This window comes from Melanerpes formicivorus, unplaced genomic scaffold (assembly GCF_026170545.1).
Source record: "Melanerpes formicivorus ecotype bairdi unplaced genomic scaffold, bMelFor1.0.p_v2 SCAF_16, whole genome shotgun sequence".
Taxonomy (NCBI): domain Eukaryota; kingdom Metazoa; phylum Chordata; class Aves; order Piciformes; family Picidae; genus Melanerpes; species Melanerpes formicivorus.
In genome coordinates this window covers 9,671,782-9,731,999 of record NW_027142368.1, presented here as the reverse complement: position 1 = coordinate 9,731,999, position 60,218 = coordinate 9,671,782, and the positions used below count along the sequence as shown (strand labels likewise).

General features: G+C 41.1%; 2 protein-coding genes across 2 annotated transcripts; both read left to right on the top strand.

Moving 5' to 3' along the window:
* The first annotated feature begins 11,063 nt into the window (after positions 1-11,063).
* PSMA1 (proteasome 20S subunit alpha 1) lies at positions 11,064-20,491 on the top strand. The gene is made up of 10 exons (XM_068148060.1): positions 11,064-11,193; positions 11,915-11,959; positions 13,397-13,498; positions 14,001-14,104; positions 14,939-15,027; positions 15,678-15,748; positions 16,631-16,760; positions 17,397-17,476; positions 18,679-18,783; positions 19,291-20,491. Exons 1-10 carry the CDS (start codon positions 11,191-11,193, stop codon positions 19,345-19,347), a joined length of 786 nt encoding a protein of 261 aa, XP_068004161.1. The 5' UTR covers positions 11,064-11,190; the 3' UTR covers positions 19,348-20,491.
* Positions 20,492-21,512: 1,021 nt separating this feature from the next.
* COPB1 (COPI coat complex subunit beta 1) lies at positions 21,513-41,278 on the top strand. Its single transcript, XM_068148058.1, has 22 exons — positions 21,513-21,632; positions 24,640-24,791; positions 25,441-25,670; positions 26,418-26,587; positions 27,167-27,281; positions 27,858-27,950; positions 28,454-28,591; positions 28,869-28,988; positions 29,421-29,528; positions 29,620-29,766; positions 30,724-30,869; positions 31,435-31,531; positions 32,119-32,279; positions 32,940-33,060; positions 33,393-33,620; positions 33,789-33,968; positions 35,018-35,162; positions 36,315-36,434; positions 37,584-37,729; positions 38,908-38,997; positions 39,765-39,920; positions 40,945-41,278. Exons 2-22 carry the CDS (start codon positions 24,701-24,703, stop codon positions 41,002-41,004), a joined length of 2,862 nt encoding a protein of 953 aa, XP_068004159.1. The 5' UTR covers positions 21,513-21,632; positions 24,640-24,700; the 3' UTR covers positions 41,005-41,278.
* Positions 41,279-60,218: the final 18,940 nt, after the last annotated feature.

Below are 60,218 nucleotides of genomic sequence, written 5' to 3'. Positions count from 1 at the left end.
GACACAGCAATAAGTTTTAGCAGAGCCAGTTAATGAAACCCACAAGTTTACATTGTGATATCTTTGCACTTACACTCATTAGTAATAACCAGGTAGCAATGACATTTAATATAACAAACTCACTCTATCAGTAAAGAAATACATTTATTTTACATCATTAACTCATTTCTTATTTGTCATGTACCATTTCATAATGATTCCAGTTGTTATTGTTTAATTTATGTAATAGTTTATGGAAGCATGAAAAAAATCTTAAGGTTTTTTTGAGAGCTGAAAGATCTGTCTAGTTAACCTTCATGGAACTTTAATTCCAATTGGAAAACATGTTATATCAATTGCAAGTTACATGCAACACATGTATCTTATTTTGTTATACCTGTTGGCATAACATTGACCATGATCTGAGTAACAAAGGTTTTTATTTACTTGGCCTTTGATGTTCTTTCAAGAGGAGCAGATATCATATAATAAATTTCACTGATACAGTATTCACTCGCACTGATCTATAGCAAACTGCAGTGCTATGTTTACTCAATTACTCATATTGCTGTATTCAAACCATGTTCTTCATTAGAATTAGAATGTTTATTAAGTGTGAAAATTATGCCACTATATTGCTGGAGAAAAAAGCATAGTGAACAAACAGTACAATTAGTAAATGAAGTGAACAGGTACCTGCATTACCCTTCATTATTGTTTACTTGCTGACTTGTAAAATCTGCTGATTCGTAATCTGTTGCTCTGTGGCTGCTGCCAATTACAAAGACTCTAAAATTCATACTAATTACTGCCTAGTGCCAATGTGTGCTTGGTAACAGTATGAAAGTTTGTGATTCCTGTCCGCTTCGGGTTTTAGTGCTTAATTACTGTAAGGCTTATTTCAGTGCAGTAGTTTCCTAAATGTAGGTCTGCTGGATACACGCAGCCTTTGGGACTTAAAAACATTGCACACTGCTTTCATTATCTGATATATAAAAATTACCAGAAAAGCTATGTACCAGGGGGTTAGCCAAATACCAAAGAAGCTGAGTGACGTACTTTAACTCAAGTTGCTTACCTCATGTATTCAAATTGCTGCTGTTAATTCTGAGGCACTTTTAATATTTACCTCAGGCACTTTTATATTAAAATGTGAACATCAGATGTCACACAGTATTGTTAAAGCTTGGATTTAAACAAGATTCTTCAGTTTTAGCCTTGACTACTTACTGTGAAGTTACTTAAATAGCCCTGTGTGTTAAAATATTACATACTTGGCATGTTTGATTTCTTGCATGCTGAAAGTGAGGAATCTATCCTTTACACATTAATTTATTTTTGCTAATGACAACATTACTTGCAGAAATTTGATTTTCATGAACCTTAACCAATAGAATCAGGTATTTTCCATATACTGTGAATTACGTAATGACTGAACATAATTCATCAGTGGAAATGTAAATTTTTAGACATGGAATGCAAACAATAGAGTTTTGAGAGGTGCTTTGATCTTGGCAACTATTTCTTATCTCAGATAATCATTCCCATTGCTTTGGTAGCCACATTCCTGGGCAACTTTGTCCTTCTGCCCAGTGCCATCATCAGCATTAGCTTGGGGAGTACTTGTTACTTAGGTTTATGGGTTCTTCAGGATGAAGTAGCATCAAAATAGATCATCATCCTATCAGCACAATTAGAGAATTGCTTGTGAACAACCTGTTTCAGACAGGATGGGAAAGAGCTGTACTCTAGACAAAGACAAAGCCTCATACCTGGGACCTTCTGATTTCTGTGCATGGCCTTACTAGTGGGTCAGCTCCATGACCATTGTGGCAATTGCAGAAGCTTGTCAGAGCTGCAGCATCACACTACATGTTTTCCAGAGAGCCCCAATGCAGTCTGCTGTCATATTATCATGTTCTTAAGGAAAAGATCTTCCTGTGGTCTAGATCCTTACTTTCCCACAGTGCTTCCAAGTAGACTTCCCAAGTCTACTTTTCTAAGAACTCCTGAGTTACTTGTGTTCCATAGGAGAGTGGACTTTTCAGCCTCACTTCAGTTCCACATTTGGAACTACCTTCTGTGCTTCTCAAACTATATCCACAAGATCTTTGACCATCTGGTGACCTTTATCAGATTACTGCCCAAAGATTTTTTCCAGAAGTTTGACACTCCAATTATGGAGGGTCATATGTCATGTAGAACATCCTGCAAGCCTCACTTGACACAGCAGGGACAGCAGTCTGTGTTTTCACCTTCTCCTTGTTTCCCAAGCAATTTCTTTGGCTTCTGTGTTTCCAGGGAGAAAAACAATTGTAAAAGAAAGAGATTCTGTAGCATCCATTCCAAAGGAGCTCTATGGACCACAAATGGGGGTGAGCTGGAACATCATACCACAAGCAAGCAGAAGTGGTAGGCAATATCTTACTCTTCTACTGGTTGTTTAGTGAAGTGTTTAACCTTTTTTTTTATGGACTTCTTGCATCTGAGTCTAAGGAACATTAGTATTAGACCATTCCTCTAATTGCCTATTCTTCTGGTCTGTGTAACAGATGTTTGCTTTCTTGGCTAGAAGTTGTCCTTGGGTGACTTGAGATCGGAAGGAGGTATGCTTTCCTCCCCAGAAGTATAGTATATCAGGTATCAGACATTTCTGCTAGCAATCTGCCTGGGTTCTTGAATGAGCTGCAAAAAAAATAGGTCATTTGAAGCATCTGTATCACAAGCAGGAAGTCCATGACAATGTTTTGGAGATTTTGCTACAAGAATGTGGTTAACCAAGACCTATGCATCCCATGGACGTGGACAGGAAATGTTCTTTTTACTCCAGAGCATCTTACAGACCCTTTTGTAATCAACTATTGAAGGACAGTGATGTACTCATGTCAGCCATGCATGAGCTTTCTTCAGAGCTGTTTTGAAAGATGAAATAGGCGATGATCATTCTGACAGCTAAACATAGGCCAAAGAGGATAAACATAAGGCAGATGTGACATCATTTAAATTTTTCTGTTGTACTTCTCTGTTCAACTTCATTATTAATTTTTTTTTAATGGCCAGAGAAATTTTTTCCCTTTAAAGAAATATTCTAATTAATAGAAGAACGAATAAAAGGCAAATTTATATGGCCAAGTAGACTTATATTTGGCATGTGATACACAGAAAAGCCAATTTTCCTTTCCTTGGCCTCATTGTCTGCAGTTCTGATTTATTTCCTGGATGATGCTGGGTTCCTTTCTCAGCTCAATCTATTTGACAGCTGTTTCAGCACTGCACTTCCAGTCTGGTGGCTTCTTTGTTTCTGTTGATACCACATAATTCTATCTTGATGGGTTTGTTAATATTTTTCCTCCTTTATGAATTAAGTTTTCAAGCAGGATCTGACTATCAGAGTTGTTTCCACTGTTTCTGAACGCTTTTTGCATGGTCAGAAATGGTACTTGAGCACCGAAGTGTTTGTGAATGTTCATCACAGGCCCTTCATAAGTTACACTGATCTTGGAAAGAGGTGTGTATTAAAGAAAATGTCTGGAAGCAGAACACATGCAAAGATAGGCATATATTAAAGTTAAAGACAAGACCTCAAAATGGTGCTATGTGGATGTGCAGCAGCGCAGCTTAAGAAATGGCATTTCCTGAGCTGAGAAACTTTCGATGAAATTCACATTCGCTTCACTTTGTTGAAGTCATTGTATAATGAGTTCATCCCTGGCTAGAAACCAGAGAAAGTTGGTGAATTTGATATCAGTGCTCACAAGTCTCTTAAAGGAGAGGTAAACCACTCCTAAGCAATGAAGTGCTGCTATCATTTTACTTGTATGCTACAATTGCACAACGCTGTTATTAAAAGCTTTTGTAAAAATAGAAATCTGCATAATAAAGTTGTTATTTTGTCAATTCCTGTTACATTTTTTAATTTACTCCCTCCTTTGTGGCTAGTCAAATTCGGACCAACAGGCAGAAGACCATTCACAAATAGGTTGCCGCAGGCTGATATCCAGCATCAAGATTAATCCTCTGAATTCACAAGGCAAACGCTAGGGTGTGAAATTCAGGTATATACATGGTTACCCAACAGTTTTCAATAAAAAACAGAAACAAACCATGTTTTATATATTTTCATAACTGGATTTACATTTGACAGTAACAGCCACACGCTCAAGATCTAAATAAAACTGAAGTCAGTGGAGAAAACAAAGTATTATTGGTAATGATGTAAAGGTGGTAATTCAGAAACTTGATTTTAAAGCTCATGTTGAATATACACTGAAGGAAAATTTAATGAGTCTGATTTGGATTAGAAATAGTATCACATCAGGAGAAAGCTACGTGAGGAAAGGGCAAGACATATACCTGGGTGAAGACTGGTCATTATTGATAAGCAGTATCAGAGTAGAACTCAAATTACAGTGTTGGGTTTTTAATGAGATCCTAAACAAATTAACATCTTGCTTTAGCAGTAAGAAGGCTATCTTTATCTGAAACTAGTCTAACATGCCTGAAACTAAATAATGTGTGCTGAGTAGTTTGTAAAGTTAATAGAATGCAGAATTTTCTAAAAGGCACATTCTGTTTGAGAGCAGTTTGTTTTGTAGCTTTCACTTATGTGATTTTGCACAATATTAAACCAAAATCCTAATCTAGTCGTGTTCAGTACTGACTATGAAACACGGTGGTAGCCCAGGGCTTTATGGCAATTGTATTGCCTTAATGCATTTCAAGAAGTGTAACAAAAAATTCATAGCCTCTGTCACTGGTCATTTCAAAATCCTAAGGTACAGATTCAATTTCCACCCAGAAGCCTATCTTCCTAGGTTTCTTAGTTATTATAACACAGTTTAAAGGGTCACACACTTTTTTACTATTCTTTTTTTTTCTAATTTCCCTATTCCAAGTACAAAATCTTGGACTTCATTGTGAATGAGACATCTGTAGTCACAAATATATTTGATATATGCTTCTTAAAATCAAAACCAGATGTGCAGATGTGTTGACTGTATAGTGATATGCTAATAACTACAGCAGAGAGTTTTAGATACTCACTTGCTGGTCTCAGGGCAGGGTTATATCAAGGCAGACTGGAATTAATTTAGAGCCCTTCAGCCCCATCATTGAATCCTTCCATGGACTGGCCTTAGAAGCCAAGGATTGTGCCATATACTCTGGATTTAGAATTATCCTTATATCAATGGAATTCGTTCATAATATAAGCATGTATGATGCACTGTCTGAGCTCAGTGATCTGTCAGAACAATTGCAGACAATAGACATTACACCGCCAGAAGCTGGCTCACATTTGTCAGGACAGGCTTAGATTTCTGCTTGCATTGTTGTTAGTTTAAGAATAGATGCAATAAAGATGGCAGTGCCAAATAAAATTGTACTATGAAAACAGGGATATGCATGACAGCAAAGCTGTTCAAATCCTTGTAGCAAAATTAGAAGCCTGGCAAGCAGTAAAAAGAACAAACCAAAACAAACAACAAAACCTCTCTGATGACAGGAAGACTTTTTAAGCCTAAAGCTTACTCAAACATCTATTTCTTTCTTGCAGATTAATTGTGTATTGTAGTCTTCCCTGATCAAACACTGAACCCATGCTAAGAATGGACTGAGTCACTTTCAAAAGTGTGATCCACAGATAACCAAAATCATTGCCTTGGTAGTAATTATTTCAGTGAATTTAATTCTCCAGTAGAACATGAAGATGGCTGCAAAATGTCACAGAAATCCCTAATGTCTTACCAGCTAGTCCTAACATCTTTTCTCTCTCTTTTTGTTTCCTTTTTTTCTTTTCAATATTTAGTAACCTTTGGCAGATTTATTTCTGTATATGGACTTATTTCCATTTTTCAAGCCGAAACTTTTGGCAATTTGTGTGGCAGAAACATTGTGAACGTTTTATTGTATGATCTACATATAATTGTAAAATATTAATGGAATATAAATGCATAACTAAGAAGGTAATACTTTGCCAGCCATTAATTTAATATGACAATAATGTCTGTCATAGGGAAATGGGATCCATTAGTGGTTTCATGGCATACAAAGGCCTTATTTCTTCATTGCCCTGTCTGTTACTTCCAATCTGTGCTGACAATTATACCTCATTCTTTCACAGGTAGAAACTCTGAAAAACATCCTCGCCACTTTAACTGATACAGTATCCATCAGGAACTTCTGCATCATTTATAAATGTTACAGATCCACTGCTGAGTATTTGATGACGCTTCGGTTTTGATTCAGGTATACTCAGTCAAAACCAATTCCAACAACATAAACCAACAGTAGCATTTAATGTGTTTGAAAGTGTTTATGCAGCACACTTCAGCTGATCTTTTCTCTTCAGAAACGTAAAATAACTGCCATTCTTTTTCACTGAAATAGAAAGCTTAACAGCTTTTCAAAGAACTCCAATAATACATTTCATAATGCTCCCATAAATTATTATAATAGCTCTTTTGATGAGTCAGAAAATACTATGTATGCTGTTTAAATAATAACTTCTAGCATGCAATTTACAGCTCTAAACATATTTTTTCTTATACAATTTATACTACATGGAAACGTCTCCTCAGAACAAAGAAATAAATTACAGGTCCAAAACATAAGTGGCAATAATACCCATGTGAATTTCTCTCTAAATATATTTTTTGCTTTATTCAAACAAGAACTTACAAATAAAAACTATTTCCATGATCAGGATATGCTGCAACAGCTCTACTTTGCTGAGCCTTGTACTGCTTGTTTGTTCCAGGACTGGACAGAAAGAACCAGACTCTTTTCTGCAGTTCTCTCTCCAGAGGGATTATTTTAGCCTGCTTTCAGCATTGCCTGGTCTTTCCCAGTCAGCTTTGATAATCAAACATAGTTAGTTGCCTGAAACAGACAAATGATGTAAATTTACAAAAGGTATGGATTTAAAAAACAAAACAAAACCCAAAACCAGGAATAGATTTTAAAATTTTGTGTAGTTAACATTTTTCATGACAAAATATTGCAGTGTTTGGTCAGTAGTTTTAAAAGTGTTTTAAAATGCCTTTGGCAAGATGAATGCAAGGCTGTCAAGGAGAAAGAAATGTCTGCACTTTGCTGAGAACTTGTAAAAGAATGGAGAAAGGAATTTGGCAGAATTTATAGAGACAAGTTATTTTTTTTTTCCCTCTTTGCACTACTAAATACAAACTCCTAACATAGATGTTTTATAAACAGATTATTTAAACATGAGGATAATTTTGCTGTTCAGGCTTGTAGTATTCTGTATTGTGATTTCTTGCTGTTCGATTATTTTCTATCTTGTTTGCTACTTCTCATTAATTTTTTTTTTCTCTACAATCAGGTGTGTATTTCTTCAATCTTTTTCTGTTGATTCAAATCTATAGAACTGTGCAAGCATATCTTGATACTGGTGTTAGGACTTATCAAAGAAAAGATTTGATGCACTTTCCTATAGCTTTTAGTAATATAAACTTAATAGTTGTGATATGGATACTTGGGATAGTTTTGCAGATATGTAATAATAGATAAGGTACAGCAGTGGCAAAATCTGTGAGGCTGTGTCCTACATTGTCTCATCTATCTGCTTCATAGCATGTCCTGGAGAAAACAGCAGTTTAAGCATCATGGTCACTCAGCACTGTTTTTCCTGCTGTTTCTGTCAACTGTGCCTGTCCTACCCCAGCCTTTTGTCATGTGGATTTTTATCTTTTATGAAGCTGTCTAAAACTGTCAGATCATTGTGTGCAGGCCACCACCATTAAATATCGCAAGAGTGACATTTTCCTAGGTGCAGAGGTCAACATAATGCTTACACATCACTTAAATTTTATTGAAACTCTCATTTGAGACCTTCATTCAATTTTTCTAACTGACAAACCACAAACTTCACTAATTCCAGTAACTGTTTGCCATATTTGGGTAAAATATATGTAAAATGTTTCCTTTTTGGTTTGATGTCTTTGTTTCTAAAACAGAGAGATTTGGGGTTGCCGTCTTCATTCCTTTCTCTCATTGTGTATTATGGTCTCAGTTCAAACACATCAGTCAGGAGCAGGCTGGGTAGGTTTTTAACACCAACGCACTAAGAGGGAATCAGAAATACATGACAAACACACTGGCTTTAGGCCTGCCTACAGAGGACTCATACCAAGACTAAAGGGCAAGCAGGAGCATTCAGAAGGAAATGAATGACTTCCTTCCATGGTAAGCATTTCCTCTTTCTTGAGATTATTCCTGATGCTGGCATCCTCTTGCACTGCTGCCTTGGGAATAGGGTAACAGTTGTGCTGCCTGAGGCACTGAAGAGCAGCTGGATCTCGACTCCATGCCACCCTGCCACCCATGTTACATGGCCTGAATCAGCTTGCTTTAGAATAGTTCTTTAATAGCTGGATATCTGGTTAGTTTGGTTTGGAATATCTTTTTCTACCAATACAATAAAGGAAAAAAATACTGAGGAAAATAATTGTTATTTAATAAATGCAAACAATAGTTCACAGTTTCTAAAAGTTTTTAATTTATACACCTTTTACCAATTTTCTGTGTGAAGTTTTGCAAATCCTGCCTATCACTAAACCCATGATTTCTAACAGTACTTGCTGAATGTATACAGAACAATAGAGAGTCTTGGCATAGTTTAGTCCTCTATCAAAACTAACACGCTTTTGCCAAAAGAAAGGAAATATCTCTCCATTGTTCTGTTGCTGTAGGTGGAGTAAACAGATCTTTAGGGAGTCCCTTATTGCTCTAGGAAGTTATTACAGAATGGAATTACAGCAGAGACTATGGGAATATTTACTCAAGAGTTCAGTGGAACTTGAAAGCTGTTCAGCTCACTTAATAAAATGTTTATGTATCCTGTGTCAGTACACACCAAACCATGTCAAAGAGCACAAGTTCAGATCGGCTGAGTGCTTCTTACAGAAAGCTTAAAAATAACAAGTTAGATAATTTCATAGAACCATAGAATGGTCCTGGCTGGAAGGGACCTCCAAAGGTCACCTGGTCTAATCTCACTCCAGTCAGCAGGAACATTCTCAACTAGATCAGGTCACCCAGGGCCTTGTCAAGCCTCACCTTGAGTATCTCCAGGGAAGGGGCCTCAACTGCCTCCCTGGGCAAACTATTCCAGTGTTCCACCACCCTCACAGTAAAGAGCTTCTTCCTCCAACCCAATCTAAATCTGGCCACCTCTAGTTTGAAGCCATTGCCCCTTGTCCTGTCACTGCAGGCCTTTGTAAACAGCCTCTCCCAGTCCTTCCTGTAGCCCCCTTCAGGTACTAGAAGGCTGCTAGTAGGTATCCCCAGAGCCTACTCTTCTCTGGGCTGAACAACCCCAACTCCCCCAGCCTATCCTTGTAGCAGAGGTGCTCCAACCCCCTGATAATTTTTGTGGCCCTCCTCTGGACCCTCTCCATTGTGTCCTTCTGGAGACCAGTACACAGCGCTCCAGATGAGGTCTCACCAGAACAAAGTGGTAGAATCACTTCCCTGGATCTGCTGGCAACGCAATTTAAATCAGTCTGTTTAGATTTTCCCCCTAGACAACACTGTAGCCCTTTCCAGGGAAAAAGGGAAAATTCTCCAGTAGTAAGAGAAACATGTCCCTGGTCCTACAGTAATCCAAGGGTGACAGAATACTAGTTTGCCTTTAATGCCTGTGACCTCAGCAGCTGGGCATTTGTTTAAAAACAAACAAACAAAACCCCACATGAATATGGTATTAATGGATTATCTTTTTGCCTTACTGCAATCCTACAGAGGATTTTTCAACTCACTTTTCAGTTATGACTATATATAAACATTTTAAATTGTCCAAAACAAGAGCTTTGGTTAGCAATTAATTGTTTTTCTTAAGCACTTGTAGTTTATCTGAGGGCAAAGAGAACCATTTAGAAATTCAATTACATCTCAGCTATGATTAGGATACAGCAATATTTTTCTGGTATGATTCATAATAGTGCTTCTTATTTGGCTTTATGTAATTTCAGAGACTTCCTGTACCCCTTTTTTCCCAAAACAGAAATATAAGAGGATTTCCAGTCTGATACATCTGATTAACAGTGGTTGTTATTCTACTCCTAGCAAACTGTTATTTTGTGGTTTTCTTTTTTTGGTTTGTTTTGGTCTGGTTTGTGTGTGTATGTTGGTTTGGTTTTTTGTTTTTTTTCACCCTGTACTGCTTAAGCTCATAAGCTGGGACACTGTGGAATTTGTCTGCAGTTTGGGGAAGAACACTTCATAAACCCTGTGATAAAAGGGCAAGGACTGACGTTAACAGCATTAAAACCTTGTACGATGGTTTCAGAGCAGGTAAGATTGGACTCTAGCCTCCTGAAGCAAGAGGCCCCATTCACATGCTCGCTGTCTACACAAAATTGGTGGGACACGTACACTCCACAGACACCCTTTCCTAACAGCACCGCTGATGTTGCTGGCTCTGCAGTACTCCTCCGAGCGTCTGGAGCAGCGGTGCACGCTCACGATTCGGTGCACAGTGGCACAGCTGCTTCAGAAGTAGCTCCAGAGGCTGGCGGTGGTAATCTGTTTCTGAAGAGCAACTGCGCCCGGGTTGATCCATACGTACTCCTTCCCAGCCAAGCTTTTCATAGAACCTAAGCTACGCTCCTAACGATGGCTGTGAACTGTTGGGTTTGTTCCTATGCTCTGTCCCCTGCACGGAGCACAAGCGGAACTTTACCCAAAACACAAAGAAAGGCAATTCATCGCACACAGGTCCAGTTTGACGTCAGTGCTGCATCTGCGGCCGCTTGAAACGCCGCAACTTCCCCAAAGCCAACGTAGCTGCTAACGTGGAGTCTGAGTAAGAACGGCAAATGACTTTCGGACTCCACAATGCGGCTTTTCCTCAAGTCAAGGACAGGAAGCTCACGCTGACACCCAGAGGCCCTGCTCAGTCGCGCAGGCACCGGCCGGGCCGTAGCTGACGGCTGCAGGGAACGGACCGTGGGCAGGCGACGGGCCCGCAGCACCCTGAACAAACACAGACCCCAGGTTACCGCCACCACCCGCACCCGAAACCCCGCGCGTGCGCCTCGGACGGGCCCGCTCGCTGCAGGGGCGGGGCGAGCCTCGCTCGATGACTCGAGGTGCAGGAAGCGCTGCCTGGTTGCTGCCAGCCCAGAGCGATCGCTGCCGGAGTAGTTCCCCCCTCGCCACCCCGGAGCTCGCATCGCTGTCGGGGGAAAGAGGATGGTGAGAGGCAGCCGGGACGGGCTGGTCTGGGACAGGGCGTCTCCACGGCCTCGGCCTGGGCTGCGGAGCGAGCTGGGGGAAAGAGGGAGGGCGAAAAGCAGGGAGCAGGGCCGTGAGTAAGCAGTTCCCGGGCCACGCGGGGTCGGACTCGCCGCGGGCCGATGCCGGGCCTGGGCCTCGCTGCCGGGGCCCGGGGCTGCCCGGGGAAGGGAGCGGCCGCGCTCTGCTCTGTCGGGCAGTCGGTGTCCGGGCGGGTTGGCGTGGGAGCGCGGCGGTGGCAGAGGGGGCCGCGACCTCTTCGGCCCGGCCCGGCGTGACGCTGCAGAGAGGCGGGTGATGGCTGCGCGGCTGCTCCGAAACGAGTCCAACGGGCGAAGCAGCATCGCTATCCCCGGCGAAGGGCTAGGCAGGGCTGAGCAGGGAGCGAGGCAGGCACCGGGATCTCGCCTTTTTGCTCTTGCTGCTCCTCTCCGTGTACCCGGGACGGAGGCAGCGGGCTTGCTGCTCTGGGACTTGCAGCTTGTGCTGTTCCCTGAGTGGGGGCTCTTGATCTGAAACGGAAAGAATTTTGACTAGAGAATGGGCCCCTGCTTCAGGTGTGGGAACAAATACTTCGCATAAAAAAAAACCCTGCAAAGAAGGTGACCAGAACTTCCCCCAGGGAATAGTTTTTCTGGCAGCATATTAGCTATACTAATGGATTTTATTTTGTTCATTGCAGTTTCGCAACCAGTATGACAATGATGTCACAGTTTGGAGCCCACAGGTAAAATCTTTAGAAGCTTGCTGACTGGCTTTTTACTTGTTTTTGGTTGTCCTTTGCTCTTGCAGCAGCGGTATAGGTTGTATTCAGGTGCCCGAAACTCACTACAGGCTGCTTCCTTCAGATTTCTGGAAAGCCATAACCACTTTGTTAAACTTTTGGGGGGTGATGGTTAGGTCTGCCCTGGTACCTTGAAGTACTTAAGGCCATTGCTTTCTAAATGTACTTTTGAGACACAAAGTAGATGCTATCATCATTGAGGGTTGGACTAGATGATCTTTGAAGGTCCCATTCAACCCAAACCATTCCATGATCAGTTTACAGGCTTAAAATAAAAAAGCTGACAAGTTATGAAAAAGCATGAAGTTGCCCTTAAATCTCCTCCATGTGAGGCTGCTACTAGGTCATACTTTCATTTCCTAGCTAATACTGGAGAGGAGCTGTTTAATTTACAATGGTGAAGAGCTTTCTTTTATTATTAAGAACTTTACTATGTTCAGATTGTTCAGAACAAACCCAAATTATTGAAAGTTAGTATTTAGTGCTTAAGTGAGGATATGCTGACTTCTTCAAGTATGACAGAACAGCACCTGCTTCTGTGCACACAACTTTGACCACCTTGTAAGCTCCTATTTGAATGACTATACCTATGTGGTCACCTAAGGTATGAAATCTGAGATAATGATTTTTGTAGTACGAATTCACATATCTTAATTTGCTAAATTGAAATGCTCCCAGACATCCCTGTTGATACAAATCCCACTTATAAAGCTTGTAATTTCACTGTAGGAACTACTGTATTCCACTCCATAACTGGTAGAATGCAGCTGTGGGCTGTGGTTAGCAGCTCCAGTACTTGCAGAGTAGCAGTGGGCGTGCTGAGTGCTTGACATAGGCTGGCCAACTGGAGTGCAGAAAATTAGCTACTTTGCCCTCTGTGGTTGCATTAAAAGGATATTGTTGCAGAACTTGTGGGGACTTAACTCTCTTTAAGACCCCTACTCCTCTTTCAGACTTTACTGCAGTTGACTAATAACTTGTTCAGAAGTTATTAGGGAATGGATGGTGAGACAACAATTGCATAAGACTCGTTTCTTCAGGAAACTCGATTAAAAGTTAAGCGTCCAACTTCAGCTGCAGGTTCTGCCTTTGAATCATATTGGGTCAAGCATTGATTCCTGTCAGGACAGTGGCAAAAGTCTTGCAGTTCTTACAATGTTTTATTTTCCAGATTTATTGTATTCAGCAGTGAGTTGCTCAGAGATGCCTAGATTCTGTTGGTTAATAGTGAGGCATTTGCAGAAGATAATTGAGAAAGTCTTCTAGTTGTAGGATTAAGCTGTTAGGCAGTAAATGTACCTGTTCTGGAAATCAAAAACCACTGGAAATTGATACAGAGGATTAACTTCAGAATTGTTATCTTTGTTTTTTATTCTGCAGGGCCGAATTCATCAAATAGAATATGCCATGGAAGCTGTGAAACAAGGCTCAGCTACTGTGGGGCTGAAGTCGAAAACACATGCTGTGCTGGTCGCTCTTAAGGTAACTTCAAAACTGTGCTCTCAGGACAGTAATGTTAGTAGAGAAGTTTTGGTTTGGCAAATGAGTTGTGTGCAGTCTAAGCTTTTGTAAGTAATGTAAATCCAATCCCAGCTTCCTTTTGCTTCAGTACCAGTATAGAGCTATAAATGCTTCCAGTACCTATGCAAAGCAGATTTTCACAAAATGATGGAAATGAGTGGAAGATTTTTTTTCCCCCCTTTAAAAGATGTTTCTCTTTCTTTTTTTTTTAGTCTAGTTATTAAGTAGTAAAACTATTTATTTCTCTTCCCAAAGCTTTCCAAAGTGCACGTCTGCTCTTTCGTTCTGACAATTTCCTACTGAAGTGGAAATTTCTTGTCTTCTGTTGCAAGTTTATAATGGTTTTTTTATTGTTATTGTTTCATTATCATATTCAATTCTTGCTATAAATGTTAGCAGATTTCTCCACAGCGCTTGGCAAACTGTTCAGTCTGCCACAATGGCTTTCTTCTTTTATGCATAGAGAGCACAGTCTGAGCTGGCAGCTCATCAGAAAAAAATCCTGTACGTTGACAACCATATTGGTATCTCAATTGCTGGACTTACTGCTGATGCAAGACTCTTGTGGTGAGTATCTCAGTTGTTGACATACACACAGAGTTCTGCAACAATGAGTGAAAGTTCATTTGTAGACTATTGCGAATGAAATTTTATGACCAGCTAAGGATTAGTCTGGAGTTACTGCTCTGGTTTACTATGGCAAAGACCTCAGCGTGAAATTCTGGCAGATTTTTAACTGTTTTTTGACCCCAAGTTTTGGTTTTGTTACTAGCAAGAGTCTTGCCTGTTTTCCTCAGTGTGATGGGGTTTCCAAGCAGCCTGGGAAAGTGCATTGCTTGATTTCCTCTACCAGCGCTTTCTGTGTACACGCATTGAAGAAAGTTACTAAAAATATACACTGAGACACCTTCAGAGGGTCTTGCTGGCAAAGTTCATGTTGGGGGGGAAATTTCAGTCCACCACACCGGCCACACAGCTTCATCAGATGAGGTAAATGTGTACAGAAGGAGGAGCGTTCCTCAGTTTGATAGGAAAGGACAAAAGAGGCATGAGAAGAATAAGAAATTTTAATTGCTGTAAGGTTGCAAAGAAATGTAACCATTTAACTGTGGCTCTTTTCCAGATGATCCTTCTGTTGCCTGCCTGAACTTCTACCTTCTTTGCATTTGTATGGCTGAAATACTGTAATACCCAGTCAAGTGTGTGGTCAGCTTTCTAAATGACAATGATAGGTCACGATGAAATGAAATTATGTAATGCATTTGACCCTTTTTCTCAGTGAGCGGAGCTGAAACAAAAATATACTTACCTTAATGGACAAATACTGAGACACAAACTCACTGTGGCTTTGATCTGAGCATTGGTTTCATTCTGGTGGGTCTTGTTTTCTTTTTTTCTCAGCAACTTCATGCGTCAGGAGTGTCTGGATTCCAGATTTGTGTTTGATAGACCTCTTCCAGTTTCTCGCTTAGTGTCACTAATTGGAAGCAGTATCCTTTGTTTGTAACACTCCATAGCTTTTCACTTTTCCATACTTGTACCTAAAAATGATTTCCATTTCTCTCAGCTTAAAAGTCATGATTTGAAATTAAGTTGTTTTTTTTTTTATCCAGATACATTCTGTCAGATTATATCCCATAACATTCACTGAACTGGTAGAGCAGCCATCAAGTGCTATGCAACATTTAACATAGCACTGTTTGTCTGTTCCACAGCCCTGTGCCTCTGGAGTAGGGAGAGGAAAGATGTCTGCTCTGGTCAAAAAGTGATCTTTTACTGGATCACAGCTGCTTGCTCACATTTCTGGGACAAATTCTGTCTCACATGGAACATAACAGAGGCCTCATGTTCTGACTGGGTGTCTAGGAGAAAATTCAGGGGGTAAGAAATGAGATGAGGCCCTGCAGCATTAGGTGAACTCTCTGTATTGGTTGAGTGCACTCCTCAGTTACTTCACCTTTGGATGAAAAAGTCAGTATTCCAAGTAAGTCCTGAGATTTGTTTCTTTGAACACAGCCTTCACACTGTGAAAAGGTTTTCAAAGACTATGTAGAGATTTTGGTGCATCACTGCTTGACTTAGGAAGATATTTTGGGTAATTAATACGCCCTTTTGAGATTATTTCCTTAAGTTAGGTAAGAAACCCAGATACCAACGCAGCGCTATGGCAGAAGACCGTATGGTGTAGGACTGCTCATTGCAGGTTATGATGTAAGTAAGCTCTGCTAGTTACTACTGGGCTAAAAGAAAACGTGCTTAATGCAATTTTACACAACAAATAGATGTTAAGAGGGGAAGACAGAAGGAAAAGATAGACTCATCAAAATTTGCTGAATAAAGAAATAATTTTCTCTATCTTACCCTAAAACACAACCTATGAAGATGGCTATCAATAGCTAACCTTACTTAACTTATCAGGTAAAAAAGAAGAACTAACTATTTTAAGGTGCAAAATAAGATACTGCAAAAATTATCTTTGTTTCTGTTTCAAGGGATCAAAATGTTGATCCTATGATGACTTGTTCTTTTACTAGTGATTATGGAGCTTTACAAACTACTCTTTTAAATGCTTTTTATAAAATATGGATGTGGAAATCATCACTGGCTTCTCTCTTGTTTAACCACAACAATTTACTTAATGAATCACACACAGTATCTCTGGGCTGAAGATTGTTCATATGAGGAAGTTTGAGGGGAAACTGCCATCTTGCATGGCGTGATAAAATCCAGAGTGGGTTTTTACTTCTGTGCAGATAAGATGGAATGTGTGTAAAGTATCTCCTGCAAGCCATGAAGTGGGAAGCATACATAAGCACAGTACAGTTTGTGGAACAGAAAGAAGCATTTTTGTTGCCAGCTATCCTGCCCAGACTGAACTAAATGTAAACACAGATTTTAAATGTGTGTTTGCTTGTTTGTTGTTTTTTACAATGGCTTTGAAGGAATTGTATAAGCAGTGTAAAATATGTATGTGTGTGTGCCTATATGGTGCATGATGAAGCAAAACTGTGTTTTGGGAAATACCAGCAGCAGACTTGGTATGAGTTCATGCATCTGTTTTATAGTTTGTGGTTTTTTTTCTCCTCTTTGTAGGATATGGGTCCTCACATTTTCCAGACTTGTCCCTCTGCAAACTACTTTGACTGCAAAGCAATGTCCATTGGTGCTCGTTCACAGTCAGCAAGAACTTACTTGGAGAGACACATGACTGAATTTGCTGACTGTGAGTAATGAAACCCTATCTAGTGCTTTTATGCTACTGCTCCATTGTTTGGCATTTAGTAAGGTAGGAAGATAAGTTTAGGGAGCCAAATTTGGCATAAATGTACATGAAGGCAAAAGTTGTAAAGAAAATGATATAAAAGTTCATGTCTAACATCTTGATGCTTATTGCATCTAATGAAAAGAGAAGTTAAGCTCAGAGAAGCGGAGAAAAAATATAAAAGCTTCTGTTCTGTTTAACCCTGGCAAAGAGCAATTCTTTCCATGTCAAAACAGAGATAATATGTAAAGGCAAGTATTTAAGTGGTGCATTCAAAATGGTGAATTAATTTTTACATAAAATGGTGATGAGGAGGCTACTGAATGGCTTCTTGGACAAAAAAATAGCGTGATTATCAGTGGACTGGAGGCAGGTCAGGTGCCAAACCAGATGCATTCAACCTTAAATGCAGAGAGAGGCTAGTTTCTCAAGGTATACTTTCTATAACCAACTCTGATCTGTACCTGAAATACCTAAGAAGAGGAGTTCTGGAAGTCAAGCTAGCCAAGGTGTTTTTCTAGCTGTCAGCTAGGAGTGGGAAGAATGTCTAGAGATACACCATATATTTAATAAATGCCTTTCTGATTTCATTTTAAGGTAATCTTAATGAGCTAGTTAAACATGGACTACGTGCCCTGAGAGAAACTCTTCCTGCTGAACAGGATCTTACCACCAAGGTAAATGCTAGGTGTTCTTAGCAAGAAATTTTACTGCCATTGTTATGAAAAAAATACCATGGAAAAAATTCCTGCAAGTTATGGCTGTCACCAAAATTTGGAAGCTGACTACTGGTAGACAGTGTCATCTTAATTTCATATGTTGCCAAGTTATCTTCTGTGTCCTTAGTTATCTCAGTTGTAATTTTCTTAACAAAAATTATACTTTCACTAAATCAGAGATTGTTAATTTGGTTGCTTCATTCCATTGTAAACTTTGGTCACTGTTGAAGGTAACATCACACACAACTAGGATCACAGCTTTGCATTGTGAGCACAGGCAGTATCCCCATCATCAAAAAGTTGCAGGAACTTCTGACAATGAAATGAGGAGCTGTTGAACAAGAAAATTCTAAGGATATCCATTAGTAGGTGTTCTGCTTGTGGCTGATCTGCCCTTTTCCATGTATCATTTGGGTTGTTTTTATTCTTAGTCCACCTTGATTTTTAGAACTCTTAAAAGAGTGAAAATGCAAATTAAGATATAAATAGTCTTGAAAAAAATATGTTATTAAATAAAGACAAAAAAATGGAAAGAAATTTAAATCCCTGAAAAGTGTCTTTACTTAGAAGGTTTTGAAACATGACAGCTTTTGTAGGGAGTCAGTCTGCCCTTTTTCTTTCTAGTACAATCTGCCAAAGGGGAGTGTTTCAATATTTCCTTTTTTCCTGAAGTAGACACAATGAGTCTTGAGAAGAGAAGACTGAGAGGTGATCTCATCAATGTCTATAAATATCTGAGGGGTGGTTGCCAAGTGGATGGGGCTATTCAGTTTTTGGTGGTGTGCAATAATAAGACAGGGAACAATGGGTATGAGCTTGAGCATAAAAGATTTCACCTCAACATGAGAAGAAACTCCTTTACAGTAAGGGTGATGGAGCACTGAACAGGTTGCCCAGTGAGGTTGTGGAGTCTCCTTCTCTGGACACATTCAAAACCCATCTGGATGCATTCCTGTACAGACTACCCTAGGTGATCCTGCTTTGGCAGGGGGATTGGACCCAATGATCTCTGGAGGTCCCTTCCAACCTCTAATGTACTGTGATACTGTGAGTCTCTTCATGATGGGAGGACACTTTTACCTGTTTCACAGGCAAAAGCTGTAAAGCCACAGAGTTGTTAGCTTCTCACTTCTCACATCTTTCACAACTTTGCTTAACAGAACGTTTCCATTGGAATTGTTGGCAAAGACATGGAGTTTACCATATATGATGATGATGATGTAGCACCATTCCTAGAAGGACTTGAGGAGAGACCACAGAGAAAGGTATATGGTTTAGATAAAAGGAGGCTTCATTGAAAGACAGGATTTTGTGAAGTGGGACCTGTCACATTCATGTTTACAACATTTAACATTCTCAACTATTCTGGTAGAGATTTAGGAGTGTGGTTTTTAAAATGTGTAGTTACTACATGAAAACCATATAATCTGAGCTGGAGACTAGGATGCTTATTAAGCCAGTTTATGCTGAAGGTATGATGGACCATTCCAAAGTCCTATCTTTACTCATTTGTGATCAAGTAATGGTTTTCATTTTATTGCAACAGAATTGGCTGCATATGATTGTCAGGCCTGCCCCAAGATGCATCCTTAGTCTCCTAATGACTGACCATCTCTGTCCTGCTTCATGTTATGTTGGATAGCACTGCTGTATAAGCTGCTTGTTTAGATGAGCTGCATTGATGTACTCATGATACTCACTCCAGGATAAACCTGATTTATTAGGTGGTGTTTTCTGCCCATCTGTAATGCATATTTTTTCCTCTCTTTAAGCCTGCTCCGCCTGCTGATGAACCTGCAGAAAAGGCAGAGGAGCCGATGGAGCACTAGTTGGTGGATGAGTTCCTCTGTGTTAACGTATATCTAATTATACAGGAAGGATTATCCATTTGCTGGTAACTATCCTCACCTATATGCATTTTCTGCCAATACTTTCTGAGGATTACGCTTAAAAAAGGAAACCAACCAACCCACCTATCCTTAAAAGGTAGACAGAAGGTCATAATTGGGTGTATTTTCTTTGACAAGAAAGGTGTAATCATTTTCTAAATAGTACATGATACTGTTTTTTAATGAAAAGCATACTGTCTTTAACTTGTAAGGACAAGTGGAAAATAAAACACTTTCTTGGAATCTGCTGTGGGTTTGGGTTTTTTAATCTGAAGAAACAGCCATTGAAATCAAGGTGCTATCATCTCTTCGACCATTTGTCAACTTTATTTACTGTATGTAAATGTGGTGCTTTTTGAAACTGTTGAACTGAGAGGACTTCAAAATGCCCACAAGTCTACAAAATAGGTGTAGAACAGATAGAACGCAGCATGTTTCCCCATGTTGTTTTGTCATTGTCTCAAACTTGACTTGAGAAGACATCCCTGATTGAATGTTTACCAGTCACATTGCACGCTGAAGAAGCATGAAGCTGCTAAACAGCTTGTGTTTTGGCTTTTTGAGTTCTCCACGTCAGTAAACCTCAGCCTGTATGGAAGTGAATTGAATTGCTTTATTTCTTGAGAGCCACCAGCCAGCCAAGGAGCATCAAAGGGCTTTTAGCACACTAATGGCCTAAATTGAAGTAAGAGGGAAGTACATACAACACCCATTACAGATTCCCTGAACTATGGAGTCTCTGCACTGCTGCTGAACAGGCTCTCCAGGGCTTTCTCCCTTCAGCTTTCTCTGCATTGGGACTGAGGGGGGTACCTATTGTGTGTTTGCCATCAGGCCAAATCCAGCAGTGCTGGAGACTGGCAGCAACTTAGGGACACCTGGCAGGGAAGGCAAATAGGTGCAAAGTGGCTGTGACTCTGTGTTTAAGCAAGTTACCATGTTGGATCATTGCATTAGAATTATTCTCACAAATACATTGAAAAGGATAAGAAACAACTTGGAGCGGACTCACGTAGGGGCTTGACATCCTGCTCAATGTATTTTTTTAAAAAAGGGCCTAAAACTTGCAACTTGTATTTATTAATGAATAAAGCATGGTGCTGTTTTGAACAGACTTCAAATAGTGTGTTGAATCCCTGTACATAGGTCAGTCATGACTATATCAAACTAATACTATCAGAGCTGCCTGTTTAGGTCTAAGCACTATATAGCAGCTTTTAAATTACTTTTTTTCCCTTATTCTTCTTTCTCTATATATATTGTATTTTTTCCCCTCATAATTATTTTAGTAGAAACCCAACATGGTGGGGATTGAAAGAGACTTCTGGAGATCATCTAGTCCAACCCCTAGCAAAGCAGGTTGCACAGGAACATGTCCAGGCAGGTTTTGAATCTCTCCAAAGGAGACTTCATAACCTCTCTGGGCAGTCTATACCAGTGTTCCAGCACCCTCAAAGAAGGGTTTTTTTCCTTGTGTTTAGGTGGAACTTTGCATGTTTCATTTTGTGCTTATTATCCTTTGTCATCTTGCTGGGCACTACTGAGAAGACTCTGGTCCCATCCTCTTGACCTGTGCCCTTTAGTTGTTGATGGTGAGTGGTGGGACAATTCCCTCTCAGTCGTCTTTTCACCAAGCTGAACAGCCCCGAGTCTTGTAAGACAAATGCTCCACTCCCCTCAGCATCTTTGTAGCCTCTGCTGCACTCCTGTAGTTCCCTGTCTCTTGAACTGGAGAGCCAAGAACTGGACACAATACTCCAGATATGATCTCACTAGAGCAGAGTCGAGGGGACAACTCCCTTGACCTGCTGGACATCATTCTTTACAGTGCATCTCAGGATAGTATTGGCCTTAGCGTTGATAGCTCATGGTGAGCCTGACCACTAGCACTCCCAGCTCATCCACAAAGCCTCTTTCCCGCGGGTTAGCGAACCCGCCCTACTGCCTCCGTGACGTCAGAGGCGGAAGTCCCTCCTCCCGCCCTCGTGGCTGGCTGGCGCACTCTCACCCACGCACGGCAACGCGGAAATGGCGGTGCCACCGCAGCAGTTCCACCCCTTTCGCGTTGTCATGCTGGTGAGAGGCGTGTCCCTCTAGAGCCGCCGTACTATCGATGTGGCCTGAGGAAGGAGCGGCTCCACGTCAGCCATCGCCGGAGCGGGAGCGCCGCGGGCACAGCTCCGCACCGGGCCCGACTGGACTGCACCGGGCCACCGCTCCACCGGGTACGGAGCCTTGCGTCAGGGGAGCAGCGGTTTTGCTGGGTGCTGCTCAGGGCCGTCAGGGCCGTGGCGGTGCCGCTGCTGTTCCGGCGTAGCCGGGAGGCCTGAGGCCTCCTGGCCCCGCCGGCGTCTTCCCTTCCTGCTGATTCCCTCAAGCAAGCCCCCGGCGCTATTAACGGAGGACCGTGGGCCTGTGGATTTGGTGCCGTTGTAGCACGACTCCCACAAAGGTGCCGGGGTGTTGCGGTGATGTGGGCTCTGAATATCTTCAAAGGAGCGGCAGGCAAACAAGGGCATGCAATATTTTAACTCTTAGTTAAAAGTGCTCGGTGTTTTGAGCAAAACGTAGTCACTTGGAGAATTAGGAGCGAAATCTCCCTAAACTGGCTGCAAATTTACTCGGGGTTTTTTAGTAGACGTTTTCACATTCTGTATTGTAGGTCCGCATCTATAAAGTGATGCTTTCTCAGCGTTTGGGTTCCTTAGGTGCCCCAGTTCACAAGGCTTTCCAAGAATGTAGAGCAGGTGTGGCTTCCCCCCCCCTGTGTTGTATGAACTGTGTAGCTTTCAATTTCCTGATACACGTACTCAAAAATTCTGTTGCTGGAGAAGTCTGTGCTTGTGGGGATTGTATGTTAGATTAACTTGTGGTTTCAAGGCATTGTCCCTTGGAGAAAGACTTGGTGGTGGTTCTTCTGCTGTGATTGTTTAGAGATTTTCTGTGTTTGAGGTCTTTGGATGAGTGAAGATACCACATCTACTTTTTACAAAGGTCTACTTCATGGTCTGTGTGAGTTAATGGAGATGAAGGTGCTAACTGCAGGGCTTTGAAGCTAGAGTTCTGGAAAAGTATGTAAAAAGCTGCTGCTGAATCAAGAAAACAGTCATATTTTTAAAATTAGCAGGGGCTGTTTATGTAGATATTTATAAAGAAAGAGCTTGAAGGATCTAATCCTTAAAAATAGAGAATTTGTATTAAAGGCATTCTTTTAAAAAACACTATTAGTTTTTTGGGGGGTAGTAGTTGTGGTACCTATAGCTGTCTTATTTTCTTGCTTAGAAAGAGGCTGCAGCCTAGGTTAGCACAACTTACTTGCTTCCTGTTCAGCCTGAGGTTCTCTAGGTGCCCAACTAATGAGAAGAAGGACTTTGGACACAGTGTCAGCTTGTGTAGTGCCTTAAGTGTTCGTTCAAATACCACAACTCTGTCCCACAAGCCCTATGAGGAGAGGCTGAGGGAGCTGGGGCTGCTTAGCCTGGAGAGGAGGAGACTCAGGGGTGACCTTATTGCTGTCTACAACTACCTGAAGGGGGGTTGTAGACAGGCAGAGGTTGGTCTCTTCTCCCAGGCAGCCAGCACCAGAACAAGAGGACACAGTCTCAGGCTGCGCCAGGGGAGGTTCAGGCTGGAGGTCAGGAGGAAGTTTTACACAGAGAGAGATTGCCCATTGGAATGGGCTGCCCAGGGAGGTGGTGGAATCGCCATCACTGGAGGTGTTCAGGAGGAGACTTGACAGGGTGCTTGGTTACATGGGTTAGTTGATTAGGTGGTGTTAGATGATAGGTTGGACGCGATGATCTTGAAGGTCTCTTCCAACCTGGTCTGGTCTGGTCCGTTCTGTTCTGTTCTATTCTTTTTCCTCAGTGGGGCAGTGCTCTTAACCAGGATGGGCGTGGGTATTTGTGGTCTGTTGGATTTTGTTTGTTGTGCTTAGTGCTTACACACTTTGCATCCGAGAAGTTGTCTGCACAGGTGAAAGAGGTGATGGGAGCTTGCATCCCCACACAATAAACAGGCACATTATTGAAAGCTTTATGTCATGGAGGTATGGCCCTGCTTGATTGTTGAATTAGCAGAAAGTGATCTGCAGTGAAAGCATAGCCTTGAGTTGGAGAGTTTAGTGTTGTCATCTTTATATAAATCCCACCTTTAATGGGGATCATTTTGTTCAGTTCTGTTGCCTCTATTATTAGTTAGTAATAGTAATTAGTTAGCAATAGTAATTATGTAAAACAAATTTGCCTCATGTAGTATAACTTAAAGACATCTTCCTTGATCTAATGATTTGTTAAAGACTTCAAGAAAATTAATTCCTTGTAGTAGGAAGTAACATTTTTTCTTTGCTGTGTTTGTCATTATGGCAACATAGTATTAAGAGAGCAGGCTCAAACTTGAGTGGTTTTCATAACTTTAAGAAATGGAGTAAGAAATTTATTTGATCCTGGGTGTCTGTTACATAAGATTAAAAAGTCAAACATGAGGAAGAGGATTGAGCTTAATTGCCTGTTTTCTTATCTGAACTGTCAGGCACGCAGCAGCTTCGATGGGTCTGTGAGCTCATACTTTTCATTATGAAAATCCTTACCTTCCTCATTAGTGTCTAGCAGAGCAGGTAACCAGTACAGGTTAGCTGGTCTGTGGATCCTGGGCAGATAAAGGACGGTCCAGCTGCCCTCTCCATGTTATCGTTTCTGCTCTGTTGAATCTCATGCTGCTCTTCAAAGCCTCCTTCATAGGCTGATTCAACTTGTTATAAACAAGTCAAAAGATACTGCCTTCTTTCCACCCCTTGTGACGTTTTTCAGCTGGTTTTGCAGCTTGGATCAGTTCACCTGGAGGGGCACAGGATTATGGGAAGGATATTGGGAATGCAGAGTCAGGATCAGAGGATGAGTAAATGAGGGAAAGGCTGCTACATGCATCGGTTCAGCTTCTCTCAGGTGCCTGTACACTTGTGTTATCTCTAGCTATGCATTCTAAGTAATGGAAAGTTTTCTTTCATTTACTTTCTGGGTTTTTTAAATCTTTGATAAACTTCATGCTCTTAATTTTTTTTTTGTTGTTGCTAATAGGAATATTTTAGAATAACAGAAAAACAAGAAGGCTTTTGAATGTTTCTTCTCAAGAAACCAGTAATTTCTCTGAGTCTTGAACTCAATTACGAAGGCATTTTTGTGTTGCTATTAAAATCTGTTCACTTTGGGCTGGCTTTGTTTGCTTGTTTTTTAGGTTGTCTGATACTCCTGTCAAAATACTTCTTCCTCTGAGAAAACTTGTGTAACCAAGAGCCATGACAGCTGCAGAGAACGTGTGTTACACGTTAATCAATGTTCCGATGGATTCGGAACCACCTTCTGAAATCAGCTTAAAAAATGACCTAGGCAAGTAATGGGCAATGATTTGAAGGACGCAAGCAAGTCAGTTTGATCTTTATTTTATTCTGTGGATTTTTGAAGAGTGTGCAATCCTGTTTTGAGAAACTTCTTGGTATTTATCTTAGGTGTTTTAGTTTTGATTTACACCCACCTCCACCCCCCTTAGTCTGTACAAAAATATGAAATCTTTTCTTGTCTTTCTGTTTGAAGAATACCGGCTTGGCCTAAGGCAGATTCAAGTAATGTCTTGATAAGCAACTGTCTTATCACTTTTTCTATGCACTGTTCTGTCTCATTCACCAAGAGGGTGGTGTCAGTGTTTAGTATATGTATGACATCAGAGTTCATTGTAGTATCCTGGCATAAAAGGCTGTTTAAGTTTGAGCATTGAAACAGCTGTGAAATTTGTTGAACTTTGGTTAATTCCAGTATTTTAACCCTAGAATTAAGACTGAACTTTATGCTTATTCTCTAAATTTCTCTTGCTTCCTCTTTATCCTTTTAGTAGAAGTAAGGGTGTGAATTATATTGGTTTGGTATGCTATACTGCACTCCTTCAGAGGAGCTTTGTGGCTGGTGACACTGAAGATGAGTATTCCTGTTAAACTAGTGGTGATGTCTTTAGCCTGTCTGATTTCATCTCCTTCTCCTCTAGAAAAAGGAGATGTCAAGTTGAAGACAGAGGCCTTGAAGAAAGTAATCATTATGATTCTGAATGGTGAAAAACTACCTGGGCTTCTGATGACCATTATACGTTTTGTCCTGCCTCTCCAAGATCATACCATCAAAAAGCTGCTGCTTGTTTTTTGGGAGATAGTGCCCAAGACCACCCCAGATGGCAGACTCTTGCAAGAAATGATCCTTGTGTGTGATGCATACAGAAAGGTAGCCCATTATTTATTTCAGTGCTTATGTTCTTATACTGGATTTCCACAAAAAGTGGATAATTTGGGGTTTTTTAGTGAATATTAAAATGGTTTCTGGTCAGCATTTCCTACCTGTTAGGTCTTGGTGCTTCAGAGCTGGATAACTGCATAACCAGCAGATCTACTACCAAGGAATTTTTGTTTCCTTTTACTATGAAGACTTAAACAAAAAGAAAAAGTGCTCCTTATTTCCAAGTCAATCAACCTCAAAGATGAGGATTAACCTAATTAAAGTCTTCATAGTGTCTTGGGACAAGCAATGGGTCATGAAAGTACACTGGTTTTTTAATAGCTTCATTGTGGAATATTTGAGACACTTCTTCCCAAAGATAACAATCCCTTCAGCCTCTCTGGAAATGGGTCAGAAGCAGATGAACTCTGATATTCACCAGAGGTTTGTATCCAGAGTGTGGGCCTGCTTGCAGGGTGGGCTTTCCCAACCTTAGTAATTGGAGAAGACACATACAACACAGAAGATGATCCCACAGGCTTTTTAAGTTTTACTAAACAGAATGTGTGATTTTAAATATTGCAAACCAGCAGTGTTTTAAGAAGGAATTTCATGAGAAGACAGTGAGGTGGGGTCATGGATGTTGGGAACTGATACTCTGGAAAGCTGGGGGGGGGGGGGGGGGGGGGGAGGAAGCTGGCCTAAAATTTAGGGTGAAGAGTCTGGCATTTCAAATATGTTTCTTGTTGATTTTAGGATCTTCAGCACCCAAATGAATTTATTCGAGGCTCTACTCTCCGTTTTCTTTGTAAGCTGAAGGAAGCAGAATTGTTGGAGCCTTTGATGCCAGCCATTCGTGCGTGTCTGGAGCACCGTCACAGCTACGTGCGCAGAAATGCAGTTCTGGCCATTTACACCATTTACAGGTAAATGCCAGACACGATTTAAAGCTGTGGATGCAGAAACGCAGGGGTAGCTTTAGTAATGTAGGTAGTTTTTGAGATCTCATAAACATTTCTCAGCCGTTGGTGTGGTGTTTGGTTTGGGATTTTTGTTTGCTTTTTCGTTTTTATCTAAATGGACTTCTCTGGAAAAGCAAAGGTACTGCTGCTGCTTTCTTTAGACTGATATCCTTATACTGCAGATTGATTTGTATGGGCAAATGCTTTTCTTAATCACCTGAACATTATGCTTATATAAATTTCTTCGAAGGAAGACATTCTTCATGTACTGCAGTTACTCACAAAACGTTATTGCAGCTGTTACCTGAACAGTGTGGCTGAATGTTTCTACTAAGCAAAAACTGTTGATGGGTAATGTCTTAGCTGTCAGGATAAGGTTTTTAAAGATCCTCAAGCCTGTTCAGTTTCAAGTAGCTACGTAAAACCTATGTATCACTGGTTTATGCTTTTGGAAATTTGGTAAACACTTGCCTTTAGGGTATGCACCCTAGCTTCTGCTCCTTACCAGTACTTCTAATTATGGTTGGGTTGTCTTTTTTGAAGAAATTTTGAACATCTTATACCTGATGCTCCTGAACTGATCCATGATTTCTTGGTGAATGAGAAAGATGCAAGCTGCAAAAGAAATGCATTTATGATGCTAATTCATGCAGATCAGGTAAGGATATGTCTTGAAACTTACTTGGTGTAAATACTTGAAAGTGTGCTAGGTAACTAGCCAGTAGTTTGTTGGTGGTATAGACTATTCATGGAAAAAACCCAAACCTGATAAGAAATTGTGAAATACTTGGTAAATGAAAAAGTTTAAGGCTTTAGTGTTGTCTTCATTTTGAAGGAAAAACACTATTTGGTGAAGATATATGATGGTGCTGAAAATTGTAATAAGTGTTGCCAAGTGACCTTACTGAGACTGAGAAGCTCTCCATTACCTGCTAGCTTTTAGCTTTTGCAGTGCTAATTTCTATGTAGCATTTTGCATTGTTTGCTCTACAGAAAATTCCATTTTGTGCCTGATTACCATGAGTTTTGTCTCTTTCTGCCATTTATAGAGGGAATTGGTTCATTTGCTCTTCAGGTTTCTAATATTTCTGTAAATTGTATTTAAATTCAAAGTTGAAGGTTTGAGAGTATATGCTGGTCTGTAGTTTGATTGTTAAAACTTATTTTGATTTAAAAGGCATCTGAGTGAGCAAACTCAGGCTAATTGAGAATAATTTATCTTCTATTTGTATAGGATCGAGCTTTGGATTATTTGAGTACCTGTATTGACCAGGTCCAGACATTTGGTGACATACTACAGTTGGTTATTGTTGAACTAATTTATAAGGTAAAAAGGGAAATGTTTTGGCACATTTAAAATAAATGCATATACTAGATTGTATTAGGTTGCTTTTTTTGAAAGCAATAGGACATTGCTGGGAAAGGCTTTTAGTCCCTGTCAGGAAAATGTCATTGTTTAGTAGATTTGTCTCTTGAAACAAACTGCTCAAGTGTGCACAGGCTGGAGCAGTATGCCTCATCTCATTTGCTATGCATTCTTCATAGACATGAGCAGGGCATCTGTTAAAAAATCTAGTAGAGGCTGTGCCCTTGTTTTTAATCTGAGATTTTAAGACCTTGTGTCATTGCACAGTATTATCAAGAATAGCTTTTTAATAGTTTTCATAATTAGATTTTTACAAATGCGAATGACACTTCCTATCCCCAGGAGAGGATGTCCTCTTTTGCTTAATTTTCTCTTTGTTGTAAGATAAAGGAGCAGTTAAGCTATGTGATTTGCTGTTTTCATTTTTCCTTTGTGCTAACTTTACATTGTTCTTCCTTATCTAGGTCTGTCATGCAAATCCATCAGAGAGAGCTCGCTTTATTCGCTGCATCTACAACTTACTGCAGTCATCCAGTCCTGCAGTGAAGTATGAAGCTGCAGGCACTCTAGTTACACTCTCCAGTGCACCAACAGCAATCAAGGTACAAAAGTGATGTTTTCAGATGTTTCAGTAGCTTTTAATGTACTGTGTGCTGTACACTGATGCTTTGAAAGAGCAAAAGCTTTAGTGATAGGGGTGTTTAACATCACATTTGAAACACTGCTTTAAGCTATCTCTTAAAAATGGTCACAAAATAAGACAGTTCCTTGAGTAATTGCTATAATAATTATGTACAGTGTGTATTTTCCTGAATTTCTCTCAGAAATTAGCCCCTTTCTTCATTACCTAAAAACTGGTTTTGATCCTTTTAATTTTAGGCAGCTGCCCAATGCTACATAGATTTGATTATTAAGGAAAGCGATAATAATGTGAAGCTGATTGTTTTGGATCGGTTAATTGAATTAAAGGAGCATCCCTCCCATGAACGAGTGTTACAGGTATGTGAGCTGTCTCTTTTCCTGCAACTTTATGGAAGGATTTTCTTTCCTAAATTAAACTTTTCTGTGTTGTGATGCATGCAGAAATGTAATTCTGAAGTTTCAATCTTCTTTCAGTCTTTTTTTTTTTGGTATAAACATAACAGTCCATCTAATAAGGTTTTTTTGTTGTTTTTATTGTCTGCATAAGAATTAACAATGGCAAGGCTTAATGATGCAGCTTGCATGGTAGGCTCTTATGTAAATGTGGGAGCTATTAAATGAGCACTGTGAAGTTCCTAATGCCAAGGTTATCTTGCCTGGTTGTCGGTAGATTTATGTATTGCGTGTCCAGAAAGTCTTTGAGAATCACCGAGGACTGAAAATTAGAATTGTGTGAAAAGGAAGTAATTTAAAGCAATGAAGTAGTTAACCATTTTATTACTGTTTCAGGATCTAGTGATGGACATCCTCAGAGTGTTGAGCACCCCAGACCTGGAAGTGCGCAAAAAAACCCTTCAGCTGGCTCTGGACCTTGTCTCATCAAGAAATGTGGAGGAGGTAAAATCAATATTACTTTTGTTTCATTACGCTATTTTTTTTGTTGGGAAAATATGTGACCTGACTCAGTTTTATTTGAACTTACCTGCAGCTTGTGATTGTTCTGAAGAAGGAAGTGATTAAAACTAATAATGTGACAGAGCATGAAGATACAGACAAGTATCGACAGCTGCTTGTTCGTACCTTGCACTCCTGTAGCGTTCGGTTTCCTGACATGGCTGCAAACGTTATCCCAGTGGTATGCAAGTATTTCATTAATTGTTACTAAATATGTTCTAGTTATACCCAAAACCTGGGGAATAACTGAAGCTGAGGTATTTCTAATAGCGCCCTTACACAAAGCAATACTGTTTTTAATCCCTAGAGAAATCCAGGTCTTTTGATGCTGTCTTTTGAGACTTCATTTTTAAATAGTTTTGAAGAAGGTGAGCTGGAGAGTGCTGTTGTTTAAAACTGCAATAACTTGTATCATTACCAAAACAGTTTGAGGATTATGATAATTGGTAATTGTTCAGAATGGGTGTTTGGCTTCAGCTTTGTTCAGTGGGAGACTGAGATGAATTGGGAGCTGGCTAAACAACAAGGCCCAGAGGGTCATGATAAACAGTGCAGTCCAGTTTGAGACCTGTAGTTAGTGGTGTCCCCCGGGGGTCAGTGCTAGGTCTAGTCCTGTTCAACGACCTAGATGAAGAGATGGAGTGTACTCTCTACTCTGCCCTAGTTAGATCACATCTGGAATATGGTGTACAGTTCTGGGCTCCCCAGTTCAGGAGAGGCAGGAAACTACAGGAGAGAGTTCAACAGAGGGCTGCCAAGATGCTGAGGGGACTAGAGTATCTCTCTTATGGGGAAAGACCTGGGACTGTTTAGTCTGGAGAAGAGAAGGCTGAGAGGGGACCTTATCAACATCTACAAATATCTGAAGGATGGCTGTCAGGAGGATGGAGCCAGTATCTTTTTAGTGATACTTGGTGATAGGACAAGGGACAATGGACATAAGCTCAATCACAGGAAATTCCATCTCAACGTGAGAAAGCATTCTCTGGGCAGCCTGTTCAGTATGCCATCACTATCACAGCATTCTGTGATTCTGTGATCTATATGCAGTTTTATTTTTCTGAACATAGAAGGAAAATGCTACTGTTCAAACTCAGCCATGCTTCTCCTTGTGCTCATGTTCACTCTTTCATGCCAGCTGATGGAGTTCCTTAGTGATAACAATGAAGCAGCAGCTGCTGATGTCCTGGAGTTTGTGAGAGAAGCGATCCAGCGATTTGATAACCTCAGACCTCTTATTGTTGAGAAGATGCTTGAAGTTTTTCATGCTATTAAATCTGTCAAGTGAGTCCAAAATATGATACCACATATTGGAGCAGCCTGTGCTTCACTGCTATTGATGGTAAAATGCCATTAAATATGTACCAAAGCCCTTGCAACCCGTACATGAAGAGGAATAACTGAAGCTGAGATGTTTTGGGGGTAGATGATTTCTAGGTACAGCTTCCTAGTCTACTTCTACAAAAGTTAGACTGGGCTCTTGCTGCACTGAGTAAAGAAAATAAATTCAAGTTTAATTTTTATGGTGTAGCTGATATTTGCACTTGCTAGAAGACAGCATTGTTGACAAAGACTAACTGTAAAGCATTCATGTTCTTGTCTTTCATCTTTTCCTATGTGAAGGAAAGATGTCAAGATTAATACAGATGGGAATAGCAAATAAGATATATTCTCTGCTATACTTGCTCCTTGATATGCTAAGGCTGAAAGGATACAAACTTTTTTACTGTCAGTTGTGACCTTTTGCATTCTCAAGACTGGCTTTTGCCACCTGATCATAAATTGTTCCCCTTGATGCTAATCTGAGTATATCATGAAAGCATGACTGAAATTACTTTTGTTGCCTTAGGATTTACCGAGGTGCTTTATGGATCCTTGGAGAATATTGCAGCACAAAGGAAGATATACAAAGTGTAATGACGGAAGTTCGCAGATCACTGGGAGAGGTGTGTTTACTTTTTGAGGCTAGCTCCTTGTTTGCTTACTACTATGCAGTATGTTTTCTAAGAAAAAGGTATTTTTTTTCTATTTAAAAAGTTAAGATGCAACAAAGTTTTGAGCAGTTGTGACATGTAATGGCACATACACAAGAAATCTCAAGTAAAATCTAGTTAGAGTTTGGCATTTGCTAATGATTTTTATTTTAAGTAGCATACATGAAACTAGCATATATGGAGTGATATCTATTAAAAGGGGAGATGAGAAATTCCTTATTTCAGAATATTATGGCAGCTTTAAGATACATTTTAATTATATCCACTAACAAAAGAAGAGTGCTTTAAGTCTGGGTTCTGGAGAGATCCAAGACCTCCTGGGCAATGTGAGCTTTATTGCATGAGTAAGAGGTTTCTGTATATATTTCAACATCTGCCAGTCTCCTCAAATTTTCTTAAAACTGTTGCACTGTAACTGTACTTAGAAAAAAACCTAGGAGATACATTTTTTGGGGTTTGTTTGTTTCCTAAAACCTTCTCCCGAACACAAATACCATGTTTTGTATTAGTTACAACAGTTGTCTCCTGTTCATTTCTAGATCCCAATAGTAGAATCAGAAATCAAGAAAGAAGCTGGTGAGCTGAAACCTGAAGAAGAGGTGTCCGTTTGTCCAACCCAAAATTTGTTGACAGACATGGGCATTTATGTCACACAAAGCCCTCTCAGTAGTTCCCAACCTTCCAAAAAGGAAGATGACAGGTATTTAAGAGTTCATTCCAGGCCAGCAGTGAGCTGGGTCATTTATTTATTTGTTTTTAGTGGTATTCTCTCTCATGCAGAGTTTAGTGGTTGAGGTGTTACCCTGTTTAAAGGTATTAGACCCATAGATGATACCAGATAGGAAACGGCCTAATTGATTAGGATTTGTCATCAGAGGTTGCTGCATATCAAAAAGGACAATATTCATTATGGTGTCTTAAAGTCTAGTTGATTCATACATAAAATTCCCTGACAGTTTAAATTTGATACAGAGATGTTGCCATCAGACTACAACCTTGTTTGTTTGTTTGTTTTTTTTCTTCCTTAATATCACCTTGCACTATTTAATACTTAGTGTAGTTTATTAGTAGCCAGAACAATTGCTGTATTTCCTTAACTACCGTAGATGAGCTTCTTCATCTTGCCTAGTCATTATCATCTCAGAGCTACAATGAAATTACGCATTACACTCTTCCCTCCGTGCTCTATATGGAAATGGCTGTGCATATCTTCTGTATCTGGAAATAAAGGGAAAGAAACCTGCTTCTGAGACCTTTCAAGCTTGTTTTGGTTGTAGAGTGTGGGTATTAAGGCATGAAGATAAGTGGGCAAAGGAGTGTCATCCAGAACTCTCTTTCTGCATATCCTTTCTCTTTGCAGACCTCCCTTACGGGGATTCCTGCTCGATGGCGACTTCTTCGTTGCAGCTTCCCTTGCTACAACTTTGACTAAGATTGCTTTGCGATATGTGTCACTTGTTCAGGAAAAGAAAAAACAAAATGTGAGTCAGCTATTATGTTTTCACTGTAGTTGCAAAGAAGAGCTGGTTAAATGGGCAGAAAATGTGTTCAATTCCAAGTGAAGTCCTAGCTATGTGGTTGGATAATAGTGATAATTTGAGTCACAAAGAGAGCTGACTGCTTTCCAGCCTCTCTATCTAGACAGTCTAAATCATGCTGCTTGATTCCTATACAGTAAGTACTAAAAAAACCCCTCCAAAAAATAAAATCTCTTACTGCACACCTTTTTGTAAATAAGTCTGAAGTGTTTCTGTCAAGCTGTGAGAAATGCAGTAACCTTCTTCCATTCTCTTTCCTTTGTCCTCGTTCTTAGTCCTTTATTGCTGAAGCTATGCTGCTGATGGCCACTATTCTCCATTTGGGAAAGTCGTCTCTCCCTAAGAAGCCAATTACAGATGATGATGTGGATCGTATTTCCTTGTGCCTGAAAGTCTTGTCAGAATGTTCTCCTCTTATGAATGATATTTTCAACAAAGAATGCAGGCAGTCCCTCTCTCATATGCTGTCAGCCAAGCTAGAAGAGGAGAAACTCTCCCAGAAGGTGAGGTGTTATAAGTGTATAACCATAAACAGACTTTTTAATGGATGTTCACATCCAAGCTGGTCCCAGGAATGTCACCATTTGATTGTGTATAGGTCAGCCTTGACTGTCTTTCCATCATGAGGAATGCAATTCATTGTGAGTTCTTGAATATTTCTCTTTCTGCAGAAAGAATCTGAGAAGAGGAATGTGATAGTTCAGCCGGACGATCCCATTTCCTTCATGCAGCTTACTGCTAAAAATGAAATGAACTCAAAAGAAGACCAGTTTCAGCTTAGCCTTCTTGCAGCAATGGGCAACACACAGAGGAAAGAGGCTGCTGATCCTCTTGCATCCAAACTTAATAAGGTAATGTGAATGTCACTTTGTGCTGCTTCTGTATGAGATCAGCTTCAAGAGTCGCAGAGCAGAAGTGATGAACCAGGCGGTGCTGGCTGATAAGAAAGATCTGGATATTTTCTAGTTAGAATCAGGTGAAGAAGAAAAGCCTTTGTGCTTAAAGTGGGAGAGAATAATAACAAGGATAATTGGAGAATGCTGAGCTAGTGGGATGTGGAAAAGAGATTTTGATTATTTACTTGTCTGAAGAGCCCAATAAGGCTCACAGGGAAGAGAGTAGGGCTGTCACAAATGATTAAGACTCCCTTTCCTTGGCTGGCCACCCAAGCTACTGCCAAGTGCAGTGCATCCTTGTTTTACTCTCTATCTTTTTTTTTTCTCCCTACTGGTTACCAGGACCTGCAGGGAAGGTCCAAAGAGGATGGGGTGGGGAGGGGGAAAGGGGTTAAACCCCCAGACTTTTGTCCCTTAAAAGTCTGAGTTAATCACTTTTACTGTTTAAAGGTACCTTTCTTTTCATGTTGAGTCAGTGTTTCTTTGTCCTGCTGATGTTTTTAAGAACAGATGGCATTATAGTCCATATTTTAGGAGCACAGGTGAATTCAGCTCTGGGTACATTTTACTTGGAAAGGTTTTATAATTGTAGTGTGTACACAAAAGGACAATTCAATGTGTTTGTGTGCTCAATATGGACAGTTACTGTGTGTTTAGGCATACATTGATGAACTATTTATTTTGGAAGACTTATACATAGGCATTAGGTTTCCTAAGCATGACAATTTCTTTAAATGCTATTTTCTAGACACAACTTGTGTTTATCTTGTAGTATGTTCTCCTACTTTATTTTTCTGTTTTCCTCCTTTTTTTTTCCTTACTAATAAGTTCATTCTGTGAAATTTAAACCTTTTTGTCTACCTGCTTAATTTGGAGGTTCATATTAAACAATGATGTATTTAATTGCACTTTATTCTTGGTTTTGTTGGGTTTTTTTTGACATGGTTCCATATTTTAAAGTGGTTTATGAGGATAAAAATACCTTAAACTCTTTTCTTTTACAGGTTACTCAGCTGACAGGTTTCTCAGACCCTGTCTATGCAGAAGCATATGTCCATGTCAATCAGTATGACATTGTGCTGGATGTGCTGGTGGTCAACCAGACCAGCGATACTCTGCAGAACTGCACGCTAGAGCTAGCCACATTGGGTAAGGATCACTGCTGGAAACAAAGCAACTGCTGAGCAGTACTGAGGTACTGGGCCTGGGCTCCCAGGTGTAAGGAGTTTCAGCAACACTTCTAAATGCTTATAAATTCATGCCACCTGGTTACCATTTTGAAAAGCCATCTCCCCTAGGTGGTGGTTTAGGTTGGACATAGGAACAATTTCTTCCCTGAAACAGATGTCAAGCTGAGGAACAGGCTGCCCAGGGCAATGGTGGAGTCACCATCCCTGGAGGCTTTTAAAAGTTATGGAGATGTGGTGCTGAGGAGCATTGTTTAGTGATGACCTGGCAGTGCTGGGTCAGTGGTTGGACTTGGCGATTTTAAACACCTCTTGCAGCTTCAACTGTTCTATGACTCTGTGGCTGGAGAGGCATAACCTCCCTCCTAATCTTTTGTGAATAGTTTGGTCAGATTAATGAAGATATGTATAAAACCAAAAATGTGACTTAATATATTGTTGATGTCTTCAAATACATTGCAAAAACTGACTTGATGCATCACTCCTCAGTGTAGAACTGATGCAGTTCATCCTGTGTTCACAAATTGCACAGCCTGATAGAACTAAGGAGTCTTTTACAATTGCTTACTAAAAAATTAGGAAAAACACATATTTTACTATTTTTTGGGAGCAATTGTATTCAAAATCAAGGTGACACTTTGTCCTGTTTATAAATAGTTTTGTGCATGTAATACCAGACATTGAACTTTGGCTTTGAGACACCTGACTGTAGGATTAGGTATTACGATGTTGTCAGTGATAAAAACACAAGGTAGAATTGCCCATTACCTGATTGGTAAACATTTAAGTGGACTTCAGATTGAGTTAAATATTTCAGGCCAGTATTTACATTTGTTTTCAGTGGGATTTCTGTAAATAAACTAATATTTTAACTGACATTTGAAGTGTAACATAAATTACTTTGTCTTGCAGGTAGCAAACTAGGGGGGAACCTCACCAAAACCAACCAAAACCAAAATTACCAATCAGCTAACACCATTCTGGTGGAATTTAGTGCAGCTCTGTAGAGATTAGAATTGAATGAAAAAAAATACAAACAATGTTGTTCCAAATGCTATACTTGCTGTGTGCTGTTAGTCTTCACTGTTCTCTCTCTCCCAATTACTTTACACAGGTGACTTGAAACTGGTGGAAAAACCATCTCCTCTGACACTTGCTCCACATGATTTTGCAAACATTAAAGCTAATGTCAAAGTCGCTTCAACGGAAAATGGAATCATTTTTGGTAATATTGGTAAGTGAACAGTTGAGTGAGCAGCATTAACAGTGGTGTGCTGCACTCTGGTCACAACAGCCCCATGCAGTGCTACAGGTTGGGGTCAGAGTGGCTGGAGAGCAGCCAGATAGAAAGGGACCTGGGGGTACTGATTGACAGCTGGCTGAACATGAGCTAGCAGTGTGCCCAGGTGGCCAAGAAGGCCAATGGCATCCTGGCCTGTATCAGAAATAGTATGGCCAGCAGGAGCAGGGAAGTCATTCTACCCCTGTACTCAGCACTGGTTAGGCCTTAAGTACTGCGTCCAGTTCAAGGCCCCTCAATTTAAGAAGGACATTGAGACTTTTGAACATGTCCAGAGAAGGGCAACGAGGCTGGGGAGAGGCCTTGAACACAAGCCTTATCCGGAGAGGCTGAGGGAGCTGGGATTCTTTAGTCTGGACAAGAGGAGGCTCAGGGGAGACCTTATTGCTGTCTACAACTACCTGAAGGGGGGTTGGAGCCAGGAAGGGGTTGGTCTCTTCTCCCAGGCAACCAGCACCAGAACAAGAGGACACAGTCTCAAGCTGCACCAGGGGAAGTTTAGGCTTGAGGTGAGGAGAAAGTTCTTCACAGAGACAGTTGTTGGCCATTGGAATGTGCTGCTCAGGGAGGTGGTGGAGTCACCATCCCTGGAAGTGTTCAAAAAAGAATTGGACATGGCACTCGAAGCCATGGTTTAGTAATCATGAGGTCTTGAGTGACAGGTTGGACTTGATGATCTTTGAGGTCTTTTCCAACCTTATTGATTCTATGATTCTACAATTTCTGAACTGCTTAATGAGCTCAAAACCAACTAAACCACTTTGTACTGGGAACAATGTATGAATATTTTGTGATGATTTAAAAAAAAAATTGTATCACTTAGTCATAGTAGAACATGCTGCCTTTAGAATGATTGTCAGCATGATGCTTGAAGCAAAGTCTGAGTTTGAAATGATCTAGGCTGCCTTGCCTGAAAGGCCAATGCACTTAACGCAAAGTTCTGTAGCACTGGAAGAGGGCAGAGGTCAGCAGTGAGATTGAAGGGTTGATTGTTGATAACTGGCAGATGGTAACTAAGCACACTCTTGTTTAGTGCAAATTCACTTTCTCAGACATGAAGGTGGTTTGTGTTTTATATTGCAGTGTATGATGTCTCTGGAGCAGCCAGCGACAGAAACTGTGTGGTCCTCAGTGACATTCACATTGACATCATGGATTACATCCAGCCTGCTTCCTGCACGGATGCGGAGTTCAGACAGATGTGGGCAGAATTTGAGTGGGAGAACAAAGTTAGTTTATGGTTTTTGTTGTTTGGTTGGGGTTTTCTGTTGATGCAGTAATTTTTTCTTCTTCCACATCAGTGTTATCTCTTGTGATACAAAACTCATTCAACCTCCACATTGGACATGGGCATTAAGTAGCTCATTCCCTTGTTGCTCTCTTGCCTGTTTCATGGACTTAGTGGTTTTTTTTCCTTACAAAAGAGGCAGAGAGCCTTACCTCCTGCATGGGAGGTGTCCAAATTGATGATTGTTGTATATTTTGACTCAAAGGTGAGAGAGCAACAAGTATAACCTTATGCTGAGACTGCAGAATTTTGCATATTGCTTAGCCTCTCCAGCTCTGAATTATCTTGTCCTCTTCTTTTTTGAATCACAGAATGGTTTGGGTTCTAAGGGACTTTTTAAAGGTGATTTAGTCCAGCTCCCCTGCCATGGGCAGGGACATCTTTCACTGTATTACTTTGCACTACAGCTGTAGCATATGGTTATGGATGCTACTTAAGACCAAGAAAATTATTTTAGGAGATGCTCAGCCTGTTAGTTACATATTTGTCAACAAAAGGTTTAAGGGAGACCATCTCATGCAATAGAACAGCATAATTTAAGAATGGAGTAGAAACATTAAAACAGAGTGGGAGATGTTTTACACAAAGTGTAGCCTTGTTTGCTACATGTATTCACTTCAGATTTAAGTGTCTGAGAAGGACCTTGTGAACAATATGCTTTAATACCTAATGTGTGAAGCTTTAGCAATCTGTAAACCATGCCTAAAAGGTGTTATCAAAGGAGTTCAAACAAGATGGCCCTGAGAGCTTTGTTTCTAGAAGGGAAAGGCAAAAGTAATTTTTATCAATAGTTCTGACAGTGTGTAAACTGTGTTTGGACAAGGAATCCACTATTTGCTGTAGAGAGTCAACATATTTAGCAGAGCACCATATTCACCTAATTGATTTTAGAAACCATGATAATAACAAAATTCTCACTCAAAACAAGTGGATGGCAGAAGCTGGAGACTTTGTATGACACCACCACATGATGAAGAGGTGCAGCTAGCTTACTGCATATGGTGTTCCTCAAAGGGAAATGTAGCAGTAATCTCCTTTCTAGAGTCATGAAGAACAGATGGTTTCAGAAATACCTGAGGTGCTAATTAAAGTAATTCCCATTTTTTTCCCCTCTTGAAGGTTACAGTGAATACAAACATCATTGATCTAAATGAATACTTACAGCACATACTGAAGTCAACCAATATGAAATGCCTGACTCCAGAGAAGGTGAGCTCTTTGCTTGGAGATTTTTAGAACCCTTTTTAGTTTGTGTGCTGCTTTGTTCAATTTGTTTAACATTTGTTTGGAATTTTATTAGAGAGGCTTGCTTACACTATAAAATGGTACATACACTCAGAGTTTTTAAATTGAGTGGGCTGAAATGAGTAAAAGCAAGTTAATGTTACCAAAATTCTCTGTTGCTTAATCACTTTAGCTGTTTCTTGCTGAGAGAGGAAATCAGAATGTGTATTTGAATTCATAGTGGATTTGAGGGAACCATCTATTTTTATGATGTGGGTTTTTTTCAGCAGCTCCAAATTCCTTTCTTCTCTGTCACATTTTACCTTTTCTTTTGTTAATTGAGCCTGTTTGTTGTAAAGTAGAATAAATCTGTACTATAGCTATTTGGTATTAAGATATATTAGCTTATAGGTATTACATGTATGGTAGCCAAAATAAGTATGGCAGCCATTGCTGCTATTTGACTTCTTGACTATTTTGTGGTTCAATAAATCAGACCATAAAATGCCATCCTGTTTTGTCTTGAGTACTCTAGGTTGCACATATTGCAATATTAACTACAGAAAAAGACCACCACTGTTTCCCACTGTATGGTTCTCACAGTTTACAATATGTATATTAAGAAAGAGGCTTAAATGATTCTCACAGTTTACAACATGCGTGTTAAGAAAGAAGTTTCAGTGTTAAATACTGACACCTACCCAGCCAACTGAGGATGGCCTTTCTAAGGAGTTCAAATGTGCTTTCTCTAGGCACTTTCTGGTTATTGTGGCTTTATGGCAGCCAATCTTTATGCACGTTCCATATTTGGAGAAGATGCCCTTGCAAATGTCAGCATTGAGAAGCCAATTCATCTGGGACCAGAGGCGCCAGTCACCGGCCACATACGGATCCGCGCAAAGAGTCAGGTAACGTGGCTGAGCTTTCAGAGCACTGGCACTCTTCTCAGGTGGAAGAAAATGTCCTCAAGAACTTGCACATTTGTGTGTGTGTGAGTGAAGTTTCTAGTACTAGGTAAATGGGAACACTTTTAGGGGAGGTTAGCCTTAGGTTTAAAGTTCTTCTACAGATTTTTGTGAGGAAAGAATGTCACAGAATCACAGAATGTTAGGGGGTGGAAGGGACCTCGAAAGATCATCTAGTCCAAGCCCCCTATCAGAGCAGGATCAGCTAGAGAAGGTCACACAGGAACTCATTCAGGCAGGTTTGGGATGTCTCCAGAGAAGGAGACTCCACAGCTTCTCTGGGCAGCCTGTTCCAGTGCTCTGTCCCCCGCACTGACATTTTTTTTCCTATGTTCCCGTGGAACATCCTGTGATCCAGATGCACCCATTGCTCCTCGTCCTATCACTGGACATCACTAAGAATAGCCTGGCTCTGTCCTCACACTCACACTTCATGTATTTATAAACATGAATAGAATAGAATTAACCAGGTTGGAAAAGACCTTTGAGATCATCAGGCCCAACGTGTCATCCAACATCATCTAATTAACTAAACCATGGCACCAAGCGCCCCATTCAGTCTCCTCTTAAGCACCTCCAGTGATGGTGACTCCACCACCTCCCTGGGCAGCCCATTCCAATAGCCAATCACTCTTTCTGTGAAGAACTTTTCTAACATCCAGCCTAAACCTTCCCTGGCGCAGCTTGAGACTGTGTCCTCTTGTTCTGGTGCTGGTTGTCTTTTTAATTAGTGTAACCATACCTTAAACCCATGTTATAGATCATCTCTCCCAGTGTATTATCATAAAATAGGCCTTTGGATGAATATGTCCTCCTTTATATATTAAGATGTTATATTTTATTTGCTTTTAAATAAAGAGCAGATACTCTCCTCAGTTCCAGGATCTGTTTCCTATTAAATTAGATATTTCATTTTCACACAAGAATGACATCGTTGTGATGAATGTCTTCTTTCTTTTCCTTGCAGGGAATGGCCCTGAGTCTTGGAGATAAGATCAATCTCTCTCAGAAGAAAACAAATGTATAAATTTTACCTAATGTCTTTTCAAGTCTTTTACAATTTAACCTTTAGGTATGTGGCTTTTGGGATCCAGAACATCTTATATTCTCCAGTGTTCTGTAATTGTAGAAGCCAAGCTTTTGAGCTGAAAGCATTCCAGCAGATAATTTATAGGTTCTCCATGATTGATACTGAGTAAAACTTTAAATCTCCAGGTTTTTTACTTTGTCCTGGATGTCATGTTTTCTTTGTCTCTAATACACACTGATGCTCACAGTACAATAAACAAATTATGCCAGTACTGTTTTGTCTGTAAATTATAATCTCTGTATTATTTGATCAGTGTTAAGTCTGGGCAGGGGTGTTATGATGCTGTAAGAAAAGAGGTGTGTAATAGCTGAAGTGTTTGCAATAACGGCTAGGCTTGAATTGTGTGAATGTCTGATCATGACTTAAAATACTCTGGCATGCCTGGGAGAATGTATATTCCACCACTAAATCAAAGGCTGTGTATCCTAAATGGTTGGTTTAGCAACACAATCACTTGGCACGGACAAGCTTGTAATATCAGAAAAGAAATGGTCAAAATTCAGCTCCTTCCAGTAAGTAGTAGAACCTTTAACTTTGCTTCTTAAATGCTTTGGTGACAGTGTTTCTATGAGTAATGTAACATTGCTGGTGATGTTCTTTTTGTAAATACAAAATAGCAGCCAAGTGCCACATTAGGCCTATAGCAGCATAAGCAGTATTTTCAGTGACTGCAGCCACTAGCCATGTGTGTAAGCTCAGGGGGGAAGGATTCAGGCTGATAATGATCTTGCAGTGAATTGAACCAAGCTGAAGAACTGGATAAAAGAAAGACTTGAGTGAAGGTCAGGTCAGAATGTGGAAATGAGTTAACGCCATTTGGCTATTAAATGTTCTGCATATTAGTAGTAGATTAAAACATATAACCATGAGGTTGGAAATACTTATAGCTGACTCAAAGTATTAATTGTGAAGTTGTTAAAATGTTACCAGCAATTAATTCTACAGAAAAATCTCCAGAGCCAACAGGTACCCTTCATCTGGCCGTGGTGCCATGGTCTAGTCATGGGGTCTGTGTTGATAGGTTGGACTCGATGATCCTCGAGGTCCTTTCCAACCTAAGTGATACTGTGATACTGTGAAGTCGTGCTGCTAAAGTTGAACAGCTCTGTCCTGCTCCAGTAGGACAGAAGGTAACTGATCTGGTATCCTAAGTAGCTGATTCCCAAAATGTTTAAGGCCTTGATGTTAGCAACTATTTTCACTCTGAACAGGCACAGGAGGGAGCACACATGTAAATCCTGAAATGAGTGAGTCTAGATTTTGTCTGGCTAAGGGATAGTCCTAGAAGTGCAATGCAAGAATTGAGCTAAGAAGTGACATTCTTATAAATACTTCATTACCTGTTCCTCCCAGTACTGCTCTTTTGCCAGCTGGCTTTGGTCTGTTCTTGAGCACATTAGGTTTACTTTTCATTCCGTCCTGTCCTTAAGCTCAGGTGCTAGATGAAAATAGGTTGCCCATAGCAAAAACTGGAGCAAATAGGTCAACAGCTAAAACTCTGCATTGCTGCAGCTACAACTCTGAGTTTTTAGTACAGAAGAATTGTAGAAGCCATACAATTGTGCTGGCAGTAGTGGTTTTTTAATCCACTAGCCTTTTATAACATGCTGTGTCTAACACTCACTGAAGTGAATGTTCTTCTCCCAAGTAACTCCCACATACTAATGGGGTGCAAAAAATTTCCTACAGACTGGAGAACTGTTCTGCATATAAAAAGAATATCTTACATGGACTATCATACTTTTGGGTCCACTTACAGCTTTTTCATTGCAGCAAAACTTAGTAAAAGCCAGTGTGTGGCTGGAGCTATACTGTATGGCTCAAAACTTTGTACAAGGAGTTCACTAACCTACTTTCTGTATTGCATAGACTATCTTGGGTAAGGTAGTATTATTCCACAACTGATTTCAGATTTGGATAAGAACAGGAATAAATTCCCAGTAGATAAAAATGGTGCAAGAAAACTTGCTGCTTTTCCATTAAAAGTTTTAGAAAGTCATTGCATGATGCAGAGCTGGCACAGCAGGAAGCCAGTTTCTCCCATGGCCCCACTCTTCACATAGAGCTGCTGTGAGTCAGGGTCAGATTTCTTTATTCAGGACCCAGTGAGGGTTTAAATGTGTCCAATGTAGATGATAACACAAGAAGCATGAATGCTTACCTGATGGCAGGCAGTTCTCGGCTGTGTAGGAGAGGAAGGGATCATCCCAAGAAAACATGGAGGTGGGTAATGTAAAACAAAAATTAATCAGGCTGTAGAAGAGGAAGATAGTTTGTACTGACCTTTAAACACACTTGTAAGTGGTTTCTACATAGGCACCTTTATGCAACTTGCAGAAATGTGAAGCCTTGTGTGAGGGGTGCTTGCTCTGCGTCATGTGCTTTTTGGCACAGGGCTGCAGATGGGATGTTGAGGAATGACCCAGGCAGTTAATCCACATCTGGGGTAATCTACAGAGTAATGCCAGTCAGGTAGCTGCCCCCCTTTGTCATAACTGAAGGTACTTCATGAATAAAGCATGTAACGTTTCCCTCTGTGGCCTACACCAGAGGGTGCTGTCTCCCAACTGAAGAAATTCTGATGGAGGTTTGGGGTTTTTTAAACAGAAAAGAGGAAGGCAAAGGCTGTGCTGCAGCTTTCTTCATAAAAGTGGTACAGGGTAATCTTTGGCCTGCTCTTAGGGTCACTTTCAGTTGTGTTTTGTATATTTTCAGGTTGCCTAGTTATGTATAACCAGTGCACAGTGATGCTGGTTACTGATGGAGGACATCTGTTTGAATGCTGCCTTTTCTCAGGAGGTTTTACTTTCCTAGAGCAGGATGAGAGATTTGGCAGTGTACAGCTGGCCTGGGGAGGATTTCCTGTTTGAAAAGACATGATAATGAGTTCATTAAGAGGGATATAGGTGAAATACAGGAAACTCTAACTCTGACTTTGCCTGTACATTTGTAATGCTGGATTGGTTGTTTGAGCAAAGCCCAAAATAACCATCTTACTTCACTAGATTTTTCTCCCGGGGCTTTTCTGGTGCATTCTGCAGCTTGTAATTGTAACCTCTTCCAAACTCTCTATCAATTTTTGATTGCATCAGTGCAGTGTATTTCATCATCATTGCCAAGAACAGAATGAAGTTGCTAGCAAAAATCTGATTTCCTTTGAAAGATTTGTATAATTCTTATAGCTATCGATTGTAGACATTTTTAGTGTTCTATAAATTCAGATGTCAAAACCAGTTATTAAGGTATGAAGTCTGCCATTTCTGTGGCTGCTAAGTCCCTGTTCACCTGTTTCTTTCACTGGAATTTGATTTAGGGGAAGCAGAACAAAGTAAGTCTGTTATCCTGGCCCCAACACAAGAGCAGAGTTAGTGGTCTCACTCTTCCTGCGTGTTATTCATGGGGTTTTTCAGGTTGGGTATTTCATGTCTTCCCTGTAATACCTGCTCAGAGGTCTAGTTTCTGACAAGTTGTCATACTAGCATCTCTTCATCAAGAATGCATTTGTTTGGGTTTTTTTGTTGTGTTTTGTTCCACATAAACACCACACCCCCCAAGGTTATACAATACATTTTATCTAGAGTTTTATCATGCTTCTAATTTCTTCCAGAGTTTGGAAATGCTGTCTAACTGCTGTGCTTAGGTTAGGGAAGCATTATTTTCTGTTACAGAAATTACCAGTTGACTTTCAAAATGCAGCAATGAATTTTTAATCTGGTCTTTTAGAACAACTGCTCTCGCTCCTATGCGGGCACAAGAATAAAGAATTACTTCCACTGAGTTGTCCTTAGGCTATACAGTATGCAAGGCCCTACATCTGTGCCCAGGGAGAGTCCCACTGACTGCACCTGCTCTTGCCACCCCTGTTTCTATGAAGCCAGTCTTAGAATAGAATAAACCAGGTTGGAAGAGACCTTCAAGATCATCACATCCAATCTGTCATCCAACACCACCCAACCAACTAAACCATGCAACCAAGCACCCTGTCAAGTCTCCTCCTGAACACCTCCAGTGATGGTGACTCCACCACCTCCTCGGGCAGCCCACTCCAATGGGCAATCACTCTCTCTGTGTAAAACTTCCTCCTGACCTCCAGCCTAAACCTCCCCTGGTGCAGCCTGAGACTGTGTCCCCTTGTTCTGGTACTGGCTGCCTGGGAGAAGAGACCAAATTCTGCCTGGCTACAACCTCCCTTCAGGTAGTTGTAGAAAGCAATAAGGTCTCCCCTGAGCCTTCTCTTCTCCAGGCTAAGCAACCCCAGCTCCCTCAGCCTCTCCTCATAGGGCTTGTATTCCAAGCCCCTCACCAACTTCGTTGCCCTTCTCTGGACACGCTCCAGCAAGTCAACATCCTTCCTAAACTGAGGAGCCTAGAACTGGAGTCTTCCTCAGCTTGCTAGGTTGCACCCAGACCTGACATTAAAACCTTCACTGGAAGAGTATTCTGCTTTTGTGGCTCATCTGACATAGACTTGGTCTCAGCAGAGCAAGTTCAGGGAGTGTGGTAGCTGCCTCCCTGTGCCATGCTGCACTGTCCCATGACATAAGTGGTTACATCTCCCCTAACTTGTTGACTTACTGGGAGAAACGTGGTGATTGACAAAATTGCAGTTCTGCTCCTTGTAGGTTACTGTATAATACAAATGTTGCCATCATGGAAAACAGATTCACCTTTCCCTCAGGTAAGCAGAAATCACCTTGGACTCCTATTTGAGACGATTGAGTTTGGTTTTTTTTGCATGCCATATCACACTTCATTTTATAAAAGTGTAATAAAATCCAAACCATAGGGGGGTTGACCTGTCCATACTTTAGTGCTTGTAGTTCTGAAGGATGTCAATGCATCTTTCACAGGAGATGCAATTATCCCAGGGTTTGTATGCCTGCTCCATAAGTAAGAGCAGGTGTTTTTTTCCTACGCCTGTTCTCACTTACACTTCAGGCACACAAGTTCAGCAGGGATACTATATCCAGCTTTAATAAATGTGAATGTTGCCATAGAAACACTGTCACTTTGGGAGAGGTATGGCATGCCAAAGAAACCTGTTCTCTCAGCATGCAGATGCTAAAAGCAGATGAAGACATTTATCAGTTAATCAGTTCAGCTTATTATTTATGGAAAATACAGATCATGTGGGACTATGGAATGCATTTGTTAATTAAGTGAAAAAAGTCAGGAATTGTGTGTGTTCCAGCTAGTTCCTCGTGTAACTGAAGAGCATGAAGATACAAGCCCTAACAAATATATACTTAGTTTTCTGGAAGCATCAAGTAGTTTCTAACTCCCTAAGTTACATATATTAAAGCATATAAGTAATGAGGCTGCAAATCTTGTTTAACCTTTTTTGGTACCAATATATTTCTGCCTTAACCAATTTTCTTGGAAGTTACTGGAGTTTGTAATTGGGGCAACCATGTTTGGTAAAGCTCATGACTTATTTTTGTAGCAGTATTTAATGGGTGTTAGATGGGAGTAGGTCTTACGAATGAAACAGATGACCGCAGTTTTATGCCCAGAAAATCACCCTGGGGCCTCCATTTCATGGCTGTGATCAGGACTTTTGAGAAATGTTCTGAGATCTGGTGCAGAGTTCTGTATGAAAGCTCAGTTCCTGCCCTGCTTCTGAAAACCTAGGGAACAGTCTCCCCTTTCTCCCTAGTTACTAAATGGGCAATGGGCAGGTGACTGAGCTGAGTCAGCTTTCAGAGAAAGCTCTGGGAGAGTGCAACAAAACAGAGCTGGGAACTGGATGGCCATGCACGTGTTGCAAAGGAGTGCTGGTGAGCAGCTAGCTCTCAGAAGAGCAGAGACTTTGCCAGCTCATCCATGATTTACACTTTGCCTTAGTTTAATATGAAGACAGCAAGCTCTCAAAAAAGCAAAACTAGTTTTTGGTATGCGCAAAAGTTAGCAGACATTTGGGTACTGAGCTGTTGTTTGGCAGTGACAGGAGCAATCTGCAGTAGGGACAGTCTAGTGTGTTTCAGATGACTTTTCCAATGAGCCAAGGAAAGGGAACTGATGAATAATTGAAAGCTGGGGTTGGCAGGCTTGTCCTACTGCCTCTAGTGAAAAGAATTGTGCAACACCTTGTTTGTTGCAGTTAAAGTGCATTTCTAATTCTGTATTCCAATGCCTTTTTTAAATGAACACAGGCATAAGATCCAGAGGAGACCGCAAAAATTATCTGGGGGCTGGAGCACCTCTGCTATCAGTACAGGCTGAGAATGTTTGAGTTGTTAGCTGGAGAAGAGAAGGCTCCAGCAAGACCTGATTGTGGCCTTCCAGTACTTAAAGGAGGCTTAGAAGAAAGCTGGGGACAAACTTTTTAGTAGGGCTTGCTGTGACAGAACAAGGGGCAATGGTTTTAAACTAAAAAAAGGGGCAGTTTAGGCTAGACACAGGAAGAAATGTTTTACACTGAGGGTGATGAAACACTGGCACAGGTTGCCTGAGAGAAACCCATCCCTGGAAACATTCAAGGTCAGGCTGGATGGGGCTCTGAACAACCTGATCCAGTTGAAGATGTTGCTGCTGACTGCAGTAGAGTTGGACTAGATGAGCTTCCAGTCCAGACCATTCTATGGTTCCACACTTCAGTTGACTGTACCAAGATTCAGTTACGTCAGGCTGCCAAAAAAAACCCCCAAGCTGATTGAGAGAATTCTAGAGAACTAGATCTTGCTATTTTAAGGAGAATCTGCAACTGATGTACTTCACCCAAGGAAATACAGAAAGCCTTTATAAGCTTTGAAAAAGGGAAAAGCAGTGTACTTGAGTCTTCCACCAAAGAACACTTAAATGCCCCTCTAAAGGTTTAGCTATCATGCTTGATTAGTCGATTTCACCAGTGTTGTGTGATAGTATCCTAAAACCATCTTTGTAACAACGTTTGCTATCCCTGAATTGTTTAGGAGTCCTTTACTGGCACTGTCTTCCACTGCTGAGGTGCCTAAATCTCACCAAAGCAAGGGCATATTGGCTTGGCTAGCCTAGAACATGTTGTGTCTGATCACTGCAGTTATTTGGATTCCAGGTGTGGCTTTTTAACTTCACGTTGTGCAGTATACAATAGATTGTCAAGTAACCAGAAGTTGCACATAATTAATTGGGAGCTTGGAAATGCAACGGCATCTAAAGAAAGGATGCTGTAAACTCCTGGCAGTGCTCCTTCACAAAGGCTTCTGCACTAAACCACTCCTACACCAAGTGTGAGTGACAGCTAGAACAGAGCTACCTTGTGGAGCAGGTCTGTTACATGTGATAGAAGTTTTCCTGGCTGATGTAAGTGATGCAGGTATTACAATCACTTGTCTCTTCATGTTTTTTTGATGACAGTCTTAAATGTGAGATAGCTCTAACATTATCAATTATCATAGAAAGCTCAGTCATCTGAAAAATATCTTGAAACGGTGCCATAGACAATAGATGAGCTCCAGGTAACCATTTCAAGCTGCATCTGCATCTCATGGATTGCCCCCTGGCAAGCCAATGCAGTTTTGTTTGACTGCTGTAGCTATGCTTTGTTCCTGTGGTGTCTAAAGAAAAGCTTTTTTACTTCGCAGGTGCTGGAGCACTGGAACAGGCTGCCCAGAGAGGTGGTGGAGTGTCCTTCTCTGGAGACTTTTAAAACCCACTTGGCACTGTTCCTGTGCCACCTGATCTAGGTGATCCTGCTTTAGCAGGGAGGTTGGACTGGATGATCTCCAGAGATCCCATCCAACCCCTGCCGTTCTATGATTTGGTCTGGAAAGCTTGGGTTTAGATGAAAGCATTACACTTCTCATGCAAAGGGACCTCTAACAAGGACTGTGTTGTGTTCTGAAACCCAGGTACAGTCTGTTTACTTCCAGAAATGCTCACAACTGTATATAATATAGCAACATACAACTGAGAGAAGGGCTCCTTGATTCTCCTGCAGCAGTAAAACCCACCGGGAGGTGCACATGCCTATGCACATACAGGCTTGCATGCTTTCAGAGCTTTTAAAAAGCATCTATCATTCTAAATTCCTTGAAAACTTCCTGAAAATTAAAAATCAATCAATTTTCTTGATCTCTGTCAAGCCAGTAATCTTATGGAAGTAATTTTGATGCCCAAAGTGAAGGACTCTGTCAGGAGACAAATGGAGTCGCACTGGCAGACTCATTCTCTGCCTGACTTCACCCCAATGGCATTTGGAAAGTGTGGGTTCGTTATTTTGTTCAGGTGAATCACTCCAAATTACCATTTGTCTGCAAGGGTTTATCAAATACTAATGGGATTTTTGCAAAATAAATGGCTTTGCAATTCTTCATCCAGCAGATTGCTGAGAGAGTAAGTGAGACACCTTGAGATATTTATTGACTTCTGTTGGCAGCTCTGAATATAAGAAAGGCTTCTGCTTTGAGCTCTTCTAGAGGAAGTCTCACCCTCTCTAGTTACCATTGAGGACTTTTTAATGGCCAAGGAAACTGCTGCTCATCCAGGTGTTTGCTGCCTAGAATAGCTTTGATAACTACAGAACATTCTCAAGCTGTGCCAGGGGAGGTTTAGGCTGGATGTTAGGAAGAGATTCTTCACAGAAAGAGTGATTGGCCATTGGAATGGGCTGCCCAGGGAGGTGGTGGAGTCGCCATCACTGGAGGTGTTTAGGAAGAGACTGGATGGGGTGCTTGGTGCCATGGTTTAGTTGATTAGATAATGTTGGGTGATAGGTTGGACACTATGATCTTGAAGGTCTCTTCCAACCTGGTCTGGTCTGGTCTGGTCTGGTCTGGTCTATTCTATTCTATTCTATTCTATTCTATTCTATTCTATTCTATTCTATTCTATTCTATTCTATTCTATTCTATTCTATTCTATTCTATTCTAAACATAATTTTCCTCCTATGAGGACAGACTGAGGGAATTGGGGCTGTTCAGTCTGCAGAAGAGAAGGCTCCTAGGAGACCTTATTGGGGCCTACAAGAAAGCTGAAGAGGGACTTTGTAAGGTGTCAGGGAGTGACAGGACTTGGGGGAATGGAAAAAAATTAGAAATGGGTAGATTGAGATTGGATGTTAGGAAGAAGTTCTTCCCATGAGGGTGGTGAGACACTGGAAGAGGTTGCCCAGGGAGGTGGTAGAAGCATCATTCCTGGAGGTTTTTAAGGCCAGACTGGATGTGGCTCTGAGCAACCTGCTCTAGTGTGAGGTGTCTCTGCCCGTGGTAGGGGTTTGCAACTAGATGATTCTTGGGACCCAACCCTGACAATTCTGTGATTCTATGATTCTTCATGAAGATTTCAAATTTTCTAAGAATAATTTTCTAATCAGATTATTTTTAAACATAATTGATTAGAATACTGTGTGTGAATAATCGGTCTAACAGCTCACAACTCTAGTGGATGTCTAGTTCTTGGGAGTAAAGTGATAGAGTTTTCTCAGCAATGGACTTTGGGGAAAGTGGCAGCTCTGAGCCTCATCTTCTCTCATGTTCTGTCAGGCAGTTGAAGCACACCATTGATGCCAGATGTAATTATTCACTAGAAGCAAGTGTATATTTAATCCTGTAAGGTAGGAGTGTTAAGTAGGCAGGGTAGGGTTCACACATATGGAATATTGCATTCTTTAATGATGCTGGGGCGGGCTAAAGCTTATTTCCTGCTTTTGTATCCACATGTCAAAGCGTGAACACAAATGGGAGCCCTTGTCAGGGCAGATCAGTCACAGGCACAAATGGGCAACTGCAATTTAATTAGTGCAAAGTGTAAGCAAAGGGGAACCTGTCTTCCCCAAAAGGTACCCCTCTAATTGTGCCTTAGCCAAACCACTCTGTTGACTAGATGAGCTTTTCCCACCATAAAATTGTGTTTTGACTGTTATCTAGATTCTCAGATAAGCTTTATGGAGACAGGGATGGAATGTAACACGTGCTAGGCATGTTTGGACCATGCCATGTTGTGGTATCAGCTATGACTGGGTTATCTGACTGATACCATCATAGAAGCTTTAAATGATTTTAGTCTTCTCTTTACCTAGTGCTGCATATGTCCTCATCCTGCAGGGAACAAAGCATTGTAAGAAGAAGGGATAAAAAAACAACCACATGGGAAGATTGTTTGTAGGAAGGGAGATTCTTTCTAACTTTCTGTAATCCTGCAGTTTCCCATTGTCACCTGTCTGTGTGCTTTGCTTGTACTTTTTAAATGAACACTTAACAGACCCAGAATAATAGCAGGGGCAGGAAGAAGAACACAGTATCACTGAGAGAGTGTTTTGATCCTGATGGTCACCAGAAAGACATTTCAGCTGTGCAATGGAGAAACAGATGGAAGCAGCAACTCCAAAATCAGATGATGCTAGGATCATTTTTTAGCAGACTGTTTCATAGCTAATAACATCTTTTTACATCATGTTTTAATGAGAAAGTTGGGTTTTGTTTCCCATTTTTTTCTTCATCTTTGTCCAGCATTCTGCAGCTGGAGATTTTTCAGAAGATGATTGTCTCTATTAGAGTGTTTTATGGCTAAGAATATTGCTGGTGTAAAACTGCTGGCTACTCCTGCCTGTGGCTTCTGTGTCTAAATCCTCCATACATTCTTCAACTCTAGCTTCCTCCTTTCTTACTGATCTTATTCATTAATGAATACTGTGGTTTCTTTATTGCATCTTCTTCATCCTGGATCATTATAGGGTCACTAAATGTAATTCCTCCCTGTGGGGATAGACTAGCTGTTCCTGCTCATTTCACAACATGGCAATTATGGAGAAACCAGAGGTTCCAAATTATGGAACCAATTTAATTTAATTTGGATTCAATGTCAGCTGTTGGGGAAAATCCATTTATGCACCCACATTGTTGGCTTTAGGTTTTTTTTGCCTTGTTTTTAACAGAAAGGGACCTGGTTATTACTGATCCAATGCCTCATGCAATTAGGAGTCCTGTGGCAGTGTACTTCGTTCAGAACCAGCTGGATCTGAGATATTATTACATTTTAAATGAAGTTATTCTTATTTCACTGGACAAAGGCACCTGAGGTCCTGAGTAGCAGCAGCTCTGGTCAGTGAATATGCTGGTGAGTTCCCTTGAGGACTGTGCTGTGCTGGGTGGCACTGTCTGTGCCTGTGACAGATACAGAGAGCATTTCTGCTCCAGCCTCTGGCTCTCTTTGGGTTTTTCCTCTCCTGTCCTCTGAGCTGAGCCAGGTCATGGCACAGGGCTGGCTGCTGCCAGCATGACTTTTTTTCTGTTTTTTTGCTGTGGGTGCTGTTGGTAGAAAACAGCAGCTTCAAAAAGATGACAGCAGACTCCTCTATATTTTTTAGAACAGCTACTTTTCTAATCACACTAGGGTGGAATCAGTTTCCCATCAACGACAGTTAAAAGTGGGCTGCCCATTTTTTCCCCTTCTTAAGTTTGCAGTCATAGGCATCACACCTTGCTGTACATGAGCACATGTGCTTTGGCTGCTTCTCTGGGTGTCCCTAGGAATATACAGCTGTGCTCTTGATTGGGATGGTTACCAGCAGGTGCAGACTCCTGATTCTGAGAGCGATAAAGAGTCAGCAGCAGCAACAATCCACTCCAGGTTTAGTATTACATCAATCTCACTTGTGTAGCTGGCACTTAAACCCAAAGATGACAGGTACCTGATGGTACTTTGAACAACACACAAAGCAGGTACTGGGCATGGATTACCATGCAGTACTGGTGCTGAACCTCAGTTGTCTCTGCCTGCAACACATCCATTATTGCAGCCCTTAGGCTCTGACCACCAGGAAGGGTTGTTGCATCAGTAAGAACAGTTAGGACAAATCCCCAAAGTGTCTGAGGGCCATAAGCCCATTTCACCTCTACCCATGCATCAAATATGAACTCATGTCTCCAGTGACTTAACTTTCTGCACCACCGGTCTCCAGCCCTCGCTGTAATGCTCATATTTCTGCGTGGGTCACAGGGGAGCCTCTCAGGCTTTTAATCTGTAGCTTATTGTTTAAAGATTTATTTGTTTGTGAGACAACTAGCAACACTAATCACAGGCTGGCATCCATGGAAGGGAGCTGGACAACTGGATGAGTTGTCCTGTTAGGTGCCTTATCTCTTATGAGAAGGCTTTGAAGGATTTGGGTCATTTGCAAATGTCATTTTAAAACAGCAGATGCTTGATTTTTCTTGTTTACAGTGGAAATATGTGAGAGAAAATGAGGTGTAACCAGCGAGTCCCTTGATGTTTCAGGAAAGCCTTCTATTTTGTGGGTTTGGGTTGGGGTTTGTGCTTTGTTTCCATGACTACCCTTTGTTAAGATTCCTGCTGTTGGGATCAGCTTTAATTCTGCCAGTACCAGAGGGTGCCCAGCGGTGGGACAGTTTGGTCTCAGGCAGGGGGTGGGGGGCAGGATGTTGCCCTGCACAAACCAGCAGCTCTGTTTTCTGGGCTGTGCTAACTCCTCCTCCTCCTCACCCCCTCCTCTCACACACACCTCATTTAAAAGAAGGCAATCTCACCTTTCTTTCTCTGCCTTCTCCCACTTCAGGGGCACACAGCCATAACAGGCAAATTAATCAAGCCCAGAAACTGTGTAGAAAATGCTGACCTTTCTCCCTGCTGCCAAATCAAGTCAATACAGCCAAGAGAACAGTGGAGCTCTTGCCACAACCCCTCTGCTCACCCAATGGTCAGCCTGTGTCCTGCTCATAAAAAACAACCAAACAAGCAAAGCAACCCTGCTGCTAATTTCAGATTGAGGTATTAATGGTAAAAGTTTCTGTCCTGTAATTTTTTCCTTTTTCCAGGTTCTCCCTCCCCCTCTGCAGGCATCAAGTTGATGGAAGAAAATGTTAATTTGTGGTCATTGGGGGAGCTATATTTGGATGCCACCGCCTCAGGAGTCCTGGGTTGTAGGTGAATAAGTAGTTTTCTCTTTATTCACAGATCAATCTGTAATAACAGGAGAAACTTTCTGAAAGCCTAATGTTGGTTTAGTAACACTGGTAACTCCTAAAAGTTTTTGTGGGTGGTTTTGTGAGTTTGTAAATGTTTCATGCATGGATCCTTTGAGTCCCCCTCTCTCATCTGTGTTGAAATTGCACGCGCTTGTCAATGGGGTGCGTCCAGAAGCAGTAGACTTCAAGCCTATTTGTGGGTGTTTCTAATTTCTCATTATCTTTCTCCCTTTGGAATTGATTGAATATATCTGTGGCTTTCTCTTGCCACAAAAAGGAGCAGTGCTGCTTGCAGCTTTTTCTCCTGCTTATCTATTTCTGTAGCCATGAGGTACAAGAGAAATCTCAGCTTCTATTTTCTTCAATTTTCCGCTAAATTTCCTTTGAAGGTTATCTTTCCTGGAGGCTTCAAATGATCCATTTTCTTTTCATTTCCTTCTGGGTTGGTTGTTTTTTTTTTTGGCACTGCATAATGTGTTTGTGTAAAGAAGAAGAGAGAAGACTAGAAGAAAGTATACCTTTCTATTGACACAAAACCTCTTTGGTTCTTACTCTGCTTCTGGGCTTTCTGCTTGGATATCCTAACTGCAGCCACGCATCTGTTCTGTGCTATAAAAGGGCACGCTGCTGTGAAGAATGCTGTTTGAAATAGCTTTCCTTAAGGACTTGAAATCAGGCCCTTTTGTAGCAGATCTGTTGCCCATATATATTAATGCAATCATAGCTCTTTGCTTTACTGTTTTTTTAATCAGTTTTAATTATTCTTTATTTTTGTAATTCATCCGGAGCTAAAACACTTACAGAGGTTTGGAGAGGGTATGAGGTTTGAAGGGCTGTTCCTGCACCACAAAGATGCTCCTGGCTGCTCCTCTGCACTAAGATGAGGAATGAAGGGTTCATGGTAGGAGAAAGTGATGAAGTGAAGAGCAGAGCTGTTCTGACGGTCAGTCACACATGGGTGCAGGTAGGTGCATCATGTGTGCCTGTGCCTCTGCTGCCAGGCACAGAAACTGAGTGCTCTTGTGTGCTTGTCGTGTCCCAGACTCAAGAGATTTGGAGGGCTGTCTCTTTCTCTACATCCCTGCAAGGCAATGCAGGTCGGTTGTGTTTGACTGGTTCTCTCTCTTGCTGAGGCTCATCTAGACATTTTAGAAGCCTTCCTCATTTAGAGAACTAATTGATGGCATCTCTTCCCAAGTGTGCTGTGCCCTCAGCTTTTGTCTGTGTCTTCAAGACTTCATGCAGAGCTGCTTTCTTTTCAAGGAAATGAATCTTTTGACAATTCAATCTGATTTTTCTCAGCAACTCTTCTGGACTTTGAAGATATTTTCTGCCTGTTTTTGAGCATGCCTGTGAGGTGACTGGAAGTATTTATTGACACATCTCACATTCACAGCACATGAATAATGTTGGTTAAGTCCCTGTCCACACCTCAGAACCAACAAAAAGAGATTATTCCTTCTCTCCAGTTCAGAATCTCTCTTGTTCAGAAAATCAGCCTTAGACATACTTTCAGTTGTCAGTGTTAAAGACTGGATGTGATGCATTTCAGATCAGCCCAGCTCCTGTCACACTGTACTGTCCTCCTGTGAGGGAGCTATAGGGTGGCTGTCACCAAAAACTCCCCTTAGACATGGGACATTCTGTGCTAGAACCTCTGTCTCATTTAAAACTCCACTTTATATTGCCAGTAAATGCTCTTAGTGGGGTGTAGGATTTGGCTTGTTGGTTTCTCAGTTGAAAAGCATAGACATAAGGTGCTTGAGACAAGCAAGTTTTCTCTTGCCAGCAGAGCTAATGTAGCTTTCCTATATGGTTGTGTTCTAGATCTCCATTCACTGCTCTTATCCACACTGCTTTGCCTTCTGATTTTATAACACTTTCTACTTGTTTATTTTTGTTTGTTTTTAATTTCCCTGGACAAGCAGCAGTTCTGGGCCCCTCAGTTTAGGAAAGATACTGAGTTGCTGGAATGTGTCTACAGAAGGGCAACATAGCTGGTGAGGGGTTTGGAGCACAAACCCTATGAGGAGAGGCTGAGGGAGCTGGGATTGTTTAGCCTGGAGAAGAGAAGGCTCAGAGGAGATCTTCTTGCCCTCTACAACTACCTGAAGGGAGGTTGTAGCCAGGGGGGGGTTGGTCTCTTCTCCCAGGCAACCAGCACCAGAACAAGAGGACACAGTCTCAAGCTGCACCAGGGGAGGTTCAGGCTGGATGTTAGGAAGAAGTTCTTCATAGAAAGAGTGATTGGCCATTGGAATGGGCTGCCCAGGGAGGTGGTGGAGTCACCATCACTGGAGGTGTATAAGAAGAGACTGGATGGGGTGCTTTGTGCCATGGTTTAGTTGATTAGATACTGTTGGATGATAGGTTGGGCTCGATGATCTCGCAGGTCTTTTCCAACCTGGTTTATTCTATTCTATTGTGCCTGATTTACAGTTATGGATGAGCTGACTGACAGGTCAGTATTGATAGTCCTGTTAGTCAGATGGCTGCTCCTTCATTACCTCCATTTTCCCTCTCTGTGTGGCTACTTGCTTGGGGTTCTATCCTACATCCAGACGATTTGCATGAAGAAGAAGAAAATAATCTCCAGTGGTGTGTCGAATTTGAATGAAATTGGTATTAACAGGAGTTTGCTTCTTATGCTGAAAAAGTTCAGCGTGCTCATATTTGGCCTCAAGTAATTTTGCATTTTATTGAAATATTTGCCCACTGGCCTTAAAAGATACCAATAATTGAGCTTTCATTCTCATTCTCTCTCTCTCTCTCTTTTTTTCCTGTGGAATTTTATTTATTCATGGGAGAGCAATCTGATAGCTTATATAGCATGTAGGCCATTGGTTATATCAGCTTAGCAGCAGGTCATTGTGCAGAAGATTGATAAAGTTATTTGACTGTGTTGCATTTCCTCTATTCATTGTATGAGCATGGTTGATGCGTGCAGTACACTGATACAGATTGTACTGTTTCAGCCAAGTACACACAGTCCTATTCTCCCTATTTTTTGCCTTTAAAGTGAAGCACTTGCACTTGTGAATGATGTGATTTATTTTATTAATGGTATCTTTGCTGCAGGCTGGAGCACTGAGTCTCTTTGTCCCAGTGAAGTCCCTTTTTTTTATGACAATGATAATATATGACTTGGGGTTTGTTTCAGTAACAAGGAGAGAACTGTATTTTACTTGTACTTATTTGTTCAGTCCTGAATTCTTTGGTTACTCCCAAAGTTGACAAAATTGGCTGAAGCATATGTGGAGATCCTCATTTCAAACTTAGCATTATCTATTGGCACGTTGTTTTTAGCTGGAGACAACAGCTCAAGAAAACCAACGCATTCCTCAAGCATATCCTTAGGTTTTATTGAAATCAGTGTGAGATTTCAGACCAAGTTTAGCAGCCCTAGCCTGTTAAATTTGTAAGGTTAATTAGAACTGGATCGCTGTGGTTCTGGACTGCATGAGATCAGCCCACAGAGAGAGCCCAGGGACCTGCATGGGATTTGGCAGCAGTGAGAATCTGTGTTGTCTCCAGATGCAGCTGCAGCAAGGAGTGAGGATGCAATTGTGTGGGCTGGACTTTGAACAGGGTATCGGAAAACCCTGTTCAGAAAGAAAGAAGCCTGCAGCTTCTATTGACCACACATGGCCAGGGCTACCCTTGACAACCCTGTGTAAGGAGTGGCAACGCTGCTGGAGTAACTCTTTCTGAAAGTGGCTGCGGTTCTGGCTCGGTGCTGGGTCGAGCCCGGCTCTCATCAACACTGCTTCCTGCCTGCGCTGGTGCCACTTGGAGACCTTCCACTGCAAATATTGATCCAGCCAACCCTGCTTAGCTTATGAGAACTGATGAGATGAAAGTGTTTGGCCTTATGGCTGCAGGCTATCACAAATGATTAGAACATGAATCAGCTCCTCCACCTACCAAATTGGGGATTCTTTTCTATTCCCTGCCTCCACAGTCTTTAGCTCAATGACTGCTACCTGTGTATGGAAATCTGCTGCTGGAGGGATCAGGCTGGCACGCCGCCTTCTAATTTGTGTTTCTGTCTCAAACACGTCATCCTTTTCTCTTCATTATATGCTTATGACAAGGCATTGGGTAGAGTGGAAATGTTTTTGAGATCTTTTGGCTCCAGCCATGTCACTGCTTGTTCTGCTCAGTGTCATGATTCACAGGTCTGCATTCTTTGCACTGAATCAGACATGAGAGATGCAAAAGGTCGGTTAGGTCACCTAGCACACCCTCTGGTGACTCTTGCTTTCTGGGTATAAATCTAGTTTTTGTTCTGCTAGGAAGAAAAAGGGAGCAGAACTACACAGTATCTCTACAGGTCTGGATTGCTGAATGAACCTGTGGCTCTTGGGTCCTTTGTGTTCACAGAGAGCTTTTGGTGTTTATAGAGTCAGAAAATCAGTATTGTTTCTTTTTGACTGATCATGTGTGAGTTGATACAACAGGGGCAGAATAAAAGTCACAGCACAGCAGATAACCAAGGGAGAAAACCTTTCTAAATAGTGGGGCTTGGGGATTTGTGCCACCTGCTTTTTGCCATCACTCCAGGACAAGCAAAGCACATGTATCTCTCCTGGCTTGCCTGTCCTGACATTTCTTTTCCTGCCACACAAAAAAGCATTGTTAATATTGATACTTCTTTGATGTGTGTATCCAGCCAAAAAGAACATCAGGAATTTGTCAATTTTCTCAAGAGAAACTAGTGAAAGAGGAAGATATTGCTAGGAAAAGGTCTTGTTTATTTGAGAAGCCCATTTTCCTTCCTTGAGCACAGGAGAATCACTGGAGCACAGACTGTCACTCTGTGCTCTTATAGGCAGCACCCTCTTTCTGAATCTCTCTGCTCAGGAGAGCTATCTGAGACTTCTAACAGTCTTTGCCCTCTCCCAAATCCAAAAATAGCCCAGTGATGCTCCAATACATAGGAGTGCTTCCAAGTCCCATAGAACAAGGTGGCCTGACCTGGAGGTGCTCTCTGCAGCATTCTAGAAGGATGGGGATTTGAAGGCAGGAGAGTGGGCAGTGGGGATCTGGTTTCTTAGCACAGGGTAAAACAAAACAAGAACTTTCATCCCTTTTGAGTTGTAGCCCTGCATCCCCCTTCCATTACTGAGAGGACACTTCAAGCTCAACCTTGTTTCTCTGAGTATGTCATGTGTAGAAAAGGAGGGAAGGGTTAGTTTTTGTTTCAATCAATACTGGAAGTTTTATTATGTCTAAGGGAGTGAAAAATCATGCCCCACTGGTCAGGATGATGACCATCTGGCCAAAGTCATGCTGGCAATGCCTCAAGACTACTTGGGAATTCACTTATTGAAGTTCATGCTAAAACCTGACAACTGGTGTCTGAGAAATGTTTTTTATAAGTCTATGGGTCTGTTTTAGGGTTTGGTTTAAAACAAGCATTTGTTTATTTATTTATTTATAATGGCATTCTTTCCCCAGACTTTGATGACCTGAATTAATATTTACAATACCCAACAGCCACCAGAAGAGAAGACACTTTTCCAGGTAGGTGAATACTCAGGTCTAGTTGTTGCACTCCTAAAGGTCACAGTTGTGCTGCTGTAGGATCTACTCAAATGAGAAACTATGATGTTTCCCAGCTCAGTTTGATTGATTTGGTTTGTGTTTTCCTTACTGGTGCCTGTAAAGCAGACTTAAGGGGTAGTGAGAAGTCATGAAATGCCCCTTACTTCTTGGAAGCTAGCAGATTCCATCCAGGGACATGGTCTAGCTGGCTTATTTAGGTGTGTCCTTTACAGAAAGTGCATGGTACTCAGTAGCTCCAAACCCCAACGTTTTCAGTGCCTCTGTCTGAGTGTAGCTACAACAAGTAAAATAACATGAACCTGATTTGTCTTTTTTTTCCCAGAAAATGTTTGGCTTGGAGTTCTCAGTCTGTTCATTGATGTCTGTCTCAGAAAGCGCAGATGAATCTTGCATTTCCAAGAAGACTATAAATACAGAGCAGTGCAGCCTCATTTACTAATATTATGAAACCTATTTAGCTCTAAATTCAATCTTGCATCTATCTAAACCAGCATGAAAAAGAAGTCAGTATGCTGGGAGACAGAGTTCCCAGCAAACATCCAAGCAGGAGCACAAGTCTCCACTCTTCCTGCCAAATCATGAAAATAGAATAGAATAGAATAGAATAGAATAGAATAGAATAGAATAGAATAGAATAGAATAGAATAAACCAGGTTGGAAGAGACCTTCAAGATCATCGC

Bases quoted from the DNA above. Each gene is read 5' to 3' on its own strand.
- PSMA1 (XM_068148060.1), top strand. The intron at 15,028-15,677 runs GTATCCTTTGTT...AAGTTAGGTAAG, and splicing joins AGTGTCACTAATTGGAAGCA to AAACCCAGATACCAACGCAG. The intron at 18,784-19,290 runs GTATATGGTTTA...CCTCTCTTTAAG, and splicing joins AGGAGAGACCACAGAGAAAG to CCTGCTCCGCCTGCTGATGA.
- COPB1 (XM_068148058.1), top strand. From the start codon at position 24,701: ATGACAGCTGCAGAGAACGTGTGTTACACGTTAATCAATGTTCCGATG. The intron at 33,061-33,392 runs GTGAGTCAGCTA...CCTCGTTCTTAG, and splicing joins AGGAAAAGAAAAAACAAAAT to TCCTTTATTGCTGAAGCTAT. The intron at 35,163-36,314 runs GTAAGGATCACT...TACTTTACACAG, and splicing joins GCTAGAGCTAGCCACATTGG to GTGACTTGAAACTGGTGGAA.